Source organism: Hypomesus nipponensis, chromosome 6, assembly GCF_054491055.1.
Source record: "Hypomesus nipponensis isolate SF chromosome 6, ASM5449105v1, whole genome shotgun sequence".
In the NCBI taxonomy this organism is placed as follows: domain Eukaryota; kingdom Metazoa; phylum Chordata; class Actinopteri; order Osmeriformes; family Osmeridae; genus Hypomesus; species Hypomesus nipponensis.
In genome coordinates, this window is record NC_140366.1 from 10,899,821 (window position 1) to 10,968,783 (window position 68,963).

Genomic DNA, 68,963 nt, shown 5'->3' on the forward strand with positions numbered 1-68,963 from the left:
TTAGAAACATTAAGCTATGCTTCGACCATCTCTGACACAGTGTCCTGTTCGTGGGCATAGCCAAGTGCAACGAAGGACCTGATGAACAAGGCGTGATGATGCCTCTTACCAAGGAACTTTGAGTGATCCCAAGTGGGCCTTACAGAGGGAGCACACTCCTGAGAATAACATAGAGTTCAGGAAACCATTTGAGGTTTCCACTCACCCATCTGTGACATCATTATACAATACGGCGCTGTGGGGAGAGGCATCTGCCATGGGCGCACACAGACGAGGTGTTGTGGCCGTCCAAGCAGGACCATGGGTTAGAGGCATGGAGAAACGATGTAACACAAGTACGCAGTCCAGAACCCAGACATAAACACTGGTGGCTCTCAGCACATGGCTCAGTGTATACATTGTGGTCTATGTAAGCCCTAAGATGGTGGCTACTGTACAGAACCATCCGTCTAAATGATGTCTGTACAGAGCTGCTCTGTGCTTATACAGACATCTATACCGCATTGTTCTTATAGCAACAAAGTCTACTCCGTCGAGTATTACAAAGGAGCTGTTATTTCAATATTTTCCAATTGACTAGCACAGAAAAATAACAATACAGCATTTAGGTTCTGGTTAGCCTAAAGGGATCTGATGGTTTGTCGCCAGGAGTTTAGTCTAGTATGAAGTAGTGGACATACTGTCCTTCAACAAGCCAAGACTAGCCAATAGTGAAGTGCCCATGGTATACAAGTGATACAGGGATGGATTTCAAACTAACCCCACAACCTATCCCTGACTCTTAGTATGTAATAACATGTTCAGTGACAGAGTGGAGTCTGGTCCAGTTTATTTATTGTGAAATCTGTTCCAATCTGGTTGCTGTTTTCAATGAACGTGAGTTGCAGTGCCTGTGGTCCCAACGCCAGGTGTCAAATGTGTTCATGTATCTAGGTTTAGTGGTCGCATTTATACTTTTAATGTTTATTTGTCGCACCACGTTCTTGGGGCCTAAGCCATTTCAACTTCATGCCGTGCCTGGTTCTCAAGAGAATCGAGCCACAGACACACAAACACACTGACACACAGGCACAGATTTCTGAATTCATCATTAGATGAGTTGCTTAGCCATACTTGCTTTCTATTAGCACCGGGATAGCCCAAGCTTTCTCTTAGAACAGTTCTGGGATACTGCTAACTTCAGGCACAGCTCACAAGCAGACAGAAAAACAACATCACTATCCAATGTTTTATTACAAATGTATATCGATTTTCAACACTAATGCTCCAATGTTGACTCAGTTTATTGTATAGATTCAGAATAGGAGCATTGCTCCTGTTCCAAACCGTAAAGTTGCAGTGATTTCCTCTTGCTCTGATCCCTTTAGGATCGAAATCCAACCTGGCCCTTCACATTCCTCATGCTTAAAGCTGAAGTCGGTGACATTACTGTATAAAGTAAATTCAAATATGAGAAACAGATTCCACAATTTTGGTCTGAACTTCTGCTATTAGCTCCTGCTCAAATTTGATTGACAGTGGTTTCACAAAATAAGCCAAGATGGAAGGCCTGCCTCACCGAATGTGACATTCCACTGGCACTGAGCTGTCAGTGTTACTAAACAACTCTCAGAGGGCCTTATTAGCTTACACAACATGTTTATTGAGGACCAAAAAATCTTACCTATTGTACCTTTAAGCAAAGACCCTGAATCCCACTATCATTGCTGGCACTGCTTTCACATATCAAACTGTTATAAAAGGGATAAAAGCATTTTCAATAACGTTGGATGGAAGGTTCTTAGGAGAACCAAGGTGTGTTCCAATCCAGAACACCTGTGCGCCAAAGCTTAAGATCTCCAAGTGCATCTTGTACTGCCGTTTAAATTAATTGCTTTTGTATTGCTGTTTCTTTTATTAACCTGTAAGAATATTAAACAAATTAAAGAAAGTGCTGCAAAGTTTCCATGTTTATAAAGTGCAAGGTCCTTTTCAAATAACCATGAGTGCTACAGTGAGATAAAATGAGACCATGCCTTACTCTGAAAATGTCCATAATTAAAGACATGACAAGCTCAGCATGATGCTAATTATAGCTAAATGACTTCCTCTCATGTTTGCTGTGGCTTCATCCTATCTCGACTACATCAATCTGGAATACATTACACCGTTAAATCACACATACAAATTACAAGTAACAAATGCAAGAACAGAACTTTTTAGAATGAAACATATTGCCTGGATTTCAGAAGTGGAGAGCTAACTGGGGGTTGATTGGTGCCAGTTTGCCTCCCTCAGTGGGTTTTTTGATCTCCGTGCCCTGTTGTGTCCTGGCAGAGAGGAGCAGGGGTCTGGTCTGCAGAGAGGAGCAGGGGTCTGGTCTACAGAGAGGAGCAGGGGTCTGGTCTGCAGAGAGGAGCAGGGGTCTGGTCTGCAGAGAGGAGCAGGGGTCTGGTCTACAGAGAGGAGCAGGGGTCTGGTCTGCAGAGAGGAGCAGGGGTCTGGTCTGCAGAGAGGAGCAGGGGTCTGGTCTGCAGAGAGGAGCAGGGGTCTGGTCTGCAGAGAGGAGCAGGGGTCTGGTCTGCAGAGAGGAGCAGGGGTCTGGTCTGCAGAGAGGAGCAGGGGTCTGGTCTGCAGAGAGGAGCAGGGGTCTGGTCTGCAGAGAGGAGCAGGGGTCTGGTCTGCAGAGAGGAGCAGGGGTCTGGTCTGCAGAGAGGAGCAGGGGTCTGGTCTACAGAGAGGAGCAGGGGTCTGGTCTGCAGAGAGGAGCAGGGGTCTGGTCTGCAGAGAGGAGCAGGGGTCTGGTCTGCAGAGAGGAGCAGGGGTCTGGTCTACAGAGAGGAGCAGGGGTCTGGTCTGCAGAGAGGAGCAGGGGTCTGGTCTACAGAGAGGAGCAGGGGTCTGGTCTGCAGAGAGGAGCAGGGGTCTGGTCTACAGAGAGGAGCAGGGGTCTGGTCTGCAGAGAGGAGCAGGGGTCTGGTCTGCAGAGAGGAGCAGGGGTCTGGTCTGCAGAGAGGAGCAGGGGTCTGGTCTGCAGAGAGGAGCAGGGGTCTGGTCTACAGAGAGGAGCAGGGGTCTGGTCTGCAGAGAGGAGCAGGGGTCTGGTCTACAGAGAGGAGCAGGGGTCTGGTCTGCAGAGAGGAGCAGGGGTCTGGTCTACAGAGAGGAGCAGGGGTCTGGTCTGCAGAGAGGAGCAGGGGTCTGGTCTACAGAGAGGAGCAGGGGTCTGGTCTGCAGAGAGGAGCAGGGGTCTGGTCTGCAGAGAGGAGCAGGGGTCTGGTCTACAGCGTTCACAAACCTTTGAAGGCTGTGGAGTCCGCCCTGACCCATACATCCATGTCATGTGAGCTCAGAGAGTTGTTCGAACAAGCTAGCCGACCGGGGCTGTGTGAAGGCTCACCATTCTTTCTGATCTCAAACCAAACAGGAGTCGAAGGACTTTAGTGACAGTCAAAGAGGCATCGTGCAAAACAGTGAACATGAACTTATCTGTTTGTGTCTAAAGTAGAGTGACTTTTTACAGTTTCTGAGATGTGTATGAATGTTAAAGTCAGCTGAAGAAGTTCTACAACAGCATGTTGTAACCATTGTCCACAAGATGGGACGGTGGCCCAGTGCCTTGCTATGTCACCTCTTTGCAAGAAGGTCCTGGTTTCAATTCCCCCTTGGGGCAGTGTTCAGTGGTGTTTGAATGTTCCCACATGGGTTACCTCTGTGGAAAACCCCAGTAAAAACATGCAGAATAGATAACTCTCCAGGACATGGTTGAGCACTTGGACTCAGTTGCCTTGAGATAACCAATCACTGCTCCTGGCTGCCCTTAGAGGAAGGAAAGCAGGATGGAGAAAAGCATAGAGGGACATTCATTGGTAGGCATGTTTGTGTGTGTGTTCCCTGCATGTGTGTATGTCACATCGCAGAATCAATAGATTCTTCTTCTAGAGCTTGGTAATAAAAGTGTTCAAACATGTACTTTATTTTAAGAGCACAAAATTGTGATTTGAAGCCGTAGCGCTCAACTTAGGGAAACAAATAGAAATTCTTAATAATTGTGAACATGGAAAATAATGGAATCATAGGCTCTTAAATTCCCTGACTTTTTGGTGCGTCAAAGATACAATGCACCTAAGTACAACAAGCTTGGGGCTGCTTTTTTGCAAGTCCTCAAAGGAAGTTCTCTGAAGCAGGCTATTAGGCCTGATCTTACTTAGATCTTGCATGGGTCCTCGGCCTGGGCGTATGACGCTGTGTCCTGACAGCCTGGCTCCAGTCTCTCTAATACGTGCTAATTGCATTCCCTCCTCCTCGGTGGATGAGAGGAATGTGGCTGTTATTCTGGTGGCCAGGCCCATCAGCACATTCCTCTGGCCACAGTCAAAACATGCCTGCAGGAACCCAAAAGGTGTGAGGCACGCTCTTGAACAAACAGAACCCACTCCTTGAGCCAGAGGATTTTTGGTATGGGGGGTTGGGGGGGGGGAGTTATGTGCGTATGGGTGGATGTGTGTCTTTGTGTGCGTGTGGGGAGGGGGGGGATTTCAGATTTTCTGCTTTTGTTCAAAACTTTTCTTTCAGGTTGGATCCAAAGAGCAGGTGCTGGGTGCTTTAGATGAAGGTTTGACCCAGACCCGGAGGGTTTGCACACATAGTCCAGCCAGTGCCAACTGGCTACTTGAGGTGCACAGCAAAGACATAATACAAGGCCCACATCAAGATTCGACTTCATAGTGGACATACACCTTTGATATCACTTACAGTGAACACCTGTGTATGTGCTTCAGTATTTTACTTGTAAAAAAATGGGAGTTTGCCAAGAACTTTTAGTTTGGATGCCACAATGTCTCTTATTGAATTTTTCAAAAACAGTTCTCGCTTTTCTCCAATCTAATCGCATCTCAAGACTTCAATTCAATCTAAAAATGACTTAAGTATATGCCTCGGTAGCAAAACAGAATTTAAACTAACCATCCATGGCCGTGATCACAAGCTAACAGTGCTGTAGGAAAACATCAATTTAACTTTAAAAGAAGGAAATAGGAACAGTACATGCTTATCAAAATGTGTTACACCGAAATTGCACACTTTGCTCCCGTTCCAAACATTACACCAAAACGCGATTTCCTGGATGTTTTACTGGTGTTCCGAAAAGAGAAGGGTCTAGCCTGCTCCCTGATAAGCCGCCTCTTTAGGCAAAGGCATCGCTCTTGTTCCTTATCTGATCCAAGGAGGTAATGGTTTAGAACTTAGATGGTTAAAGGCGGAACCAGAAGAACTTTGAGTTCTGTTCTTGGTCTCCCAGCCGTGGGTAGAGATAACAGCTTCACAGTGGTTGGTTCCAGCCCCTGGATGCCACAGTGGGAAACCCCTTTGGTGTTTTTTGCGAAAAGCCTCTAATGGGGGATAACCGTGGTGTTACAGTAAATGTGAAAAGTCCTGGGTCAGTCACCATGGCAACAATGGACTCGATAACAGTCAGGCACCTGAAGGCTATGACCAGACTGGCACCAAGGAGCAGGATTATCAGAATAAAGAGATAAGTCAGCCATGATCACAAGGCCTTGTGGTCTGGTGGCATTTCCAGGCATGGCCTCTGTGAACTGGGATGGTGATGTGGAACAGATAGCAGGGGACCAGAGGTGTAAAAGCCTAGGTTTGGAAAATGGTCTCCTCGATGCACCTGATGTCACTAATTAGCTCTAAGAGCGGTGCTGACAAGAAGATCTGTCAGATTGGAATCAGCTGGCTCAGTGCATAGAGGGTAGCAGGGTTTTTCTGTATCCTGCAACCTCTGGGATGCTCATGCTCTGGGAAGAGGGATTTCAAAGGTTTGTACATTTTCACAATTGGATTCTTGTAAAATTGATCTACACACCTTTTGAGGGGAAGAGGAAGATATTATGCTGACTTTTAATGTTCTCTTAGACAGGAGAGAAGCATCAAAGTGAAATGGATCAGAAAGACATGGCTGGAACTTCATGGGTAATGGAATTTTTTTCTGGGCGGGACCCTGAGGGAGATGGGGTCAGGTTGCAAAGGGGGTGGTAGAGATGTGGACAGAAGCCTGGTGCTGTAAAAAGAGATATCATTATAGAAAAAGAGACAGAAGAGAAATCATTACAATTGGTGAGCAGCTGGGTCCAAAATATATTTCCTGAGGGGACTAAAACAGTTTGAGAACCACTGCTCAGAGTCAGATCACTGTAACCTCAGCTCTGCTATCTGAGAAACAAGTTTATCTGAGGCTGTGGTCTTGTGTCCACGTGTATACTCTCTCATGCAACACACAGACTGTCCTCAATAATTTGTCCAAATCAAATGCAAGTGGGAACGCTTTATACTTACTTTGAACTTGACTCTAAATTACAGGCTTCTGAGATGATTGCTGCATGAGAGCCACATCTCCACGCTGCTCCGAGGAGATCCTCTCATACTCATCTCCACACTCTGAGTTTTATTTAGCTTGGTCATAGTTTGCTCTTCATGACCAATGGCATTTCGTTGGCTTAAGCGATGTCTGGTTGGGATGCAAATGACAGCTTCGAAAGAATAACTGTATCATGGCACTACTGTTTAAACGGCTAACTATTATGCTGGGTGAATTTTTAAAATGTGACTTTTGGCTTTCAAGTTTAGTACAAGCAAAATGCATATGCAGTCCATAAGCGGAGGAATCGTTCCGATTCAGTGAGGTGTTGCATAACCCCTTCTCCCAGCATACTTTTCCCATGAATCTGTTTCCTCACCCATCTCTAATCCTGTCCTCACCCTAGAGAGAACACCAGCACCACACTGTTACATAAAGCTCGGCCTGTGGACTCTCCCTGGGATCCAGGCACTCCTGTGCCACATCCTATGGAGGCTTGCTCAGTGCCTCAGGTTGTTTGTATTGCAATATATATAAAAGAACATATTTGAGTTGGTTTCCTGAACAGATCCAGGATCATGCCCTGGGTCAGATCCGACCTCTGTAGCCTGCGTAGCTGTTCTCCACATAAGATCCTTTTTAATATAGAAGCAAGCTCAGCTGCTCAGAGCACAGCAGTGGCTGTGGTGTGTGCCCCCCCCATCTCAGACCCGGCCTTTCGGCTGCCCTGACAGACGAGTTGAAAAGCCAACGCTAATATTCTCACTATCCCTCTAACCATGTCCCCTGTGACCCCCCCTCTGCCTCCACCTACCCCCCCCCCCCCCGCAAAAGTCCCACAGCTCTCTCTATTGAATGGCGTGCAACTTCACCGCTTCAAAGACGAGAGGGCAGGAGGGGAGTGCATTCCAGAGGTGTTGCTGTGGTGACCAGTGCTGTGGCCGGGTCGGTCCGTATCGGACAGGTGATGCGATCAGCCCAGTGTTTGAAGCCCTACCCAATAAAGGGCCTTGGGTTATGCACAGAACAATACCCGCTCCCCCCTCTCCCCCTTTTCTGTCTAACTCCCCCTCACCTCCCCTCCTCCTTAGCTCTCTCTCTCCTGCTCTCCCCCTGAACTCCCATTCCCCCCCTACCCCTTGCTTTAACATGAGAACTGTTGCCGGCCTCCTTCCCTGCAGTGAGGACTGTCAGGCTGAGAAGAGAAAGGTCCAGTTTGAATCAACAGCTGTGCTTATCCTCTCTGGGTGTTTTAAACATGATTTACTCTCAACCGGAGAGACTAGCAGGGAGATGGACAGTGGAGAGAACAGAGGGAGAGTGTTCCTCAATGCTTGGCTAGTGTGTGTGCGTGTGTGTGTGTGTGCACACATCTATGTACAGTATGAGTGTGTGTAGTTGTACGGATGAAAGTATGTATGTACAGTATATACAGCAAATATTAAGGATATTTATGTGTGTGTCTTTAGGTTTATATATATTTATGTTGTCTGCATTCCTCCTCCTTTGTGTGTGAACTGCTTCGTGTCAGAGAGGAAAACGAGCACACACAGCTGAGCTAAACCCAGCCTGCCTGGGATGCTGATGGGAGTTACTCTCTTGAACCTTTTGTTCGTCAAATTGTTTAAAACAGGCCTCTCACGGTCAATACCTGGGAGGTTTCAAATAAGGATGTTTTGCGTGTGTGTGTGTGTGTGTGTAAGAGTGTATCCATGCCTGTGTGTGTGTATGTATGTGTGCTCTTGTGTGTGTTCCTGGAGGTGTGTGTATGTGTACGTCAGGGGAGAGCCATGGTCCAGATCATTTTCTGGTTCAGTCAAAACAATTGAGGGAAGCCCTGTGTTCTGCCGCTGTCCCCTCGTCTCCACCCGCCGTCTTCCCAAAAGCCTTTTGTGAGAGCCAGCAAAAAGGGAAGCAAATTAACTTTCTCATATCCTTCCTGTCAGTTAGTTCTCAAAGCCCCCCCCCCCCCCCCTCTCCCCATCGGTCCTGGGTGTCCCCTCTGCTGGGACGAGTAATAGGGAAGCACACTCCTAGACCCAGCTTTCTCAGACAATAGAGGCCTTCCAGCGGGGTGGACTGCGGGAATAGCTGGTGAGCAGTTTCCTGGACAAACGGGTGAGACTCATCAAGATAAGGGAGCCTTGATAACCTTTCATGTGAGGGAGGCTGTCGTTGTTGTTGTTTCAGGAGACCCACTTCAGTCTCACCCACATCTGAGTCTGGAGAGAAACAAAGCAGCGATCTAACGCCGAGAGAAGAAAGAGACCAACTGCGTGATGGTCTCTCCCCCAAAACGGGACACGGGGTCCATCTGAGGTGAGGAGAGATCACGGGTTCTCAGTAAGAATGAATAGCATGCTGGTAATAATGATCCGCAGTGTTCTGTAGAGAGCGCACCAAGGTTGGGAGGGGGGGGGGTGTAGTGGGCTGTCAGATGCAGTCGGTGGTATCTATAAACACAGGAACCCGACACCCCGTGTGTGTTGTATCTCCTCCTGCTCTCCCTGGGATCCCCAGCTGTCCTGGCGCTCCAGATGTGTCCGCCCGCTGGGCGCTGGGCTTCGGTGGACCTCGCTCTGCGGGAGGGGGGAGGAGCAGGGCGGGACGGCCGCATGGCACCCAGGGGCGGGTCACGCCGCTATGTTGATGAAGTACAACTGGAAGAATCCTGAGTTCTGTTGTTCCAGTCATATAGATCCGTCCGAAACAGCATGAGAGAAAGGGGGGTGTTAGGAAGAAGTGGAGAGGAAGACAGATAAAGAGACAATGAGGGATTGGGAGAGAGATGGAAAGAGAGAAGGATGATGAGAAAGAGAGAGAGAAAGAGAGAGAGAAAGACAGAGAAAGAGGCACATTGAGAGAGACAGGGAAGGTTAACCAGAATGGGTGTACCTTTGCATCAACAATAAAGTGTTTCCCCAGGTGTTTCAGGGAAAACACTCGTGCCAGAAATGCCCGGACCCAGTCTGCTACAGGGGGATGAGAGGGGCAACATCAACAGGACTTATGTGTGAGAGGGTTAGAGAAACACAGACCCCCAGCAGAACTCTGACCGTGACCTCATGACTGACAAAGCAAGCATCAACCATTAGACCAACGTTTAGATCCTATGTGTTCTCATCATTTGCACCTCTTTGTTTACAGATTGTCCATGGGTTGGAGTTAGATTGATTTTCGAAAAAGGTTGGATGCAAACAATTGTTCTGTATTCTGCTTAGGAATGTGCTTTCACATTTTAGACACCAAACTTGCAAAGCACATTGTCTTTATACATACAATTCTGACTTTGCTGTCAAACCCTTTTGTTGGCCTATACATATATTGATTGGTTTATATATATATATATATATATATATATATATATATATATATATAGTATATGTACTACTAGGCCTGTAGAAACATTATCAGTCATGTAGATGCATCAGATTGGGTACATACTGGCAGGTCTGTATACACATCAGTAGTGGTCCATTCCTGGCCAGAGGCCCAAGGCAGCACAAGGAGTTGACATCCCTGCTGCTGGTCTATAAAAGTTCTCCAGACTGCAGAGGAGCGGCGTTGTGGTCACGCCTGGCTTTCTCTCTCTCTCACCTCCCATTCCCCTCTCTCTCTCTCTCTCTCTCTCTCTCTCTCTCTCTCTCTCTCTCTCTCTCTCTCTCTCACCTCTCTCTCTCTCACCTCTGTCTCTCACTCTCTCTTTTACCTCTCTCTCTCTCTCTCTCTCTCTCTCTCTCTCTCTCTCTCTCTCTCTCTCTCTCTCTCTCACCTCTGTCTCTCTCTCTTTCTCTCTCTCCTCTCCAGGTTTCTCTGTCTGTCGCTACTTCTCTATCTCTCTCTCCAGAGTTATCCTTCTCTCTCACCTCTATTCTGTCCGTCTCACCCCCAAGTTCCGTCCTCCCCCAAGTTTTCTCCTCATCCCAGTTGTCTTCCCCCAGTTCCCTAGTCCCCCCAGTCCCCCCAGCCCCCCCATTCTCCACCGGCTCCGGCTCTATGTGTGTTCTGCATCCCTCCAGAAGTGTCCTGGTTGTTTCCTGACAAACATGTGTTGACAAATAGACGTGGCTCTGGACACAATTATGATGCGGTTTGTTGCATTTTTACAGTCAACAGACTGGGTTTTCTGAAGCCGCCCAGTGCAGTGTATACACATCACATCCAGACTACATACACAACCCCAGGAGATGGGATTAGCATGTTAATCTGTAGTCTAACTTGCGGTTTTAGCAGATTATTTGTAGATTATCGTTCACTGATCAGTGACAACTGTTATTGTAGTTGTTTGCGCCTGTGCATTTTATGACATACGGTGAAATCTTTCAACATTTCACCAAACAGGAGTTCTCAGACCTGTGTTTTCTCCTAATCCCAACCAGTCTGACGTTTATGTGAACTCCTAATATTCACTCTACCCATAATCCTTGAACCTTCAACTCAGGCCAAACATAACACAAGTATTGAAAACCGTGTTTCCTGCCCAACATATTAAAATACTTCCCTGAGTGTCGCCTGGTTCACACGCTGAGGCCCAGGTGTCACAGGCAGGCGTGGGTGCCTCTCAGAGTCATTGGTGCCATTGTGATGGGTAACAATGGGGCCCTCTGGTTTGAGAACCACAAAGTTGTCTTTATTGTTCCTCTGCAGGATGTCCTTCAGAAACACGTCAGCAGAGGTAAGGGGAAGGGCACATGCTGTATGTAGGGAGGAAAGGAGGGAGAGGGAGCGAGGAACGGACGGATGGAAGGAGAGAGGCTGGCACAGAGTATGCCTGATAGGGAGAGAATGAGGGAGGGAAAGAACAACAATGCGCTGAGAAGGGGGGGAGAAGGGAGGGATGGAGGGATGAAGAGAGGACCACTACATTACAAAACCTGGAAGACTGGCAAATGGAGGGAGGGAGGGAGGGAGGGAGGGAGGGAGGGAGGGAGGGAGGGAGGGAGGGAGGGAGGGAGGGAGGGAGGGAGGGAGGGAGGGAGGGAGGGAGGGAGGGAGGGAGGGAGGGAGGGAGGGAGGGAGGGAGGGAAATTTAAAGTATTCTTCTTCGAAGGCACATGCAAAACATCTTTGCTCAGTGACTTGCCAGGACTTGAGTTGGGTTTATGTGTGTGTTTTTAATAGAGAGTGAGTGTTTGTGTGTGTGTTTGGGGCAGGCAATGAGAATACACAATAAACAGAGGAGATAATGACATAGACAGAGACCTACAGTTTTGTACAGCTAATACAATGAACAGTAATCCGTGAGGACCAGAGCCAGATTGTCACAACACACTATCTTCCCAGACCTCAGGGCCTGTTCACTGGGCTGGAAGCTGGGCAACCCCCCCTGCCTGCATGGGACCCCCTACCAGGCTCCAAACCCCCACTCCCCTTCACCGCACGGACTGCCACCAGGAGTCATTATACAACCTGTTATCACTGCACCGATAAAAAGGCACAATATGTTATTTTACCGTCAGAGGCTGCCCAGCGCCTTAACAATAAAATTGAAGAGGATTTACTGTATTTATCCATGAATCATGAGCAGACCAGGCCAGTCATTGAGAAAATCTACCTCAAACCAAGTTGTTAGACTAAACATATTATTAACAGCAAGTACAGTGTGTATATATATATATATATATATATATATATATATATATATATATATATATATATATATATATATATATATATATATATATATACAAATAGCCATTAAAAAAACAATAGGCCCCTTTTTCATGAATCCCATGGACCAGAAAAATTAATTTCTAAATATGAACCAGTCTGTCACCCTATTGAACCTTACATTGTCAAAGATATTTTGTATACACTTCCCTGATTTATTATCTGTGACAATGGAACCTTCAATGTAGTCCCTCCCTCCCTCCCTCCCTCCCTCCCTCCCTCCCTCCCTCCCTCCCTCCCTCCCTCCCTCCCTCCCTCCCTCCCTCCCTCCCTCCCTCCCTCCCTCCCTCCCTCCCTCCCTCCCTCCCTCCCTCCCTCCCTCCCTCCCTCCCTCCCTCCCTCCCTCCCTCCCTCCCTGCCTGCCTGCCTGCCTGCCTGCCTGCCTGCCTGCCTGCCTGCCTGCCTGCCTGTCTAACTGTTTATGTCTCCCTGCCTGTCTGACTGTTTATGTCTCCCTGCCTGTCTGACTGTTTATGTCTGCCTGCCTGTCTTCCTGCCTTCCTGTCTGTCCAGCACCCTCCTTGGCTGTCTGTCTGTCTGCCTGCCCTCATTGTGTTCTTATTCTTGGAACATCAACATGTGGTTTCTTATGGTTGCTGATGTGTGTTAATGATGCCTATCAGGACGTCACTGCAATTAATACCCAGGAATGGAGGGAGGGATGGATGGAGTCAAGAATGAAGGTATAGAAGGAGGGATGGAGAAAGAGAAGGATAGAGGAACGGAGGGAAGAGGGAATGGAGGGATTGAGGGCCAGACAGATGTAAGAAAGGCCGGCAGGGTGAGTGAGTGAAGGGAGCGGCGGATGGATGGAGAGACAGATGGAGAGCTGGAAAGACAGAAAGGGGCAGTAAGAGAGTCTGGAAGGCCATTAGAACAGGAAGTGATCTGTAACTGTGTTATAGTTCTTGAGGCAAGGCATAGAGGAGAGACGCATGTGTGCAACTAGCCTAAACAACACACCTACACTCACACACTCAGGCACACACACACAAACACACACACACACACACAAAAACAACCACAGACAGACACACACGTCACACACAGCATGTGATTTTGGTCTGACTGTGTATTTAAAATGACTTGTGTGTGTGTGTTTGTTTCTGTGAAGTGGATGTGTGTGATGTGTGTGTATGTGTTTAGGTCTCAGTGTCAGTGAGAACAGTGCTGGGTGGGCTGGGTGAAGTGGATGAAACAATCTCTGTTGTGATGTCAACTCAATCACCTCCTTCCAACATTGAGGCAGCAGCAGCTCTAAACAGCCATTACTGTCCTACCTATCATCACCTATCATCACCTCGCATCACCCTGATCATAATGTTTATCTCCTGTCTGGGTCTTACCTAAGCAGACATTAGAGTGTTTTCCTGGCGGGCGGAGGAGAGGAGGGATAAGAAAAGGCAAGAAGAAGAGGAGAAGAGATGGAGAAGAGAGGAGAGCTACTGTACAATTACCCATTGGATGATACACAGACCGCTAATGACAGCTGGGAAGGATGGAGGAAGAAGAGGAAGATGAGAGGAGGAGGGAGGAACCACCCTCTTGTCCTCAGAACACACAGGAACGTGACGACAAGGAGGATCCCACGTCTAAAAGGAGCAGTGACCTCGAAACCTCGCAGATAAACAAGATAAAGACACAGCCAGACCAACAGGGAGCGACCGAACATCAAGGTCTCTATCTTCAGATCTGGCCTCTGACTGCAACCAGATAGGAAGTGCTGGTTAAACTTTCTAGAACTGTCTGCTTTGCCCAGCAGGATGTCACCAGTCTTTAGGGAGTGGCAGAGTTTCTCCCTTAATAAAACAGTAGCAACTGTGGTGGAACACACACACTGTGATACTGTGATCTGATACAAGGTAACATAATATATGTTCCATTTATGGAGCAGAGGAGATTATTAGCTGAGGAATCATTCCTGCTCTAGGAGTGGGAAAGAGAGAATGAGCTGGACAGAGAGACAGAGATAACTGTAAAGAGAGCTGCAGAGAGGGAACTGGAAAGAGTGAGAGTGGTAGCTAGGGGAAGAGAGAGAGACAAAGAGCCGCAGACAAAAATAGAGAAATAGACAGAGAGAGGAGAGAAGGAGCAGGAGAGAAAGGTTATAGGGGCTCTGAAGAGAAAGAGAGATGCTCCGTAGGAATCTAACCCTTGCTGCTCTTTCATGTCAGAACAACATAGGTGGCGTCCACAGAGAAAACAGAACAGATATACAGTGTTGTAGTATCATGATCGTCTGTCGGCCCATGCAGGTCTCTCTCCGGTCTCTCTCACGGTATCACTAGCACCACTGGAACAGAGCGAACCAGGACCAGGGATGGGAAAAAAAAACAGAAATGCAATCTGAACCAACACGATAACAGTGACCTCCTTCACCCCTCTTTTACCCTCCCTCACCCTCCCACACCCTCCCTCACTGCTCTCCTTCCCTCACAAACATCATGACTCCATCACCCCCACCCCTCTCCCGGCAGACAGACAGGGTGTGCCTCCTGCTCCAGCTGCTTATTCGGGGTAATAACAGGTGTCCTTCGGCCTCATGGATGGCTTCACAAACATGCCTGGCTTCTGGTACACCTCCCCTCCCCTTGTGTGGATACACGTCCTTTTATCAAGGAACAGAAAGTTCACTTGAAATGCAGAGCACCACGTCACTGACCGCCTCAATGGCCATGACTCTCCATCATTACACCCCCGCCCCCCTCCCCTTCCAGTCGCCCCCTGCCCGCCCCCACCCCCCCACTTGGCCCCATCATCTCTGCAGTCTTGGTATCAGTCTGAAAAACATCAGAGATGAAATGAATGGAACCCAGCAACTGCTTGTTTAGGCAGCGAGTCAAACCAAACACACGACTCAACCTCACAATGTAGCAGAAATAATCACATCAAGTCCATTTACTTGTTGTTTTACTGAGCCTCTTAAAACCACTTTTGGCTGCCAGGGTTTTGTTTTGTAACACAATTTATCAGTTAATATGGCCCTCATGATTGTGAAAACATACATTGTGGATAAATTATGACATTAACTTGCTTCAACTTTGTGACAAAATCTTTTGATTGGATAATTGAATTAGTGTCATCTCAGACACCATCACCAATTACTTGGGACATGAGGGTTAGGACATTAGGCCTTTGAGTTAACAAACTGAAAATGTCATATTCCGGTCAACAGTAAATAAGATTATTTTCTAATCTATTCGAAGATGTTATCAGGAAGGTAGGACCCCCCTATAAATGTATGTGTGTCTGTTTATGTGTGTTTGTGTGTGTGTAGGGGGGTTTGTTGGCATCTCCTCTCTCCCTCCTGGCAATTGGCTCACAGCCTAACCCCAAAAGGTTAATCAAATAGGAGCCTCAGTGGAATGAGAGTCCTCTCACAACATGACCGTGTGTGTCGGTGACCAGTGACTCGTACAGTCAAGTGGAGCTGGGATTCATCCCGGTGTCTCTGATCAACTTACAGTTCAGCCCTGCTGGTGTGTGGATCACTGAAGTGGTTAGAGTACTTCCAACACACATAGCACACACAAACAGAAACAGATGCACAAACACAAGGACATTCTCAGAGACTGAGCAGTAACTAAGTCCTGACAGGTTAGGAAAGATTTTAAAAAAGTGACTACGGTTTATAAGACACCGACTTAGGTTATGCTTCGGTCCGACAGATAAACGTGGTGTGTTTGTGTTGGAGTTTGGCTGAGCTGTATCTTGTCAGAAACACATGTCCAGACTCACCCTCTTCCATATCCTCCACTACAGATGACATATATACTGTAAATGAACATGGTCATATCCAGCGGTTCATCTCTGTCCTCCCATATCCCTACTATAGGGCTACTATCAGAAATAAATCAAATACATGGGGAGTACAATTATGTGCCTGGGTGCATGGTGTGTGTGTATCTGGGACAGAAGTGCAAACATACCAGATGAGGCAGTCATGTGTCTATTTCCTGCTGTCTCTGGCCGTAGCCAACTGCTGACGTGCATGGCGTGTGTGTGCGAAGCTCAGATGAACAGAGGTTGTGTGGAATCATAATTTTCCTTCTGCCTCTTCAAACTCAAAGCAAATACTTTCAGCTGTGGTGTGTGTCTGTGTGTGTTTACGAGGACGAGAGAAACAGACCCAGAGAGAAAGAGAGTACATCTCAGAGTCCTCACACGTGGGTCCCCAATTTCCTGACTCTCCCCCCTTTGCTCCTCCTCTGGATGTTCCATATCCTCTCGAGTCTGTCAGGGGCAGTGTGTGTATGTGTTTGCGCGTTATATCAGCAAGTTGAAGCCACAGGTCATGGGAGAGGTGCTCTGACACTGAAAAGGACACAGAGAGGTCAACGGAGAAGGCCTGTTTGTTTACTACTCTGACAGACGTGGAAGCATCAGGCCAAGCTGAGAATGATGTACGTGTTTTTGTCACTACGCTTTACTCTGCTCTAGAAAGTATGCTGTTTTTGGCTTTTTTTAACAAGCGGTGGAAACGTAATTAAAATATTTGTTTGTCCGCCCCAGATTTAAATGAAAGCGACCAGGGCTTTTTATGACGGCTTTTTCTCGCCATAAAGTTTTGGAGTCATGACTAATTGCTTGTTTAGTGCTTGGAAAACAAAAATACACCCGTACTGTACAAGTCAGCGGTAGTCCGTGTGTGTGAACCCCTCCCTTGAGTGTCACACTGACAATCATTTACATTTACCACGTTGTCATGTTGTTCCCTTCTACACAGCTTGTAGTGTATGGGGTACATGTAGAATACATGTTTTCAGACCAAGGTATTTCGAATATTTTGAATGACATGATGTTTGTATTGTTTATTTTGTATGCTGTTTGTATGTTTATTGTTGCTTACTATTGTTACTGTTGTATTGTCTATATGTTTATACAGCTGTTGATTACTGATGTTGTTTACTATTACCGTCGCTCCTGTTGCTTATGTGTTCAAAAAAAAGATTTGTTAATTAAACCTTTATTGATCCTTGAGGTGAAATTGCAGCAGAAACACTGGACCTTCTGAAACAGTTTGCCACGAGCACAGCACCATGTTCAGCTGTGACCTTGGAGATGTATTGCAGTCAGAAAGAGTAACATGGGGTACGTGAAAACAAGCTCGGTTCTACTGTCGCTATTAGAGCTGTACAGCAAGTTAACACAAACAGTGGAACTTGACAGCTGTTACGTAGCAACCCAATGGGAGTTAGAATGTTGGTACATCTAGTACTGTAAGATAACCAGTCCCACACATCAGAGCACGCCGCAACCTTATAACCCCTTCCTGTTGATGCTCCACGCAGGTCCGCGACGGGCCCTGGTTTGTCTGCTTCCCACGTTGACACAAATATACCTCGGGCCCTGTCACTTCCTGAGTGGAAGGGCAGAACAATGACCAACATGTACATCAACAAATAGGAACTGTGTTCCAGAACCCACAGGAAGTCACACCTCTGTGACACCAAGTGCTAGGCTAACTTAGGCTAAGCTAACTCAGGCTCAGGCTACCAGTTCACATTAGACTAACTCAAGCTATATCACAGAATAGTTAGAGAAGGCTAGGCTATCGTAAGCTGAATGCAGGCTAAGCTAACAAAATAAATGTACCCTAGGCAGGATCAGGACATTATTACATCAGGTCTTAGCTTTTTGGTTATCTCACATACAGTGTATCATTGTAGGCAACACAGCAAAGAGCTACCTCAGGTCAGGCAGAGAAGCTAGCTGCAGGTCAGTGTGCTCTGGTAGCCTCCAGAGCTATTTCAGACTGGGTTGAGGAATGTGGATGTCATCACGTAGCACTTGATCATCAAAATCAACATACACATGAACCCAGTAACCTCAATCTTACTGTGGGTGAGCCCTCAAAAGACACCATCAGAACCAAAACAGAAGGGATACTGGAATAATTTGTCCAATGCTGTATTGTTCTTAGAGGAATGCGTTCCACAGCTCACATGCATTTATTTAATGTAGTTCAATGTATCATAATGCAACAGAGTTGGTTTGTTTGCCTGTGACCCTGTCTGAGGCCTCCAGTACAGGGCCGGATTAGCTTGCTGTGCTAACACACACAGCCATGCTTCTGCTTGATGAGTTAGCGCCATGGTTTTTATGGAAGACACAAGTTTGATTCCAGTTTTGGAAGAAAAGGGAATACTTCTAAACCAATGACCAATGACTCGGCACTGCAGTGACTTGCAAAATGGCATGTGCCTCACATTCTGCTGACTCTTTACAAAAAAGAGTACAGTAAATGCTGGATGTTGGAATTTATTTATGTTCTCCTGAGGGTCCTAAAACTGCTACACATGTTGCAGAGGAATTTGAGGGCCAGGTCAAAATTACAGTGTTGCTTTTCTACTTGGAAAGCATTAATGCCTCAGTTTCCTTCTTTAAAAATCCTGATGTAAGGAAATGTTTGTTGTGTAATTTCACCTTGCAAGCAAAGTAATTAACTTGACTTTAGAAAGTGTCACATGCTGTCTGGGAAGTCCTTTGTCTAATAAAAACACGGACTTAGCTCCTGTCACGAGAGTAACCATCCTGCATTCTAATTAGGCCCACACTAGCACTGGTGCATACTGATGAGCGGTAAACGCCACAGCATATGGGCAGCACATTGTCCTACTGAATGGGTGCTGTTTGTCTAATTAAGACCAAGTGAAACGAACAGAGATAGGCTTATAGGTTGTGTAGTGCAGAAGCCAAAGTCGTAGTAACAGTTGCTTTAGTTAACCTCTGCAATACTAGCGACTGAATCAATAGATTTTGCACACATACACTATCCCAGGTGCAAACACACCCTTGTGTCCTCTTGTCTTGTCTTGTCTCATTTTGTCTTTCCTCTGCTCACTTCTCCTCTCATCTTCTCTCCTCACTTCCCCTCTCTAGAAATGTTTTGCCAACACCCTTATTTCTGTGGGAGGACAACATTACGATATGAACACATTGCTAAGGAGACTACACTCAAACTCATCAGTAGATTCATGTAACAGGTGGACTCCTGCTGCTCCTGCTGTATGTCGTCAGGGTTGTACACCCTGACCACAGATGTCACATGTGTAGCTGTGAAAACAAGGCTTTGTGAAGGAGGGCACTACCACCTTTGTCTGGCCCTTGCCGGAGAATCATGTGGTCATTAATGTGGATTAGTTCAGAAACACAGAGGGGATGGCTTTTGATTTCCTCCAGGACTGACTTCCCTGGAGGGACGGAAGGAAGGAGGTAAGGAGGAAGGAAAAGAGGGAGAAGGGGAGAAGAGGGGGGACTCTCATCTAACTCAAAGTGCCAGTCCCTGGGTGTCTGAAGCCTTCAGCTTCTCTCATATACAAAGGCAGCTTTTACTAAGGCATCAAGACTGTGAGCGGCTAGTCAACTGTCCATTACAGGGCCCTCAGAGTTACTGGCAGTTTGTTTTTTTAAAGAGGGATAAAGAACATTCATCATGGTCGCCTGTGTCCGCTACCTCTCCCCTCTTTCCCTCCCTCCCTCCGCCCCCCCTCCTTCCCCAACCTCAACCATGGCCTTTCAGAGTTGTTTAGCATCTTACAGGAGGGCGGCAGAGCTTGGTTGTTTTCATTTGAAAATCGTCGGCATGACTAGGCCATTTATTGTGTAAAACTAATAAAGTTTTATGTGAGAGAAATAACAATGTGTAATCTTGGTGTTGGGAGCTCTATCCTGAGGTCTGTGCAGGAGTCAATGGGCTGCCTGCTCCGCTGTTGTTCTCCTGCATGAGCCTCAGTATTTATAGGAGGATGAAAATGTGTCTCTCAAAAAAGTTGTGAATCTGTGGCATGCTGCTGTTTGTGTGTGCATGTCTGTTAGTCTGTGTGTGTGTGTGTGTGTGTGTGTGTATGTTTGTTCCTTTGGGTGTGCGTCTGTGTGTGTAGACATGTGTTTTTGTGCGTCTTTCAGGATGTGTGTTTGCAGCTGTCGTAATTGAAGGTAATCTGGCCAGTCCGAGCATAGCCTTTTTGATTGAAGCCTGTGACCTCTTGTGGGAGTGTTTTACCCTGCCCTAAAAGGCTGCTCTGCCTGTGAAGTCCTACACCTTGTTTGAGACTGAGCCAGAGAGAGCTAGAGAGAGCGAGAGAGAGAGAGAAAATGTGGGGGAAAGAGAGAGATAGGAAGAAAGGGGCGATGTAGAGAGTGGTTACTGAAGCTTGCTTTAGAGTTTAGAACAGAAAAAAGGAAAGGAGACCACATCATACACAACAAACAGAACGTGGGGGAGAAAAGTGGGGGAGACTGGGGGGGAGGTAGAGGAGGAGATGGAGGCGGCTCAACAGCTGGTGAAGGACAAATGGACATGTAGGTGGGACTTGTTTAGAGAAGTCACCTCTCATCCTCATGGCCAATCCTATAATTTCAAATCAAGTATGAGAACTGCATTGACATCTAAGAGTTCTAAATATAAAAAGGCCATTGATAGTGGTTTTCCATGAACCAATCCTGGTTGCAAAGCCAGTATTTTTTATCTGGGAGACTGGCTGTAACTATACTGCTGACTCAGGCTCGTTGCAGCATGTCAGACCAGGCCACAACACACCAACACAGACATACAGTACATAAACATAAATACATACACACTTGTGCAAGCACGCTCTCGCTCTTTCTTTCTTTCTTTCTCTCTCTCTCTTACTTGCTCACACACACAAACATGGGCAGCAGTTTATTCTGCAGAGTCAGTTTCTGTCTCCAGCCTGGTATTGATTGTCCTGTGGACACGCCAGCCAAAGGCAGTTAAAAATACCCCTGTGAACCAAACGAGGTGCAATTTGTTTGTTTCTCTTCAAGCTTGTAAAGTGGAACCATGTGAAGTCGGTCTTCTATCCACATAGACTTTTGCAAATAATTGGAAATCTCGATTTTTAGTTACCACATTTCAAACATAATTACACGTTGCGGGCATTGTTTGTTGTGTGTGATGTGGTCTCTGCCTCTTCTTGTATTCTGTTTTAAACTCTGAAGGAAGCATCAGTAACTTTCTCTCTTCCTTTCTGCTTCTCTGGCTCTGCCTTTCTCTGTCTCTCTGTGTCTTTCACGTTGCATCACGTCAAACAATGGCCTGATATTTAAACAAAGCCCAGAAAGTCAAACTCCAATCATATGCTGTTTACTCTGCTCTGAAACAATATTCATTATCTAGTGGATCATTTATTTATTGACGCATATCTTGTTCACACTGCGAGTTTTCTCCACACGTACAGTTGAATGGACTTCCTTTTTCCCCCAAAAAAGATTTAGTTGTTTCCGGTCATGTAAACATTGAATAAGAAGTTTCACTTTCCAGGAAGAGGCTGTGTCAGTCCAGAAAGCTGTCAGAGAGGTGGTGAGACAGCTGGATGTTAAAGACAGCCAATCATCAGACCCTGGATGTTAAGTAACTCCTCTCCTCTCTTCTGCTCTCTCCAATCCTCTCAGTTCTTCTCCTCTCCCTTCCTGTCCCCCACCCTCTATTCCTCTCATCTCTTGTAATCCTCATCCAGTACCAGTCCTGTGTAATTGTAGAGGAACTCTCAAAGGGTTTTTTGTGGTGTTTTGTTTTGGTAAAGGGGGATTAGCTCTGTGTTACTTTCATTGCACTAATTCACCTCTTTCAAATGAAACATTTACATGCCTCCAGGAGTGGTTTAAACAAGGTAGATCTTGCTCTCAATGAAGACACCATACAAGGTATGCGGCCATGCTGCAGCTGATTCGGAACACCACGCTGTTAGTACAGTCCTCAACTGTCAACCCAGAACATTTTTGGTAAGGATGGCAGGACAGGGGTATGGATGGAGAGGATGGACAGATGGACAGAGGTGTGTTTGATTGATTGTTTTAACATACCTAGTTTAACCTGCATGGGTAGTAAGGATGAGTCAATGGAAAGGAAATGTTCCTTGTACGGCATGTCAAATCACCTCACATGCCAACGAAAAGTGAGCAGTAGATGCAATGTGCTAGTTATTTGAACACTGATTTGTTTACTCTTCTGAAAACCTCTCTCCTTTTAGAAAGTTGACTGAAGTGCACCCTTATGTTAGTGTTCCACCCTTCAGACAACTGTCCTTCTGTGGGAACATTAACTATTCTGACACAGTGATGGATGTTCTCAGGAGATGAATCCAGAATCTTCTGAGAAAGAGAGAGAGCAAGACAAAGAGAGAATGGGAGAGCAAGAGACCCTTCAAGGACGCAACAGCCAAGAACACTTATGCTTGTTAAAGGGATAATTTCTTTGTTTCTGCTTCATGCTGACTGCACTCAGCAGAAACAGAAAACAGCTCTTTTAAACAGTCCTGTAAGAGCATTTAGGGTGAGAGGGAGGTGTGTTCTGCCCTCAGCCAGCCAGCGTGAAGCACTGGAGGAACATTCAGATAGGCATCACCCTCTCTGGAAGGTGAGAGAGAGCGAGAGAGAGCGAGAGAGAGAGAGAGAGAGAGAGAGAGAGAGAGAGAGAGAGAGAGAGAGAGAGAGAGAGAGAGAGAGAGAGAGAGAGAGAGAGAGAGAGAGAGAGAGAGAGAGAGAGAGAGAGAGAGAGAGAGAGAGAGAGAGAGAGAGAGAGATGCATATCTAGTCTCCTAGCAAAAGGGGATATTGCAGAATGACTCCCAAGGCTTGATGTTTGGCTGGCTGGCTGGCAGACCGGATGGGGATTGATGACTGGATGACTTGTTATCTGTTTACATGGCTGGCTGACTGACACACTGTCACAGTAGGTGTGTTCAACTTCATGCAGCACCGGCGGCGCCGACAGCCGGGTGCAGCCGGCTGCCTTGAAGCTGAGAGTGCCAATGGCTGCTTCAAGTCAGCCGGCGCTGCATGAAGTCGAACGCACCTAGTAGCAGGCTTAATGGTGAGCTGGTTGATTGGCTGGTGTGATGGTAGGCTGACTGAATGACTGGCTTGATGGTAGACTGGCTGGCTTGTTGGCTGGCTGACTTGATTTCTCATCACTAGTGATTACTCTGGCCATTCCTGTGTGAGAGTTAGAGTTCTGTTTGATGTTCAGACCGACCAAAATGACCGTGTCTTTAAGTCTCTATCTCTCTCTTTCTCTCTCTCTTTATTTATCTACCCCTCTGTCTGGCTTTGCCTTGGACTGCCAGGATCTCACTTTTTATCTCCATGTCTCTCTTCAAAGCTGTATTTGTCTCTATGCCCTCCCTCCCTCCCTCCCTCCCTCCCTCCCTCCCTCCCTCCCTCCCTCCCTCCCTCCCTCCCTCCCTCCCTCCCTCCCTCCCTCCCTCCCTCCCTCCCTCCCTCCCTCCCTCCCTCCCTCCCTCTCCCTCCCTCCCTCCCTCCCTCCCTCCCTCCCTCCCTCCCTCCCTCCCTCCCTCCCTCCCTCCCTCCCTCCCTCCCCCCCTCCTTCCCTCCCTCCCTCCTTCCCTCCCTCCCTCCCTCCCTCCCTCCCTCCCTCCCTCCCTCCCTCCCTCCCTCCCTCCCTCCCTCCCTCCCTCCCTCCCTCCCTCCCTCCCTCCCTCCCTCCTACCTAAGCTGTATGTCTGTCCTCTTGTGAATACATGCCCCCCCCAGTAGGTGACCTTCCTTGCTCCTGTTTATGAAGCGGTGTTGTGGGCAGTAAAACACTACTAGAGGCTTGTTAGCCCTGCTGACTATGTCTGAAAAACCTGGTCCAAGCATAGCAGTAATTACAGCTCCTATAAATGCTTTCATTTTCTGCACTTATTGCTGAGTCAGGCAGAAAATGTGAGATTGTCAGGACTAACATACCTAAAATGCAAATGACTCCAGAGGTAGATCCAAAATGGTTGTCTATCCAGCTCTGGTTGCTAGGAGATCAGAGTGCGTTTAGATAACAATGGGAACGAAACAGTGAGGTTCTCTTTTTCAAGGAGTTTGTAGATAGTTTGTGGTTCATTACCAGTTTAAATACATTCTGACTCTGAGTTTTGAGTCTGCAGCACACACACACTAACTGACACACACAGGCACACACACATTGACACATAACACACACATCACTGACACATTTACACACACTGACACACACACACATAAACAGTACCTACACACTACAAACATGTCACTATGTTTCGGGGAGATTTGGCCAAGCCAACCTGACTGGCTTCACACACGTTGCTGTGGGAACATGCAGTGCTGTAAACCAATAAACAATGAAAAAGTGAAAATAATAATTTCCTACATAACTGCATGTTTAGACCAACCAGACGGCAACCAGACAGCATATACAAAGATATACCCAACCACAGAGTCCACAGAAACACACATCATGTTGGAACTGCCAACTAAACAATTTAATTGTCATGAACTGAAAGGTGTTTGAGGTTCAAGACTGGTCTCATAGCACACCGCCTCACTGCTTTGGATAAAGTTCAAATACCAGACTGTTACAGTAAAATATATTTTCTCTTTCCTAGACACAGAACATATAATTCTCAAAATCTGTTATAAAATGCAACATCAGCTTCAATAAATTACCTGCATTTCTGAGGTTGTATGTGGGATCTAGACATGTGGAATCTGAACATGTGAGATCTGAACATGTGGAATCTGAACATGTGGGATCTGAACATGTGGGATCTGAACATGTGAGATCTGAACATGTGGGATCTGAACATGTGAGATCTGAACATGTGGGATCTGAACATGTGGGATCTGAACATGTGGGATCTGAACATGTGGGATCTGAACTCAGATCATTACTTTGAAGGAATGTAGTTCTATTTTAGACAAATCTCATATTCCTTACAGATTTACTTATGAATTTGTAAATTCCACTCCAGGTTCTACTTTCAAAGGTTCCCCAGTGTGTGCATGAGTGTGTTTGCTTGTGTATGTTCTTGTGTGTACCTTTGTGTGTATCTTTGTATGCATGTTGGTGTATGTGCATGTGAGTTTATGTGTGTGCTTGCGTGTGTGTTTGACAAAAACTGCTAACTACTAAAGTGCTGCCTCAGACCATTAGCCTGGTGAGTGGATTAATGTTAATCCCTCATATACACTTTAAGATTATAATCTACCTCTAGCACTAAGAGGTCTTGCAGCAGCCACAAGTAATTATTGAACATAAAGAACTGCTATGAAAACACAGGCGTAACCATGCCGACCTGGACCATATCAGCTTGATTGGAGAACATGATGTCATTGGCTTCTGAAAAACTAGCCCGTATACGGAACCTTCCAAATGGGTCTTAATGATGACTGTCTAAGCAGGCAACCATACTCTGATGAAATCCATACTTCTGGACTTGGAGGTGTTTCTTTGAAAGGCGCCATAACAACATCCAGAGTTTGGAGCGCAATTTCAGTATGTGTCAAATGCTTTGTTGCCTGTATCACAGAGGCCGACAAAGGAAAAGAGGAGATTAGAAAGGGAGGGGGGTGGGGGGGGGGGGGGAAGTAGAAAGGGAGGAGTAGAGGAGGGCAGGGAAGAAGGGAAAACTGAGGTGTGTTTATCTGAGGTGTGTCTTGAGGACTTACATTATTCAGCAGGACTGCTAAAAATGTGGTGTCAAAATCATTTTCATAGTCTGTATTCAAATGTTTGTGTCACTCCCTTTAGCATGAAAAGATTATGGACATTATCATATCCAGTTTGTGGTGGAATCAGCTTGGGGTGGGTTCAGCAACACAGAGGTGTTTCAGTGAACCTCTGGGTCTGTGCTCCAGGACTGAATCACGGATTCTGGATTTGGCCAGATTGTGTCTCTGCTGTGCTAATAGTGGTATTAGGTGCATTCCTTAAAGTCGTACCTGTTGACTACTGCGTCCGCAATCCCCTATGCGTGTGTGTGTGTGCATGTATGTGTTTGTTTTTGAGCGTGTATGAGGGTGTATGTACCTATGTGTTACCACACATCCATACCTTTTGTGTACAAATGCAGGAGGTAATTCATTATCAAATACATGGACGTGGAGAGATTACACATACCACAAATAGTAACATTGTCATGTTGTCTATATACATGCATGTACAGAACATATATCTTGAGCGAGACAGACAAAGAGGACAAACCGACACCGAGAAAAGGAAAGGAGAGATAAAGAGAACACTAGTGAGACAGAAAGAGAGAGAGAGAGAGAGAGAGAAAGAGAGAGAGAGAGAGAGAGAGAGAAGAGAGAGAGAGAGAGAGAGAGAGAGAAAGAGAGAGAGAGAGAGAGAGAGAGAGAGAGAAAGACAGAGAGAGAGAGATAGATAGATAGAGAGAGAGAGCAAGAGAGAGAGAGAGAGAGAGAGAGAGAGAGAGAGAGAGAGAGAGAGAGAGAGAGAGAGAGAGAGAGAGAGAGAGAGAGAGAGAGAGAGAAGGAGATGTCATCTCAGGTGAAGCCATGTTAGAAAGGGTGGAGGAGAGCAGAGTCCAGGCTGCTTAGTAACAGGTTGTGCCATATCCAAGCCGCTCAAAAGGAGCTCTGTGAGTTGATTACAAATGAGTGTTTTCCTTCGGCCTCAGTGTCTTAATTGTTGTTTGTTGTTTGTGCATGGCTGGTTAGATTAGGTGGAGGGATAGCTGGCGGGCAAGTTTTCTCTAACTCCGTTCTCTCACAGCCAGTGCTCACAGTGCTTAGTCTAGCTACCGTTTTAGTCTCTCATTATCTACATCATTGCTATGATCACAATACTGTAACCATTCTCATACTGGGCATTAACTTGCAAAACGGTCATTTATGAACAGCAGCTGTTTTAGCATACACATCAACAAATTGTGTCAACATGTTTCTAATCTACTCTATTCTACTCTATTCTACTCTATTCTATTCTACTTTTTTCAATTCTACTCTATTCTACTCTATTCTACTCTATTCTATTCTATTATACTTTATTCTATTCTATTCTATTCTACTCTATTCTACTCTATTCTATTCTACTCTATTCTACTCTATTCTACTCTATTCTATTCTACTTTATTCTATTCTATTCTACTCTATTCTACTCTATTCTACTCTATTCTATTCTACTATTCTACTGGACTCCACCCAGGGACTCTTGGTTTTCAGAGCCCAGTACTCTCCAGACTGGCCTTGTCTCACTGTGAGGTACGGTGGTTGGGAACAGGGTTTAGTGTGAGGTAAAGAGTATCAACTAGCAGGATTACATCATTAGATCTGAATACAATCCATCAGTTGTGCTCCGATGTGGAAACCAGGCAGCATCTGTCCGGGCGGGCACAGCCAGGATTACTGATGGATTTGAACCCATGTTCTTCTTGCTCCAGGGCTCGGCTTGGCATGAGCTTGGGGGTGGGGGGGCTGAGATGGAGAGGGCATTGGGGGTTGGTTGACCACAGGTGTTAGTTTGGGGATGGGGGGTCAAAGGGGGTGAGGGGTTTGGTTAACCACAGGTGTTAACCGTAATAGCTGGTAATTTACACAGATGGATTTGAAATTTGGCTCATAGTTCTGGCACTCATAAGGCCAGATCCATTAAAGATAATGAGTCATTGCAGAGGGTGAAGCAAATCAGATCAAGTGCACAGTACTTGCAAATCGTGACTGACCCAGGTCTGGTGCTCATGGTTGTTTTGCCGAAGGTTCCTGCAACAATAAGATGGAACTTCTTTGTGCTGGAAACATTTTGAATCCTTGTCACTGTGCCACTGCTTGAATCATAATAAATTGTTCCACACACAATTGCTATCCCGTCTCTAAAAGACTCCTGTGATTGTCTTCTGTCCACCACTAAGTGATCATTTAGAGAATCTCTCATCATTGAATGAGAGAAAAGAATGGAGTGTTTAGAGTTTCCAGAAAGATTCTGGCTGTCATCCAGGCAACCAGCAGGTCAACATCCTCCATCCTCTTTTATGTGGCTGGTCAGTCCCCATTGTTGGAAAAAACAAACACACACACATACATACTCACACACACGTTTTTTCAGTTAAGTGTTCGCCGAGTCTGCCCGTTTGTGTGTCTGTGTATGTTTGCGTGTCTGTGTGTGTTTGTGTGTGCATCCTCTAATAGGAGACAACATGTGTTTGATGTGGTATATATCATTTCAAGTCATGTAGCTTGTGCTGTCCTCTCCAGAACATACTTCACTTCAGATAGTGTGGAAGGCCTGTGTGAGAGTAGAGTTTTACATTCATCTCAGGATTGTGGAGTCTAATGGTTGACACAAATCCAGATTTACCTAAACCTCCAAGGGTTAACTAGTTTCAACAATCAATAACAAGAGCTCATCACAAGGCAGGCTTTGCGATCTGTAGCAATGAGATGCCATACAAAGAGGCTGATCATGTTACCCCAAGGTTTGTTCGCAGTTGTTTCAGAGGACCAGTTATCGATGCTGCTTGGTGTATCTGTGCTTGACATTTGATGTAAACCAACTGGCCAGTGTTGTGGACTAACATTGCACCACGTCCTCTTACTAGACAGATGTGTTGGCTTTGACACAGACACTCAGAGGCCTCTGTCATGTCCCAGGATGCATCAGTCTGTGTTCATCCTGGCAGGGTTGGCATTAACATGCTAAAACATCTCCTTCTCTCTCCCTTTTCCCTTCTTCCCCCTTGTACCTCCTTTCCCTCGCTCCCTCTCTCTGTCCTCACCCCCTCCATCTCTGTTGTTTCTACCCACTCTGGCTTCCATTCCACTCTCTCACCCTCCTCCCAACCACCCCCCTGTCTCTCTCCCTTCATCTTTCCCTACCTTATTCATTCCATCCCCTCTCCTTCCCTCCCTCCCGCTGTAAGTGAACGGAGACAGTCCTTGGCCAGTAGCATATTGTGAAAGTTATTCAATAGCAAGCATATTAGGTATGTGAATTACATTTTCTACTCATGAGTATTTCTGGCTTGGTTTGAGAGATTTGGATGATGTTGTGGAAAACTGGGGTCAGGGGGGCCAGATATAAAGCAGGTTACAGAGCCTAGACACTGGTCTGGTCTGAGAGGGTATACAGAGGTGATTTTAATGTGGGTTGAGAGGATTGTGTAGCGTGTGTTCAGATGTTAACCCTCAGACCTACCTCTTGGTCCTCTACTTATCGGGCCTTGTAATCTGACTGTGCTGCTCCAGTCACACCACTATTATGGGGTGTAGTTTGGGTGTTTGATTGAATCCCAGTCCTTGTTTCCTGTTCATAGTCTCAGGTTCAAGATGCTATTTATGCATGTGTGTCTGAGTAGATGTTTGTGTGTGTGTGTAGGTGTGTATCTTTGTGTGCATGCATGTGCGTGTGGGTGTGTGGGTGTGTGTGTGTGTGTGTGTGTGTTTGTGTGTGTGTGAGACCAGAGGACCAGATGCCTCATGTGGTGTTCAGCAGCTTCAAAGCCACTGTCTCTGGCACACAGCTTTTAGTAATAAGTGGTTTATGTGCCCTCAAATACAGGCGCATAGAAATATGATTTTGTGTTCATGGCTTTAATGTGGGGAGCAGCCTGCAGACAGAGTATGCTGAAAGCGTGTGTTTTCATGGCTGATATTACGGTAAATATCCTGGAACCCACAAGAATGCCTTTATGGTATAATTAATTGATTAACTGGTTTCCGATTTCCCCTGTCTGAAGTACACAAACACAACAACAGAATAATTCATCTGGACACTCCTGTGGAGTATACTCTGAGACAGAGTGAGAGAGAGAGATAGAGACAGGGAGACAGGGAGACAAAGAGATTGAGAAAACAATCAATCAATAACAGACAAAGCCTCACCCCAACGTTTTGAAAAATCCACCATGATTGGAGGCTCCGTGTCCAAAACACAAACATGCTGCTGCCATCTTTAATATTATCTCAGCCACTTTGCTGAATACATGAAGGATAAAGACATATGAGAACAAAAGTCCCTTCCCTTCCTCAGACAGTGTGCGTGTTTGTGTGCATGTGTCTGTGTGTGTGTGTGTTGGGGGGAGAGTCAGAGGTCTATTAGTCTAGATCTCTCGAGGCTTCCTGTTGGGGCATTCAGGATTGAGGACCTCCCTAACTGTGGTGCCCTCTTCCTGTCTGTGTGTGTGTGTGTATTGTGCTGTACAAAAACCTACAGTGGGTTACCACAGACACCTTAAAGTAATACCTTGAATAGAGCTCCTTAAAAGGTCTGTTATCATTTATTTTAGGAAATTATGAAAATATTTCCTGTCTGTAGTCTGCGGTCTGTATGTGTTCCAGTCTCTCCTGATTGCTGTGTAGTAACTGTTACAGTATTGCTGTGTGGAATGAGCAAAAGATAGAGAGAGAGGAGAGAGGAGAGAGAGAGAGAGAGAGAGAGAGAGAGAGAGAGAGAGAGAGAGAGAGAGAGAGAGAGAGAGAGAGAGAGAGAGAGAGAGAGAGAGAGAGAGAGAGAGAGAGAGAGAGAGAGATTAAGAAAACAGAGAGAGAAAAGACAAAGGGTGATAAATAGAAATAGACAGAGAAAAAGAGACCTACAGAACCTATGGTGTCTACATACTGTGTGTCTACCCTCTAATGACCCCAGGATTATGTTTAGGATTTAGGGTTGGCCTACACAGCTTCACCATAGGCCCCTTTACCATTGGACCGACTGGAAGTCCAGTTAGTAACTCCAGAGAATGCTGAGACTCTTGTCAGTCAGATAAGTGGAAGAATCATATTATTTAGTGCTGGCAGCACAGGGTCACATCTGCCTGCTAGACCTCTTCTCTGGACAACTGAGACTCCTATAAAATTCCTTACTGTGCAGACCAGATTGAGCACACACCCATAAGAGCAGAGAGGAGAGGAAGGCAGAAAGGAACGAAGTAAAGGCTCAGGTAACTAAGTTGCATGTGTTCCAGAGTGGTAGGTGGTCCTGAGATGCCAGGCTGGTCAGTCTGTGCTGTTCAAGGTTGTGGGTTCTCACGTCCTGCAGCTACACGTGAAACAACTGATGTTTCATAATGGCCTCCATGCTTCACCTCTCTCCCATCCCCTCTTCCACAATAAAAGTAATAAATGACTTTTTAAACGCTTTCATTGTGACGTTTAATATGTCACGTGAGCTTTCCTGTCCTCCACTTCTCTTCTCCTCGGCAGTTGTCCCTAGTGCCGAAGTGACGGCATGACTCTCCATATTTAGCAGCGTGAGCCCCGTCATCCTGTTTGTCCAGTCGGCACCACCCTAGCACTGTGGTCAGTGTGGTGGTACGATGCAGGATGCAGGACTCAGACGCACTGCTTCTTCCCCCTGTCTGTGGGCAGAGAGAACTCTGTAAAACTGTCCTCACTCACAACCAGCCCTCGCCTTAGTAAGAGTAAGTCATGTAACATGTTCAGAAACCACAGTAACACACTGTATCTGGGCTGGTGAGTTAGCTGAAGCAACAATGACACTGAGACAACTCACACAAAACAATCTGGATTTAACCTTGAGTGTGAGGCCTATCCGTCTCAGACTCATACCTCACAGATCTAGCACCATACAGAGATCTGGAACTAATAATGAGGACATTACCTTCCCTAACAGAGACTAAAATGAAAACATATCAGACAGGTTTGTCCTAATGAGATACACTGCAGCCCTGTAATCATTCACACTTTGGCTTCTGTTTTCCATTTTTATTATATCTGATGTTATGTGAATACTTTATGTAATAAACCAAATGTTCTTTTTCAAATGTGGGTCTTTTCCCGAAACTGTTTCTGTGGTGGTCCTTGTACTTAACAATGACATCTTATATAAAAATCCTGATAAAAACTCATTGTTAAATTAAAAATCGAGATGAATTAGCTGTGGATCAAAGTGGAGCTACTTCTCCATGGCAGCCTGGGCCACATGTGGTGCGCAGGCCCAGTCCAAACATGTGGTTCTGTTTAGCTTTGTGGAAAGGTTAAATAGGAAACTTGGAGACGAGAAAAAGACCTGAGTCTTTTCATATTATGAAATTTGACCAAATCTCTGAGGCATTTGCAGACTTGAGATACAGTGCAGTGTAGTTCTTATCGCACTCTCCTGTGTTATGCTGTGTATATTATCTCTGGCTACGTTGGTATTGGTGTTGAGGCTCACAAACCATTGCCCTTGTTAGACTATAAATACTCTCCACAGATGATGTAATAACCTCTCTATGGAGTGTACATCTGCATGTGTCTGATGTTGAGCTTTTTAGCTGGTAGTGTAGACAGAAGTGCTGTAGTCAATGTTAAATACTGCATTCAGCAAGATATTTCTGACATACTGTACCGTGTACCTACTGAATACGCATGACACATGGGTGGGAACAGAACAGGGAGAAGGGGGGGGGGGGGTATGTGAATTGACAGTATGACCACTACTTTATACTAGACCGTATTCTGAGGCAGAGTTTACCAATAACAAAGACAGTTACTGGATGAATGAAACGAAACAATAAAACAGAATATAAGAAAGAAAAAAATCTTTATTGGTTAAAATAGCTTTTCACAGATATGATTAATGAGTTTTCATTTTTATTTATTTATTTTTGCTATCATGCACTTTCACACTGTACAACAGTGGATCTCCATGGAATGGCATTTTCTGACCATGCTCTAGAACAAATGTACACCGATCATGTTTAACTTGTGTTGTTGGGTGTGTTGACTGGGGAGACATCACTGTTGTAGCCCTTCAATATCATTGAACCCAGTTGTCGAACATCACTTTATGTCTGTGTGTCTGTGTTTCTGTGTGTCTGTGTGTGTGTGTGTGTGTGTGTGTGTGTGTGTTTGTCTATCTGTCTGTCTGTCTGTCTGTCTGTCTGTCTGTATCTGTATGTCTGTTTATCTGCATGAAGAATGTGCTGTGGTGATTTCTGCCTGGGGTGTTTTAAAATAAATTAGTAACATGCATATCAGAAAACACTTGCCACATTTTCCATCATATAACAACCTAGTCAAGAGCTCAGTGCAAACACCATTGTAGCTGAAAAATCCAGGAAACTCTCTGTTTAAGTACCGAAATACCAGGATGCAAACTTGAAAAAAAAAAACAACAAAAAAAACAACAACCATAAGAAATTAAAATTGTCCAATTGTAATTCCATCTAGAAGTGTTTGGTAGTTGAGTGAAGCTACGCAGGCGTAAACCTTTTTAATATATTTGACTAAATATTAGTCCAGGTCTATAAGCAGTCTTCTAAAAACTCACATTTTTTGTGACACAGTTAGCTTGTTTTACAGTACTAAACATCTACCTCTCAAGCAGCAACGATTACATTGAGTTGGAAAATAAAATCATTCACTCAAAAACAAAGTTAAAACACAAATAACCTACTGCCCTCGCCCTCTACCACCCCCACCCCACTCTTACCCACCCCCAAGAAAGAAAACAAAACATACATGAAAATTTGAACAAATAAAGCCTTTCTGTCAAACAAGATACTCTAGAACACATACATTAACAATAAAAACACTGTTTGTTGTTAACCGGTCCTACAGCAGCTTGCTTGCACAGACTCTCCCATCACCTTTTCCCCACAAAACCCAGAGACAACAAATACTAAAAACAACTGACACCACATAAATTCAAAGTTTTTCAGGAAATGACAGTTGACGATCATTTATAAAACGTTCCCCTCTTCTTCACATAGAAAGAAATGTGCTGCTGAAATTTGGATAATATTCAATAAATATGAAGTTGGGTGTAGTAACTTTAAAGAATCATTGTGGGGATTCTGGATCAGAACTTGGCTAGCAGTCAGTCTCCTCTGTTAGTGGTGAGAGTCGTGTCTACGTTCACCCAAAAATAAATAGTCTCCATGACACTCAACAACCATCCAACGAGACTATTTAAACAGAGACAGGCTCTCTCAGATTAAATGGGGGTGTCATGAGGTCTTTCTGACTAAACTACTTTCCAAGACATTGAGAGAGAAGATGCATCTTGCAAAGTAAAACACTTTTATAAGGAATGTTGTCATTGTGTGTGGCCATAAGAATGTATCATATACAGCAAAAAACAAAACAGAAAAAAAAGAAAAGAGAAACAAGATCATTCAACCAAAACACCACCAGGCATAGACTGATTCTGTGGGCCAGGTATCAGAACACGCAGGTCCTCTAGCTCCACCACTATTTGTGTGTTAACGCTGGTTAGCTCCACTAGTTTCAAAGTCATCAATACATCGTGTAGTACCTCCAACAGTGTTAAAGTATTTTAATGTCTCTTTTTTATCACCTAAGAGTCTCTTCTAAAACGAGAACAGTGATCGCTGTGGCCCGCCCCCTTCGGAACGCGTTTGTAAAAATAACCCCAAAAAAACAATAACACGCCCACCTTGGCACTCTAACTTCCTGGTTCTCCGGCTCGGCCACTTGCCCCTTCTTTCCTCTGAGGTCAGGGGAGGTTGCCTAGAGAATGTAAGAGCAGAGGGGGAGGGGCTAGACGTCTAGATCGTCTGGGCGGGGTCGGCTGCTCATGCGGCTGCTGGCCCGGCTGCAGGGGCGGGGGTCCAGCAGGGCCAGCGGCTGCAGCTCGTGGCCCGCGCTCAGTTTCTTATGCTCCTGGGTGTCATCGGGAAAGTCGAAAGCCTGGGCATGGGAGTTGGAGATGGTGCTGCCGTTCTGGCCCAGCCGGTTCTGTTCCGTGCTGTAGTTGGCCCAGTTCTGCTCATTGGCCTGCTTGTTGTAGTTGCGGCAGGAGTTGGTTCTCTCGCCCGTGGCCAACTTGTACCCTGGGGGAGACATGGGGGAGAGGGGTGCTGTGGGAGAGGAACAGCCATTGTAGTAGGCGTACTTGGTGTCAGGCAGATCCTTTGGGGTGGGGCTGAGAGTGCCACTGGGGGGGTAGACGGTGGCGGGTTGCCTACCCTTGACCCGGTCCTTGATCCTCTTGAAGAAGACGTAAAACAGCTCGATGACGTTGAGGGCCAGTGAGACTAGGGACACCACCAGCATGAAGATGATGAAGACCGTTTTCTCCGTGGGTCGGGACAGGAAGCAGTCGACGCGATGCGGGCAGGGCGCCCTTTCACAGGTGTAGACAGCTGCCAGGCTGAAACCGTAGATGTACCACTGGATGACCAGGAAGCCCACCTCGAAGATAGACTTAAAGAAGATGCTGACGATGTAGGTTCTGAGCAGGGCTCCCTTCATTTTGACCTTGCCGTGCTCCTCCAGGCCGTGCTTCAGCTTCTTCATCTCAATCTTCTTCAGGGGGATGTCCACGTCGCCGCCGTCGTTTTGCACCGCCTTTAGCACTTCCTCCTTCCTGTTGAGTTTCTGCTCCTTCCTCATCAGATAGAACACATGCGCTAGGTAGAGGAGCGTCGGCGTAGACACAAAGATAATCTGCAGGACCCAGAAGCGCACGTGCGATATAGGGAAGGACTTGTCGTAGCAGACGTTCTCACAACCGGGCTGCTGGGTGTTGCACTTGAAGGCAGACTGCTCGTCGCCCCAGGCAGACTCCACAGCCGTGCCCAGGACCAGGATCCTGAAGATGAAGAGGACGGACAGCCAGACCTTGCCTCCCGCGGTGGAGTAGGCCTGGACCTTGTCCAGCAGCCTCCCCAGAGCACTCCAGTCACCCATCCTCACCGAGCCTTAGCTACACACACAGAGAGAAAGGTAGAGAGGGAGAAGGAAGGTTAGTTTGTCTTCAGTATAAAGAAACACTGAATAAAAGCCTGATAATCACACTGACACCTATGTATGCTCCATACTTTCAGTATCAGACACATTGTTCCTCGAACAAAAGATTGGTTTGGTTTAGTCATTATTACATGAATTCATCCTCAACGCAACGGGAAGCTTGGCACTCTGTGGACGGCAGATGAAACACATGCTTAGACATCTACCCAAGGTGTTGATTTCATTCTGGCCAGTTAAGACATGGACTGGATGGATGGGATGGGGCAGGTTGGGTCTGGGCTTTCCTTGTGGAGGTCAAATAGAGGAGAATGTACCTAATATGGGGTTAACTTTCTGGCTGGTACACTATGGAGACATGGTTCCCTGTCTGTACTATTTGCTGAGATGTAGCATACAGTGTCTCTGATGTATCTACTGCAAAGCCAGAGTGAATTATGGGCAAATTGAAGAGGAGACTTGATCAATTGAACCTTAGTAGTGCGCAGGTTACAACGATTTAAGTGTTCTAAATGTACAACCCCAAAAAAAGAAGAAAAAAAATCTGAGCTAATTACAGAGGAGTTGGATAGAGGAACGGTTGGAGAAACTCGCAAGTAAAACTGACGCTCACTTTCTTTCATCAGCAAACTATAAAAATGTTCACCCAAGAACCTGGTTCTCATCAACCCATTGTTTGTTAACAACTCTAATAAACATGAAAGAATGCCGAAATAAAGGATGTGGACAAAATTAAAGATATCAAATGCCCCTTAGTGAGCCTGTGCACATGTTGGGGGAAAACGCTCTGGGGAAAAGACCACTTCATTCCTAGGAACTGTGTTGCTTAGACACAGTAACTGTTCTTTAATACAGAAAGCAATTTGTCTGCCATCTGGTACACAATTTACTATCTTAATTAAAGATGCAGTATCCACATATATCAGTACCCCTGGTATGTAGCCCTGCATGGCCTGAGTATTAGCTTCAACAATGACAATGTCTTGCATTCCAGTGTCAGTAGAATCACGAGCAGACACACTAGAGAAATCAGTTTTCACTACTGATTGAATTCATTTGTGAACTATCATGTGAGTTATTCATAACTTAAAGCTTATTGTTGCTTAAAAGTAATTTTCGATTAATACTCAAAGATGTGTCTTCTTACCTCTGTCTTTCTCTCTCTTCCCAGTAAGAAAGGATGCCTGCTGTACAGTCTAACAGCTCTTTCTGCATTGAGAGTAATGTTCTCTATTCTTCTGACTAAAGTGAAAGGGCTCGTTAGTCAAAGTAACAACCAGGAAGATTTTTTAACACCTTTCTCCCACTAATTGTTCACTTGTAAAGGCATGAGGTGAAGTGGTGTGAACAAGCACACATTTCAGTGAGGGCAGAAAGATAAAGAGTCGGGACACAACCTCTGTCTGAAGAGAGGGAGGGAGGGAGGGAGGGAGGGAGGGAGGGAGGGAGGGAGGGAGGGAGGGAGGGAGGGAGGGAGGGAGGGAGGGAGGGAGGGAGGGAGGGAGGGAGGGAGGGAGGGAGGGAGGGAGGGAGGGAGGGAGGGAGGGAGGGAGGGAGGGAGGGAGGGAGGGAGGGAGGGACTTTGAGAAGAGGAGGCAAGTGAGTGCTTTGTGGTTATGTTGTATTGCTTCCAAACAATGACCTTTGCCCTCACACAATCCTCACCCTGATCATCCCAGATAAGATATAATCATGTCTGTAGTCTGTGAGCTTGAAGGGGTGGCAACACTGGCTACACGTCTATCTCTGATATAGACAGCCTGTCTTTACACACTCACACTGCCTGGGCTTAAAATGCACACCACACAGCTTAGACCCACGCACACAGCTTGGACTCACACAAAGTCTGGATGCAAACACACGTACAGTCGTATAGTTCCACACATACTACCTTCTGCACACACTGCTCATGAGGGTCTTCTCCACTCTATAAAGCCTGGTCCTAGACTGGCTAACCTGACGAGGCCTTCAGCCTCCTGGATGATCTGTGTCCAGATAACTGGCAACAGAGCAGTTTAAGGAATGACCAAAGAACATGACAATGGGTCAGTAAAGACGTTCAACAAGTATGTTGGTAGAGACAAATGAAGTTCACAAGCTTGTTAGGACTGGCCACAAGACATGATTAATAATAACCCTTCAGGACAGGAATACTGTCCATGGAAATACAACACACAACACCTTCTGTTGCCTGCCAGCTTTCTTAACACAATGCATGTTCAGCCACTTAGAACATTCTTAACAATTGATGAGAGCATTCTGAAGATGAGGGCAAGTGACATAAAATCCCGCCAGTTTCTACTTCAGTGAGTCGGTGGCCCCATTAAATGTATCTAGACAGTAGTATTACAATGGCCCTCGCAGATTCTGCTCACACAACAATGGTTTCCCTAGACAATACATTTCAGATTTATATATTTTTCTTTCAGAACTCTTTTAAATTGTAGTCTTTGATGTTAATCTTAAATAATCTCAAACCTATAAATACTGACATGAAGACATCCAGTGAGGTTCATAAGTAGCCTAATGTTTGAAAGCTTTGAGTTTGTTTTCTTTCTTTGAATTGTGATTTTAACAAACAATTTCAGTGTTTTGATTCATGAAACAACTTAAAAACTAGAATAAGAGCATCTGCAAAAAAATGAATGCATCGCTGTAATTCTTTATTCAGGACGATTTAAAAGCCCTCACTCTTGCCCAGACGCAGGAAACTTTAAAAGGTCTCCTGTCAGAATTCAATCTCATTGGAATACAAAGACCAGATGAGATATATGTATTAATAGAAAAATGTCAGTTAAATATGCAAAAGAATAATAAATCCGTGTCCATAATAAACAGACGCAGACTCGTGCGCCTTTGCTTTTTGGAGCGACCTTATTACTATTCATCGCATGCTGGAGTAAGAGTACAGTAAAATGCCTCAGGCTATGTAACTTGGCTACTAACGGACTGTTTCAACTTAAGGGAGGGGATAGAGAAAATAAATGTATAGGAAAAGAAACGACCATGTAACCTTAATGTAAGTGTAAGTAAAAAATGAGCAAAAGCAATTAGAATTTGGTTGACTTTGGGAGTTACAAATAAAATAAAACACATCATGAATGTCTACTAAGGATACGGGATAACTGGATTAAGAATGTTTAACTTGTTTTTAAACATGTATATAACTTGCAGTCACGCTGTGTTTGGAAACAAAGTGCAAACAATGTTTCTGAGCATTACCTCAAACTGCAAAAAAAAGAGAGAAAAGGACAAAAAATAAAAACTCACAGAGTTAGTATTCCAGGTTAGAAAACAGAAAATCTTACCTGGAAAGTTACTGAGAAGCAGGAAGAGAGCCCAAAGGGACTTTCTCCGTTACTTCGTGAATCAGGACACTGCTTTCTTGAAATCCAAGTTTGGGACCACGGAGATACTGAGACAAACTTGTCAAACTTTCCTTGCTTATAACCGTCCGCTAACGGGCTGAGGGCGGAGGGGAAAAAATAGAAAAGGATGGAGTGAAAAGTTTTGAGTCACCTGATTCCTACGTCAAGAGACCTCCTTGCGTTCTTTCACTGTATACCTTTTTTCCGTCAGATGTTCTGTCATGATAAAAAAAAAGAAGTTGATGCCACACGACATATTATATTGAATACATGATCACAAAATGGTGTGCTTATTGACGACAGATATGTGCGGCAATCTACCTCTGTTTTTAAGTGGTTCATGGGCCCAGTCATGATGGCCTTTGCAATCGCTGATATGTGTGGAGTAAGCTCAGTTTGAGATCGAGGGAAAAAGCTATTTTAATGATAATATCGATTTAGACGAATAAACAAATAATGTCTTAAATTACTTAATCTAAAAACGGTTTTTTTTATCAGGACATTTTGTCCAAAGTGAATTTTAATTGGCCTTGTGTGAGTTATTCCGTGTAGGCGGATTTATGTGAATTAGGCTACTACATATTGAGTATAATTAAGGTATTTTAAATTAAGTTGGTTTACCTAATCAATGAGACATGCGCCGTCTCTCAAGAGACATTGAAAAATAGAGGCCTTTAAATCTAGCTGAAATCGCCCGCTGACGTGTTCAACATCACTTAGTGTATAGCGCCACCTAGGGGAATTCCGGGGAACCCGACTTTAGAAACAAATCGGAACTCAAATTGTATTTTCCTTCAAGAAGAACAATTAAGACGCATTCTTTGTTGAACTTATAAAAAATAAAAATAAACGATCAAGTCAAATTCACACACACACTAGGCTACCTTCTGCACACACTGCTCATGAGAGTCTTCTCCACTTTATAAAGCATGGTCCTAGACTGGCTAACCTGACGAGGCCTTCAGCCTTCTGGATGATCTGTGTCCAGATAACTGGCAACAGAGCAGTTTAAGGAATGACCAAAGAACATGAGACATGCGCCGTCTCTCAAGACACATGGATAAATTGAGGCCTTGAAATCTAGTTGAAATCGTCCACTGACGTGTTCAACATCACTTGGTGTATAGTGCCACCTAGGGGAATTCAGGGGAACCAGACTTTAGAAACAAATCGGAACATATGTCTTATTTTCCTTAAAGAAGAAACATTAAGACGCATTCTTTGTTGAAATTATGTCAAGAAAACGATCTAGTCAAATTGGCAACTTCCAGAAAGGAATTTGTAAGCGATCAGCCAGAAGAAATCAAAACAAATACACATTTTCTCCACTCATCTTTCAGTCACATTTGAACAGATGGGAAGCATAGAAACAAAAGTATATAACCTGGACAACATAACACACATCACCAGCAAAATATTTTTTGTGATGCCTGAGTCTCAGGTATCTTTATCTTGACAAATGTGATCGCTTTTTGAAAATGGTAACTACACTTGTAATAAGACTAAGTTTTTTTGTCAGTTTTGTGGTTTACTCAATATTATCATTCATTCACAGCTGAAGAGAACGCGTTTTAGTGTTGTCGTGGAAGTTTTTGAGAGAATCAATCGTTCAAGGTGAAGTCGGGTGAAGTAGGCTATAGAGTTAATGTTTATTTGACGTAGGTTTTAACATAATAACATTACCTTTCTAAAACTGGTTGTTCCCAAACCCCCTTAGCCTACCTGTTCTAAAATCTTTCGGGGTTTATTGCTTTTCTAAAACTGTTACTTCAAATATTTGATATAGTTTCATCAATAAAAACAATTAGAAACAAAATAGTTTAATAATAAACCGTCATTCTTCCCCTACTACAAAGTATAGTTCCTACATAAATCGTTGCCACGCAACAGCCAGATAGCCAGATCTTTGCCGTCTTTTTCAATTTGAAATATTCGATGCGCAGGAATGTTAAAGAATGTTATGACGACAACCTGTGAGGTTATGCTGGATTCTAAAACTGATTGTCCCCATCCTTGATTGTGATTGGCTATATCGCGTTCCATGCCGTTGTAAAATCCAGCATAACCTCACAGGTTGTCCTCATAACATTCTTTAACATTCCATATTACTGCGCATCGAATATTTCAAATTGAAAAAGACGGCAAAGATTTCCATCTGGCTGTTGCGTGGCAACGATTTATGTAGGAACTATATACTTTGTAGTAGCGGAAGAATGACAGTTTATTATTAAACTATTTTGTTTCTAATAGTTTTTATTGATGAAACCATATCAAATATTTGTAGTAACAGTTTTAGAAAAGCAATAAACCCCGCGAGTCCGTGGTTTACGCTGATTTTAGAACAGGTAAGGGGGTTTTCGGCACTCCGCGAACCACGGCCTATTGGGGCTTATTGCTTAATTTTACAACGGCATGGAACGCGATATAGCCAATCACAATCAAGGATGGGAACAACCAGTTTTAAAAAAGACAATAACACTAAGACAATTCCATACAGCTCCATCTAGCATTCTAGAATGGAACCGGGATAATCCAGCACACCAGCACTACTCAGCTGATGGCCCTGAACCCCCCAGAACATTCTTCAACAGACCATTTTATAGATACGCCAGTTCTCAAAAGTCATTGGTCCATCCTACAAACATGAAGCTATACCAAATCTCTTCTGTCATTGGTTAAATCCTTAGAACAATACAGTTGAATCCACATTGTCTTCGGAACAACTGCCTCTTCTCCCCAGGTGACAAGAACTCTTTCAGGTCACCCAGACTTCCTGTCTCATGTCTCCTAGTTAGGTGTTATAAAACTACAGGTGGCATCTCTACCAAATGAGTTGAATCAACATACATTGTATCAAGCTTTTTAGCCAACTGTAAACTTCTCCTGAAACACATTCATTGTACATAGGCCCAACAGTTCTGTCTTAAGTGTGCAACTTTAATGTTTTTATTTTATTTTAAAAAATCATGTCATATTCCAGAATTTCTATACAAATAAGTAATATAGCGGTCATTGTGTCAATTTATCAAGTTACCTATTGAATTTCTCCCTATATGACCATGGTAATCATCTAAATGCAAGAATAATCATGTAAATCGTAATGTTAATCACCATATAAATCCCACTGATAATCCCCATGTAAATCCCATTGTAAATTGCCTTGTAAATCACATTACTAGAGAACTTGTAAATCACAGTGTTGATCACATTGTTGGTCCTGTGTTCAGCAGCATCCCTGTCATCATGGGGGAGTGGTCGTTCCTGGCCTCTCTTCTGGACAAGGTTCAGGTCCACACCACAATGGTGTCGATGGTCTTGCTGTCTGTGCTCTTCGTCTTCAGACTCTTTTTTTTCTTATCTGGGATGGATAAGGTCAGTGGGTGACCATCCTCTAAACAGGGAAATATCAGTCACATATGTTTCTTGATTTGCTCTGCTGTTAAGTTAAATATGTGAATGGAATGATGATGATACGGGTCAAAACTGATCTGAGATCTATAAATCACAACACACCAGTCACACCAGTTTCTTCTCACATTAATATCCAACTAATTATTACTGTATAACTATAATTTTGACCCATTATTATGTTGAGTAAGTTTTACATTACATGACCAAGTAGTTTAGAGAAATTGTACCAAACATCTACTTCTCAAGGAGAAACTTTACATTGAGTTGGAAAATGAAAAAAAATCACTTAAAAACAAAGTTGAAACACACGTAATCATTCTACTGCCCTCATCCTCTACCACCCCCAAACCACTCTTACCCACCCCCAAGAAAGAAAACTAAAAACATACATGAAAAGGCCAACAAATAAAGCCTTTCTGTCAAACAAGATACTCTCTCAGATAAAATGTCGGTGTCATGAGGTCTTTCTGACTAAACTACTTTCCAAGACATTGAGAGAGAAGATGCATCTTGCAAAGTAAAACACTTTTATATAGGAATGTTGTCATTGTGTTTGGTCATAAGAATGTATCATACAGCAGAAAAAAAGAAAAGAGAAAAAGATCATTCAACCAAAACACCACCAGGCATAGACTGATTCTGTGGGCCAGGTATCAGAACACTCTGGTCCTCTAGCTTAGTCATCAATACATTGTGAAATACCACCAACGTCTCTTTTATCACCTAAGAGTCTCTTGATCGCTGTTGCCCTAGTTGCCCCCAATGGGACACATTTGTAAAAAAACAAACAAAAAACTATAACATGTCCACTTTGACACTCTAACGTCCTGGTTCTCCGGCTCGGCCAGTTGCCCTTTCGTTGCCTAGAGAATGTAGGAGCAGAGGGGGAGGGGCTAAATGTTTAGATCATCCGGGCGGCACCGGCTGCTCTTGCGGGCCAAGTTGGAGATGGTGCTGCCATTCTGGCCCAGCTGGTTCTGTTCCGTTCTGTAGTTGGCCCTGTTCTGCTCATTGGCCTGCTCGTTGCAGTATGAGTTGGCCCTCTCGCCCGTGGCTAACTTGTACCCTGGGGGAGACATGGGGGAAAAGGGTATTGTGGGGGAGGAAAAGCCATTGTAGTAGGCGTGGTGTCAGGCAGATCCTTTGTGGTGGGGCTGAGAGTGCCACTGGGAGGGGGTAGATGTTGGCAGGAGGAGCAGCCATTGCTGTAAGCGTTGTGGCAACCCTGGGGCGCAGCACCATGATCAGCGTCCCAGTAGACACCACAGGCACTCCGATCAGCACCTTGGGCAGCGACACCGGCAAGCCCGGGGTCAGGTGATCAGGAAAAGGTATGTCCGGGTGCCGCCCCCACAGGAGACACAAGTACAGCTCATGAGTGGAATGGAGGATGGCCACACCATAAAAGGCGGGCCAGCCCTGCCGCAGGGGGGGTCGCTAGAAGTGAGTAGGAGCTGGACTCCAACCCATAGTATACTTCTGTAATCTAACCAACACCTACTGTATGCCCCCACTCGCACCTCCTGGGGGCTCATCTGGTGATAGACAAAACTCAGGAGAGGATAGAGGCCCAGTTTTATTGGCTGGCCTGAAACGAGTGGTTGCAGATTATTGTGCAGACTGCCCAGAATGCCAAAGGGTTGCCCCACGGCCCTCGGTCAGACACCCTCTCATCCCTCTGCACATTATCGAAGAGCCGTTTTGAATGGCTTGCCATGGACATTGTAGGACCACTCCCCAAGACTAGCCGAGGCCACAGATACATCCTGGTGATCATTGACTATGCCACCAAATCCGGGCAGGACTCACAGCAAACCCCAAGAAGTGCAGCCTAGGCCTAGATGAGGCCTTATACGTGGGCTACCGCATAGGAAAAGGCAACGTGAGGCCCCAGGACGCCAAGGTAAAAGCAATCCTTAGGTGGCCACAACCCGAGACCAAACGGCAAGTGAAATCTTTCCTTGGCTTGGTAGGGTACTATCAACAGTTCATTCCCCTGTACCCAACATTGGCAGGCCAACTGCATGACCTGACAAGGAAACCTTTCCTTGTGTCGGAAGTGGGGCTGGGGGCAGTCCTATCTCAACTGCGAAATGGCGAGAAGCACTCGATAATGTATATCAGCAGGAAGTACCTGCCTGACGAACGGACGTACTCCACAGTGGAAAAGGAGGCACTCGCCACCTCGACAAGCTGCGCTATTACCTCCTGAAGCATTGCTTTACCCTGGTCACGGACCATGCCCTGAAATGGATGGCAAAGACTCCAACACATAGTATATATGGATGTAATCTAACCTACACCTACTTTGTGTTTTTTCAGTGAGGAGAGGGGGTCCAGATAGACCAGCTGCCAGACCAGTCCAGACCGTTCCCTCAACCGTGGAAGAATCTAATTTCTTTTTGTGTTTTGTTTGGTCGTTTATTTAAATAAACACCAACTTTTTCATCCAACCAACCGTGCTTTTAAGTAGTGCTATGCTGTTTGCACCTGGCTACGCCCCTTGGTTGCCACAGCCTACTTGGTGTCAGGCAAATCCTTGGAGTTGGGGCTGAGTGTAGATGGTGGCGGGTTGCTTACCCTTGACCCGGTCTGTGATCTTCTTGATGACATAAAGCAGCTCGATGACGTTGAGGAGCAGTGAGACTAGGGACACCACCAGCATGAAGATGATGAAGACCGTTTTCTCCGTGGGTCTGGACAGGAAGCAGTCGACGCGATGCGGGCAGGGCGCCCTTTCACAGGTGTAGACAGCTGCCAGGCTGAAACCGTAGATGTACCACTGGATGACCAGGAAGCCCACCTCGAAGATAGACTTGGAGAAGATGCTGACGATGTAGGTTCTGAGGAGGGTGCCCTTCATCTTGATCTTGCCGTGCTCCTCCAGGCCATACTTCAGCTTCTTCATCTCAATCTTCTTCAGGGGGCTGTCCACGCCGCCGTCGTTTTGCACCGCCTTCAGCACTTCCTCCTTCCTGTTGAGATTATCCACCTTCTTCCTCAGGTAGAACACATATGCTAGGTAGAAAAGCGTTGGCGTAGACACAAAGATAATCTGCAGGACCCAGAAGCGCACGTGCGAGATAGGGAAGGACTTGTCGTAGCAGACGTTCTCACAACCGGGCTGCTGGGTGTTGCACTTGAAGGCGGACTGCTCGTCGCCCCAGGCAGACTCCACGGCCGTGCTCAGGACCAGGATCCTGAAGATGAAGAGGACGGACAGCCAGACCTTGCCTCCTGCGGTGGAGTAGGCCTCGACCTGGTCCAGCAGGCTCCTCAGAACACCCCAGTCACCCATCCTCACTGAGTCTCAGCTACACACAGAGAGAGAAAGATAGAGAGGGAGAAGGAAGGTTAGTGTTTCTTCAATATAAAGAAACACAGAGGGAGGGAGGTTTCAAAGCAACAACGGTCTAAATATGATTTTTACATCCTTTCAAATACTTTCAAGATTTATACAATCTGCTTTGAATGTCTGGTCTCGTTCAATTCAAACAGACGAAACCAGTGACTTTAAAACCATCTGATGTAAATTTAGTCTAAAAACTGAAATCTAAAAACAGGAAGGGGATTACAGTTTATAGCAGTAAACAGTATAGAGGGGTGAAAGCTGATAGTTTTTAATTGTAAAACAATCAATACAAAAAGTCTGTCTTTTTTGTTTTACAGAAAACAAGTTTTGTGATGTTGTTAGATGGCATAATAACTATGAAGGAAAGATTTCCTTCCATAACATTTTCTGGATTAATTACAACATCAACCTTGTTAACTCACCTTGTGCCTACCTTAACTCAGAAAAACATGTCTTCTTTCTCGCGAATAGAGAGGAATGATGTTGATGAAAATGTGATCTGAATTGTAGAACTGCTTTAGAGATTTGGAAAGGGAAGTTGCCACATTTATATATCCAGAGTTTGACTCCTTGGTGTGTTTGCGGTCTTGTGTCAACCAATCAGACTTGGAATCAAATGGAATTAGGAATAACCAGTTTTATCAAACAACCTCTACCTGGAAAAAGTTTAATAGTGTCTCCTTGTAATGCACATGCCACAAGCGCCTGGGGTCCTTTGAGTCTGTGAAACATGCTTGGATTTTCTGTCCATGGGCTCGCTTGGCTGCTCTCACGCCCCGGTTCAAGTTGGCCCAGGCAGATCGGAGGGCGTCTTTGTCCCCAGACTTGAAATCAGCATTCCATACTCTCAGGAGCTCACGTACCTCACTGGTGAACCAAGGTTTTTTGTTGGCTCTCGTGGTGATGTTTTTGATGGTCACATCTTCCATGCACATGGATATGAAGCCCATCACATACTCATAATCACATAATCCATCAAGTTGACATTCCTGGTTGGATGCCATGCATGCCAAGGAGACACTATTAAACTTTTTCCAGGTAGAAGTTGTTTGATAAAACTGGTTATTCCAAATATTCCATTTGAATCCAAGTCTGATTGGTTGAGGCAAAACCGCAAACACACCAAGGAGTCAAACTCAGGATACATAAATGTGGTGACTTCCCTTTCCAACTCTAGGAATCGCAGGTGTGAAAACAATAACCTACAACTGAACGTCAAAAAAATAAATAATTGTGGACTTCATGAAGAATCACATGCCACACACGCCACTTACTATTAATGGCCGCGTTTCCCAGATTCGTTAAGAAGCTCTTAAGCTCTAAGAGCTTCTTAGGAGCGTTCTTAAGAGCGCTGTGAAAGAAGGACGTGTTTCCCAGAGTCGTTCTTAGCTTAAGAAGATCTGTCACTAAGAAGGAAATGTAAGATCAGCCTGACCCACTCTTAACAGCCTTCTTAGCGACCAAACGCTCACTGCAGCCGCGTCAGGCATCGATTGATTTAGTTTCAACCCCACAGCGGTGGACAGCTCCCACTAAGAGCTTCTTAAGAAGCTTCTTTGGCGGGATTTTAAGAAGGCAGTTAAGAATGCGTCTGGAAAACACCCCTATCTTAGCGCTCCTTCTTAGTCGAACCCTTCTTAAGAGCCTTCTTAAGTCCTTAAGAACGATCAAATCTGGGAAACGCGGCCAATGGCATTGCTGTGGAGTCTGTGAAAAGAACCAAGTTCATGGGGGTGCATATCACAGATGACCTGACATGGTCCACCAACATCATCTCTCTGGTCAAGAAGGCACAGCAACGCCTCCACTTCCTTCGCCGGATGAGGAGAGCTGAGCTCCCACCTTCTGACCTGCTGCCGCTCTGCTCCTCTTCAGAAGGCCCTGCAGAGAGTGGTGAAGACAGCAGAGAAGATCACCAGACCAGTCCAACCATCCATTCAGGACATGTACCTGTCCCACTGCCACAAGAGAGCCATCACCATCACCATAGACCCCACCTACCCAGCACACAAACTGTTCACCCTCCTACCATCTGGCAAGCGCTACCGCAGCATGCGATGCAAGATTACCAGACTCAGCAGCATATTTTCCCCACAGACCATCAATCGACTCAACACACTCAAGGAAACCTAATGAACAGGTGCTCCTGCACCACATACACCCACTAAAGATCAACTGATTAATTAATTTCTTTTTTTAACTCTAAGTTCAATGTCTGCACTATGCACTTCATATGCAAAATAACGTGTAGTATCCATGCTGCTATTCAGCACTTTACACTTTACTCCTATCTGTTGTTCTTATCTATGTTGTTTATTAACCTGTTGATGTATGTTTGCACAGGTATGTCAGATTTAACATGTTGTATTACTTACACATTTGGAGCATGGGGAAACGCAATTTCAAGTGTAATTACTTGTTGCATGGTTTGATAGACAATAAAGTTCCCTTTGACTTTGATAATTCCTCCTCCCAGCTGGTCTGAACAGGTGTCAGTAAAGTAGGCTCTCATTCTGTCAGGATTTGTATTGTGAACTCAGTAGGAAGCACATGGAAGCACAACATGAAGAGCTTTGGGTTGAGGGCAGAGGGTGTTTATAGACAGGACTACACTATGTGACAAGGATAACACAGAGGCAGACACATGGAGTGTTTAAGTTACATGTTAGTAACACATACATTACAAATCTATGAATGTACTATCAGTGGCACAATATTTGAAATAAAGGAATATATTTATAACCTTTATTTAACCAGGAGAAACTCATTGAGATTAAGAATCTTTTTTTCAAGGGAGACCTCTATGATTTTGGGTAAGAAGGATTTTAGACTGTAATGTATTTCAATGAAGCACTTGGGGTGGGCTTGATTTACCGTGATTTTCCAGACTCAATGAAACCAACAGGATTATGGAAATGTAAAGTCTACACTGAGCTAAAGTGAAGTAAATAAAATGTATATATTCGATGACTAGGTCATTTTCTTTTTTTATCTCAGACTATAGGCAAACGAGAGCACGTTCCATTTTACGGGTTAGTAAAACATATTGATCTAAGACTAGACTGTAAAAACAAATTCTGTGTGAGACAGAATGTCATGACATTTGTTATTAGACCGGTTTGCTGAGTTTGCATTCAAGTTCGGTGTTTGATCAAGTGTTGTGGTGTTAAAGTGAAAACAGCATTCTAAGAATGTTTTGGCAACATTGTTTCAGTGCTTCAGCTTCTTCATCTCAATCTTCTTCAGGGGAATTTCTTCAGTGGAAAGCACCTTCAGCGCTTCCTCCTTTCTGTTGAGCTTCTGCTCCTTCCTCATCAGGTAGAACACATGCGCCAAGTAGAGGAGCGTCGGCGTATACACAAAGATAATCCCTCCCCAGCCTCCCCAGAGCACTCCAGTCACCCATCCTCACCGAGCCTTAGCTACACACACAGAGAGAAAGGTAGAGAGGGAGAAGGAAGGTTAGTTTGTCTTCAGTATGAACATGTCATCAAAAGAAACACTGAAGGCCTGCTAAACACACAGACACCTATGTATGCTCCATACTTTAGAGGGGGTGGGTTCACTGGCATGGGGAATGGCTTTGAGAAGAGGAGGCAAGTGAGTGCTCTGTGGTTATGTTGTATTGCTCCCAAACAATGACCTTTACCCTCACCCAATCCTCACCTTGATCATCAGAGAGAAGATATAATCATGTCTGTAGTCTGTGAGACCCTTGGAGGGGTGAAAACACTGGCAGGACCGGATACACGTCTATCTCTAACATAGACAGCCTGGCCTTGCACATTCACACGGCCTAGGCTTAAAACGCACACACACACACACACACACACACGCACACGCACACACACACACACAGCTTGGACTCACACACAGTTTGAATGCAAACAGATGCACGGTCTAGTTTCACACACACACTAGGCTACCTTCTGCACACACTGCTCATGAGAGTCTTCTCCACTCTATAAAGCCTGGTCCTAGACTGGCTAACCTGACGAGGCCTTCAGCCTCCTGGATGATCTGTGTCCAGATAACTGGCAACAGAGCAGTTTAAGGAATGACCAAAGAACATGACAATGGGTCAGTGAAGACGTTCAAGTATATTGGTAGAGACAAATGAAGTCCACAAGCTCGTTATGACTGGTTACAAGACATGATTAATAATAACCCTTCAGGTCAGGAATACTGTCCATGGAAATACAACACACAACACATTTGAGTGCATTCTGAAGTTGAGGGCATAACATCTCGCCAGTTTATACTTGAGTGAGTTGGTGGCCCCATTACATGTACATGTATCTAGACAGTAATATTACATAGGCCCTAGCAGATTCTGCTTATACAACAATGATTGGCCAAGACAATACATTTCAGATTTATATTTTTTTCTTTCAGAATTCATTTAAATTGCAGTCTTTGATGTTACGGTAATCTTACATAATCTCAAACCTAAAAGTACTGACATGAAGACATCCGAAGACATAATAAGAGCATCTGCAAAAAAAGACATGCACCTGCTGTATTTCTTTATTCAGGGCAATTTAAAAGCCCACACTCCTGTCCAGACACAGGAAGCTTTAAAAAGTCTCCTGTCAGAATTCAATCATATTGGAATACAAAGTCCAGATGAGATAAAGGTATTAATAGAAAAATTTCGGTTAAATAAAATAAAAAAAAGCTAATTGTATGATTATATCGATTAAGACGAATAAACTAATTATGTCTTAACTTACTAAATGGAAAGATAGTTTTTTCTATCAGGACATTTTGTCCAAAGTGAATTTTAAGTGAGTTATTCGGTGTAGGCAGGTCTATGTGAATTAGGTCACTATGTATTGAGTAGTAATTAAGGTTTACCTTATCAATGAGACATGCACCGTCTCTCAAGACACATGGATAAATAGAGGCCTTTAAATCTAGTTGAAATCGTCGCTGACGTGTTCAACATCACTTAGTGTATAGTGCCACCTAGGGGAATTCCGGGGAACCAGACTTTAGAAACAAATCGGAACATAGGTCTGATTTTCCTTCAAGAAGAAAAATTAAGACGCATTCTTTGTTGAACTTATGTCAAGAAAACGATCAAGTAAAATTGGCAACATCCAGAAAGGAATTTTTAAGCAATCAACTAGAAGAAATCAAAACAAATACACATTTTCTCTTTCAGTCACATTTGAACAGATGGGAACCATAGCAACACAAGTATATAACCTGGACAACATAACACACAGTCACCAGCAACATCCTTTTAGGATGCGTGAGACTCAGGTATCTTTCTCTTTCATTTCTTCAGGACAGCTGGCTCCAGGGGTCTGCAGAGGATAACTCTCCGTGTTGGGGCAGATGGGACTGTAGAGGCTGGCTGGGGTCCCTGCAGAGTTCATCCGGTTCGCTTCCTTCAAGGCCTTCTTTGTTCGATTCATTGTGGTGCAAATCAGGTAGAAGACCTCGATGAAGTTCAGTAGCAAGGACAGGCAGGCCACCACCAGCATGAAGATGATGAAGATGGTCTTCTCTGTGGGCCGGGACATGTAGCACTCCACCCCCATGCCTGGACAGGGGTCTACAGAACACATGAAGTAGGGGATCATGATGAAGCCGTAGAGGTAGTACTGGCCCACAATGAAGGCCACCTCCAGGCCAATCTTGAAGAACAGCTGGGCAAAGTAGCTGCGCAGGAGAACACCTCGGATCTTGGTTCTCCCGTTGTCGTCTGTGTACTTCTTCATCCCTGGGAAGACCATCAGGTTCTGGTTTTGGATTTGTTCCTTCATCTTCTTCTCCTGGTGGATCACGTGGATTGCGTGACCCAGGTAGAGCAGTGTCGGTGTGGAGACAAACAGGATCTGGAGGACCCAGAAGCGGATGTGTGAGATGGGGAACTTCCAGTCATAGCAGGCATTCAGGCAGCCAGGCTCGTTCTGGTTACAGTAGAAGTCAGAGTGTTCATCGCCCCAGACACTGTCTGCTGCAACGCCCAGAACCAGGATGCGGAAGATGAAGAGGACGGTCATCCAGATCTTGCCGACGGGCGTCGAGTGACTCTGGACCTTGTCAAGCAGAGAGGAGAGGTAGGACCAATCCCCCATGGCTGCAGAGTGTGTCTGGATGGAGAGGATGTAGCACAGGGTCAATGTTAATTTTTTGGGATGCCACACCTGGGTCTTATATGGTTACATTGTTTTTCAACTTCTAAATTAATTAGAAGGCAACAAGGGTCTAAATATGATTGATTTTACATCCTTTCAAATACTTTCAAGATTCATAAAATATGCTTTGAATGTCTGGTCTAGTTCCATATAAACAGACGAAACCAGTGATTCACATCTTTAAACACATCTGATGCAAGTTTAGTCTAAAAACAGAATTCTAAAAACACAAAGGGATATTTCATTCCAGTTTATAGCAGTACACAGTATACAGGGGTGAATGCTGATCGTTTTTAATTGTAAAACAAAAAAGGAAGATGTTTTGTTTGTAATTTTCCTTCCAAAAGAAGGAAATATTTCTTTCATAGTTATTATGCCATCCAACAACATCCCAAAAGGTGTTTTCTGATGTTGTTAGATGTTGTTTTATGAAAAACAATTATTGTTTTTTCCAAAAACACGTTTTGGGATGTTGTTAGATGGCATAATAACTATGAAGAAAAGATTTCCTTCTTTTACATAACATTTTCTGAATTAATTACAGCATCAACCTTGTCAACTCACCTAGTCCCTAGCTTATCTCAGAAACGCATGTCTTCTCGCAAATGGAGAGGAATGATGTTGATGAAAATGTCATCTGAATTGTAGTACTGCTTTAGAGAGCTGGAAAGGGAAGTAACCACACTTATATATCCAGAGTTTCTCCAACTGACTCAGCAGTGTCTTCTTGGCGTGTTTGCGGTCTTATGTCTTAACCAATCAGACTTGGATTCAAATGGAATTTGAGAATAAGCTGTTTCATCACACATTCTTTTCCTGGTCAAAGTTAAAGAACTCCCCTTCCCAGCTGGTCTGAACAGGTGTCAGTAAAGTAGGCTCTCATTCTGTCAGGAGTACATGTTGTATCGTGAACTCAATAGGAAGCACATGGAGGCCCAATATGAAGAGCTTTGGGTTGAGGGCAGAGGGTGTTTATAGGCAGCACTACCTTATGTGACAAGGATAACCTAGAGGCAGACACAGGGGTTGGTAAGCCTGTGGACATTGATTGAGAAAACGGGGAGAGGCGGAAAAGGTACCCGCCAAGGGTCTCAGGTCTACCTTCTCTCCCTCGCTGACCACTCTTTCCCGGGAGGTGTGGTCCAGTCTGCCTTTCTGTCTGGCACTGTCTCCAGGGCTCTTAGGAGCTACCTGGAGATGAGCTGCTACTTGAATGATGGTTGTGAATTATGTCCCAGTAGGTATAGTTTGAACAAGCTGACCGCAGCCGAATCCCTGTACGGCCACTCCTCAAAATAGGAAATACATTCATTATAATTATTAATCTGATGCTTAATCCCAGAATCCCTGACCAAGAGTCTGTCTGCAATTTTGGTGGATGGTGGTACTTGTGATCCATGGGTTGTCTGCCATTTTGTACAAGAATGTTTTGGAGCGTTGTTAACCATAAACTTGTTATGTCGACCATGACATTACCCAATGTGTGATATTTCAACACCATTTTTGGTTTTAAGGCGTGGGTTTGATCATGGGAGAATGACAGGCTAACCACTGAGTTGCACAGAACAGTTGGGCATGGCAAGAGGTCAGGGGTCAGGTGATCATTGAGGTCTGACTGCGTGTGAGACGTGAGGGAGCAGTAACTGGGAGCTGGGGAGCTGTTTACTGGAGGCAGAGCCTGACTAGACACCTATAAGAGGAAAGAGCGTCTTGAGGAAATGAGACTGAAAAAGAATCAGATAGAGAGGGAACAAGAACTAAAGAGAGAGAGTTAGAGAGAGAGACAGAGAGAGAGAGAGAGAGAGAGAGACAGAGAGACAGAGAGAGAGAGAGAGAGAGAGAGAGAGAGAGAGAGAGAGAGAGAGAGAGAGAGAGAGATAGAGAGAGATAGAGAGAGAGAGAGAGAGAGAGAGAGAGAGAGAGATATAGAGAGAGAGTGTCAGCTATAATTTACACGATCTGGAATTGAACAGAGTTCACTTCGGAGGTAGGACAGTTTCTCACTGACAAATCTGATCGCTTTTTGAAAATGTTAACTACACTTGTAATAATACGAAGTTGGTTGTCAGTTGTAATTGTGGTTTATTTTACTAAGTGTTATCATTCCATTTTCAAAGCTGAAGACAACCAGTTCTAGTGTGCAACTTTACTGTTTTTTCTATTTTAAATAATCATGTCGTATTGCCGATTTTCTATAGGAATAAGTAATATGGCAGTCTTTCTGTCAATTTATCAAATTAACTATCAAATTTCTCCCTATATTACCATGGTAATCATCTAAATGCAAGAATCATCATGTAATCATGGTGTTAATCATCATATAAATCACACTGATAATCACCATGTAAATCCCAGTGTAAATCGCCTTGTAAATCACATTACTAATCACCATGTTAATCACCATGTAAATCACAGTGTTGATCACAGTGTCGGTCCTGTGTTCAGCAGCATCCCTGTCATCATGGGGGAGTGGTCGTTCCTGGCCGATCTTCTGGACAAGGTTCAGGCCCACTCCACAGTGGTGGGGAAGGTCTGGCTGACCGTGCTCTTCGTCTTCAGACTCCTCATCCTCTTAGCTGGCATAGATAAGGTCAGTGGGTGACCATCCTCTAAACAGGGAAATGTCATAGTATCAGTCAAATATGTTTCTTGATTTGCTCTCCTGTTATGTTAAATGTGTGAATGGTATGATGATGATATGGGTCAAAACTGATCAATAAATCACAGCACACCAGTCATAATCGTATATTTTCTTCTGACATCAATATCCATCTAATTATTACTGATTAACTACTGTATATAATTGACCCATTATTATGTTGAGTAAGTTTGACATTACATGAATACGTGGTTTAGAGAAAAGGGAAAAAGGGAAGTGTGTGGTCGTTTGCATGTGTTAACATATGGATCTTTTCTCTATGAAGGTGTGGGCAGATGAGCAATCCCGCATGGACTGCAACACCTTGTCTCCTGGTTGCAGGAACACCTGCTACGACCACGCCTTCCCTATCTCCCATATGCGATTCTGGGTCTTCCAAATCATCTGCGTCTCCATCCCCACCCTTGTGTACCTGGGTCACGTGCTGCACATCATCCACAAGGAGAAGAAGCTCCGACGGAAACTTCAAGAGCACAAAAGCTCCTACGGAAAGTTGAAGCTGCCCAAGTACACAGACGAGAACGGCAAGGTGCACATCAGGGGGTCTCTGCTCGTTAGCTACATGGCTAACATCTTATTCAAGATCTTGTTTGAGGTGGGCTTCATTGTCGGGCAATACTACCTCTATGGCTTCGCCCTGCCCCTGAAGATAGCCTGTAATGGGTACCCATGCAAGCAGCATGTGGAATGCTTTATCTCGAGGCCCACGGAGAAGACCATCTTCATCATCTTCATGCTGGTGATGGCCTGTGTGTCTCTGATGCTTAACGTGGTGGAGATGCTGCACCTCATTGCTACTAAGCTAAGATGCAAAAAGAAAGAAAGCCAATCACTGACAGGGTCAGAGATGTACGCTCTGAAAAATGGGTTGGAGATCCGACAGTTTGACAAGACAACCCACTGCTGAAACCCAGGAGGCTGAAGTACTGTGTCGCTCAGCTTTTTGACTCTATCTGTGTATGTTTTTACCTTTCACTTGAATGCCCTAGATGTCACTGTTGAACAATGTAAAATGAAAGACTTGCTATCCTCTGTGATTGACAATATGTGCCTTGTTCTTCTCTCAGCATATTTGTTGTATGAAATAAAGTAAACATACTGTTGATTGAATTTAAACGACTAATATGTATTCTTTTTCAAGTAGTCTAGTTATGTTCTCTGTCTGGATTTCAGATGGACAGTATGTGACATAAAAGAGGAAATAGCTACTGATATCTGCTTGTAGTTGCAGTTACATCTGGTTCAGACTTCCTCTCATAGTCCTCTCTTCCCTAGTTCCTCACTGAGATATATAAACACTCTTTATGATGAGTCCAGTCAGTTAAGTAGTATTGGGAGCATGTTCAATATGTAGTGGGGGAATTGTTATACAGTATGTGTTTTAATGCCACGACAAGCATATAAATCAGACTTAACATGACAAGGAACAGGTGTACTTAGACTTTTTATTAACAACAGTACACATAGGTTTTAGTAAAACATTTCAAAATATACAAAAGAACACATCATACATTTAAAACACATTTGTTTATTTTTCCAGTATTTAAGTAAGATGGAGGTTTTATTTTGAGCAAATTATTGATAGAACTTGAGGAATTCTTCTAATAAAAGCATTGATTTGGATACTTTCTGAAATGAGGTCATTAATCTCAGCATAACTTAAGTTACAGTTTAATTACTAAGTGTTTAATTAATTTGAACATACATCCAATATCACAGCACAACACAAAACAGATACATGCAACTTGATAGATCAGCAATTGGCTTAATACCATGAATGTCATTATTAGGCATGTCAGGGTTGTGGACAGACGAAGAGTTAAGGTGATGTTGATGAAGATGGCAGTTAGTTCTAGGCCGTACTGGATGTGTGTAGACTGAGCTTCTCGTTCCTCATCAGAGTTCCACCATTGAAGCGTTGCATGGTGAAGGTGGCGGGCGCGGCCTTACGACGCCGTCTCATCCTGGAGCACAGCAGGTAGAAGATCTCCACCACGTTCATCAGCAGGGAAACACACGCCACCACCAGCATGAAGATGATGAAGATGGTCTTCTCTGTGGGCCGGGACATGTAGCACTCAACAGTGAAGGGGCAGGGTGCTCTGGAACAAGGGATCTTGGCAACCATGATGAAGCCGTAGAGGTAGTACTGGCCAATAATGAAGGCCAGTTCTAGAACGATCCTAAAGAAAATGGTCGTCATGTAACTGGCCAGGAGGTTTCCCTTGATTTTGACATGTCCTTTTTCATCACTGTACTTGGGGCCTTTCACCATCTCATCACCCACGCTGGCATTGAGACGCTCCCGCAGCTTGTTCTCCTTGTGGATGATGTGGAAAACGTGGCCAAGGTAGACTAGCGTCGGCGTGGAAACGAAGATGATTTGGAGGACCCAGAAGCGGATGTGCGAGATAGGGAAGGCGTGGTCGTAGCACACATTTTTACAACCAGGCTGCTGAGTGTTGCAGATCATGCTGGACTGCTCGTCGCCCCAGACCTTCTCTGCCCCGGCTCCCAGGACCATGATCCTGAAGATGAAGAGGACACTCAGCCACACCTTGCCAATCACGGTGGAGTGGGTCTGGACTTTGTCCAGGAGAGAGGACAGGAAGCCCCATTCCCCCATTGTGTCTGATGGATAGAAGGAGAAAGAAGAGAGAAGGAAAAGTAATTCATATAATGTATATTAGGTGTTGAAACATGGTGTTTAAGTTACACTTTAGTAACACATAAAATACCAATATATGAATGTACTATCAGTTGCATAATATTTGAAATAAAGGGATATATGATTTTAAAGGGGACGAAAGAATGATTTTAAAGGATGTTTAATGTATTTCAATGAAGCACTTGGGGTGTGCTTGATTTACCAAGATTTTTCGGACTCAATGAACCAACAATATTATAGAAATGTCAAGTCTACACTGAGCTAAAGTGAAGTAAATTAACTGTATGTATTTGATGACTATGTAAAAAAAAAAAATACCTTAGACTAATGGGTAAAACAGAACATGTTCTATTTTAGGGGTTAGTAAAACATTGATCTGCAACTAAACTCTAAAAAAATAGTTGCGCAAGTAGAGACATAATGTCTTGACATCTGTTATCAGATTGGTTTGCTGAGTTTGCTCTGAAGTATAAGGAGCAGTGTTTGGTAAAGTGTTGGGGTGTTAAAGCAAAAACAGCATTCTAAGCATGTTTTTGCAACACTCCCCAATTTCAGCCTTGTGTCATATAAATAAGGTAGAGCCTGACAACATGATTTGGACAATCTGAAAAATGTCTCAAGTATGATTAATAGAAAGGTTCCATGTTCACAACTTGAGAGGGATCAGAGATCTATGGTACTGACCCCTCCAGTGGCACAGGCTCCACAGCACGTTTTATCTGCATAAATGATTGACTTGCTTCAGGCTAAGTAAGTACTGAAAACTGGCTAGCAGAAAAGGCTGACAGAAAAGAAACACATCTTGACAAAACAATGTCAAAATGTAGAGTAAGAGTTACTTTTTCATTTTCTTAGGATAATGAAATCAAGTATGGTTTACTTCAGACAGAAAACATTAATTTGTATTATATTTTGTTACAGAAAATATTGACTGGTATTATGTACCATGAAATATTGACTAGTATCTAGAGAAAGAAGATAATTCCCACATTAATTTTTGTACACAATATAGACTAGAGAAGTATCATAAATCGTTACCACATTAAGAAAAGGGCTTAAACTTAAAAATCCTTACCTCTAAATGATCTGTGGTTCAACACAGCAAGCAAGTCAGCCCCTGCACAGCCAAATGAAGTCTGTGCATAGTGTGCACAACCTGACTACAGCACCTTGAACTTTAGTTTACTGTTCATGCAGCCTGTCACGTTGTTGTTTGTGACATCTGGAAAGGGTAAGCTGCTGTGCAGAGTTGGGGTGGGCCTGCCCTAGGATGACTGTATTGGGTTAATAAGTGCCCAAACTATGAGAAACCAATTCCATTTGACCAAAGATAAGTTAAGGATAAGTAAGTTCATCAATAATAATGAATCATTTGTTGCCTACTCACCCCACCACACCCCTGTAAGTCAATCATGACCTGTGAGGGTTATTGATAGGGATACTGTTACACACCGCAGGGGACACAGAATCATCCTTTACAGAGCTACAGTCTTATGATCCAAGTCTTATAATTTGATAGACAAACTTGTACTTTTATGGAGTGAGTCAATTTAATCTCATTTAAAGTCTTGAGAATCATCTAGAGTATATTTCTTCTTAAAATAGACCCACCCAAAATCCCCCTTTGTGGCCCCAATAAAACCCCTTTTGTCGATACTATACTGGCCCTTTTTATCTCCCGTCATTACATATGGGGTGGGGCCTCTCAAATAACATCTAACCAGTGTATCACTGTAACATCTGGTTTAGTTATTGGACAGACTTTGTTCTGCCCTATCTTATCATGAGTTGAAACATAAAAATGACATATTAGTATTGTGTTATGTAAGTTCATTTGTATTGGTATGAGTGGAGGAAGAGGAGGATAACTCCTAATGATGAGGTGTTCATCCTTCAGGTGTAATCACTTCTTGGTAATTACAGCCTCGTTGTTACATGATGTACTGACAAATTATGTTTTTGACTTGTAATGTATTGTTGTCACTGGCTGTAAAGAAAAGCCTAACGTATACAAAGAATGTGCAAACTACATAGACAGCAGTTTTAAGAGCTTTATTCATGTTCTCAGAATGATACTTAAATACAGCATGAAGCAGTGTGAAGTACTGAACTATGTTTTAGTTCACCACTTAAGGGCATTATGTAAATAAATATTGATGTACCTTTATTTTTCATTTCAGTAAGAGAGTGAGACCTGACCAAATTTGTCAAAGTATTCACAGTTGCAAAAAATGTTTTGGCATTTATTCATTTCATACAAACAAATCAGTGCATGTGTTTCAGATCCACAATTGAGTGTTTCAAACATAAGAACAACATATGAACATGATCACCATTACTGGCAAAGTGCCAGTGTAAATTAACAACTATAGTTTTTTCCCCCCGAAAGAAAACATAAAAAATGTGGCCACTCTTCAGCCCAATGGCATCCCCTGAAAAATAGACGCGCTGAATCTGTTCACCATAAAAAATATATAAAATACATTTATAGATATTTATAATTATTCTCAAACCCTTTCACTCTAGCCCGTATGCTCTCTTAGCAAACGTTTCTCCTCTTTGGCTCCATCCAGGCTTCCGCCAATGCTTTGGCCACTCTCAAACTCCTGGTTCATCCTGTTCTGCCTCAGTGCATCTTCCGCATCCAATCGTCCCCCCCAGCCGGGTGCCACAGACAGGCTTGCCGGGTTCTCCAACGAGTTGATGTGGTGCGTTCCTCTCATGGATTTACCACATCTCACCCGAGTGCACAGCAAGTAGAAGACCTCAACGACGTTCATCAGCAGGGACACACACGCGACCACCAGCATGAAGATGATGAAAATGGTCTTCTCTGTGGGCCGGGACATGTAGCACTCAACAGTGAAGGGGCAGGGTGCTCTGGAGCAAGGGAACATTGGAACCATGATGAAGCCGTAGAGGTAGTACTGGCCAATGATGAAGGCCAGTTCTAGAACAATCCTGAAGAAAATGGTTGTCATGTAACTGGCCAGGAGGTTTCCCTTGATTTTGACATGTCCTTTCTCATCACTGTACTTGGGAGCTTTCAGACGCTCACCAGTCGTGTTGGCACTGAGACGCTCCCTCAGCTTGTTCTCCTTGTGGATAACGTGGAAAACGTGGCCAAGATAGACCAGCGTCGGCGTGGAAACAAAGATGATTTGAAGGACCCAGAAGCGGATGTGTGAGATGGGGAAAGCGTGGTCGTAACACACGTTCTCACAACCGGGCTGTTTGGTGTTGCAGATCATGCTGGACTGCTCGTCGCCCCAGACGCTTTCCGCCCCGGCTCCCAGGACCATGATCCTGAACAGGAAAAGGACACTCAGCCATACCTTGCCGATCACGGTGGAGTGGGTCTGGACCTTGTCCAGGAGAGAGGACAGGAAGCCCCAGTCACCCATCTTAACCGATTCTCAATAGTTATCTGGAAAACGTTAGATGAAAATACACACATTAGTCAGGAAGTAAGATAAGGAGATGGGAGAAGTTAGATCTTTGGAGCATCCTGGTCACCTATGGGGGACAGCTTTGGTTTTGTGTCATTGGTTGATTCTATCTCACTTATGGAATACCTGTATGAGTCTCAATTCACACCAGTGATCCTCCCCTGGATCACAAGATATATAGCTCATAATAAGTGGTAAAAACTGTGAATATGTCTCTTCAAAAGCAAGATCTCAGTGACTGTGCTCAGGGTTGGTCCAGAGCAGGTAAGAAGACTAGGGTCCAACTTATCCATGAGTCAGGAGGAAAAACTGTCAATGTGTTCTACCTAACTAATCTTTCCTTAATCATTAATATAGCAGAATGAACACAATGATCTTAATGAGAGTTAGATTTAGAGAGTACATTTACAACAATGTTGGACTGACAAACTACAATTCTGTACCTTGTAAAAAGGTTTTCTAATTGAAAGCCTTACAGTTTGAACATGTAAGTAGACAGGATTGTTGATAGAATGCTATGGCAAACTATTTGATCCCTGGCATGCGTTATAAGAATGCACAGCAAACACGGTGTCAGAGAACAATTAGTTTTAAATGTAAATTAAAATTATTTTCAGTTTGATGATCTAAAATCACAGTTTAACTATAATGTTAAACACTAAAATGTTATAAACATGTAGTCTTCTGATAGTTATGTTGCAAGGATTTATTAATGAAAACTATTTATATTCTCATAGAAAATATCCCATAATCACGTGGTTCTATATTTAAGACATTTTTGTCTTTTTGTCAAGCAATGCTTTTGCAAGTAAAATGCAGACATTAGGAAGGTTTAAAATTGGAAGCATGCTTTATTACCCAGATATTCCCAGATCAATAACTTCAGATTATTGGCAATAGAAGTACATTATTAAGTATTCAGTAAGAAACTAAATTCTGCCTCTTACCTGGGAAGTGAAAGAGAAGACTACTTTGGCTTACACTGATCGGTAACTGCTGCTGAACCTTGAGTTTTTAGGGGCAGGTTGTAAGCATTGCATAACACTGATCTGGGCAACTGTCACGTTGTCACAATCAGCAAACTATCTTAAAACATCTCCATACAACTCGAGCAGGGTAGGTGTATAATGATTACACAGAAGACAAAAACAATAGTCATTTTATCTCTGGAATGTTACAACAAATGTGTCTATACATAAGATAGAATATGTTTCACACTTTTGATAAAGTGGAGTACCAAGGTTAGTGCACACTCTAAACACAACAAAAACACACACCAATTCCAACCTGAAATAATGTGATTAAATGAGAAATGTATGGTTTGTGGCAAAGAATGGTTAAACACATTTTGACCAGCAAAAAAAAAGTGGCTTGATGTGACTTGAAATAAATGCCTTTGTGTGTTATAGGACTTAAATATAGACCATTTGGATGTACATAATTGCATAGACATAATGCATGTTAAATGACATGTATTAACAACATTTATTACATGTAGATGGTGAGATTGTAGAGATAAACTGCAGTCGGAACATGGACAAACTGCCAGAGAACCCAAGCCAGGCAGCGTACAGAGTGTGTGAAAAAGTTATGTGTATCAAAGCTGACCCCCCCCCCCATATCAGATATGGACCTCCCCCATGTTGTCCTCAGATGTCACACTCTTAGCCTGACCTCCCCCCCCCACTCCTCCTCCCTCCACTCCTCCTCCCCCCTGAAACTTTCTGCTCTGTAGTTCCATCTCCAGGTTGACCCAGTTCTGGATCTCCTGGTCCCTGTTCTCATATGCCATCCTCTGTAGTACTGGCGGGGTCACTGGGGTCACAGTGTAGTCCTGCTTGCAGGCCATACACTCCTTCACAGAGCGGATGCACAGGTAGAGCAGCTCCACCAGACTGAGCAGCAGGGAGATGCACGCCACCACCAGCATGAACCAGATGAACACGCTCTTCTCCGTGGGTCGAGACAGGAAACAGTCCACCTGTGGAAGCCAGTCCATGTTTGGGTTCAAGCAGCATGGTGATTTTTTTTTAAACGTATTTATAACATTCTGTCATTTGACAATAATCAATTCATACAAATGTATACATTGATCAATAGATCAATCAAGCCATCACTCAGTTTTTCAGTCACTCACCTGGTGTGGGCAGGGGAAGCGACGACAAACATAGCGAGCTTCGAGGGTGAAGCCATACAGGAAGTACTGGCCTGTGATGAAGCCTGCCTCCAGCAGGATCTTGGCAATCAAGTGGAGAACATAGCTTCTCAGGAGACGACCTCGCAGGTGAATCTTTCCATTATCATTACTGTACTTGGGCATCTGGAGAGGAGAAGAGAAGTTCATCTTAAAAGTGAAAATAATAATATAAATTAATTTGTTATAAAAAACGGAATATGCCCTGAGAACTTATCCAATGAGAGATGGATAAGTCATCTACGTGTCCAGCACCTGATAACTCTTCCTGAGGAAGAGGTTGGCATGTTCGTCCTGGCTTTGCTGTTTCATCCTCTCCCTCATTTTCTTTTCAACATGGATCACATGCACAACGTGGCCCAGGTATATCAGTGTTGGCGTGGAGACCGAGATGATCTGGAGGACCCAGAAGCGAACGTGCGAGATGGGGAAGGCGTGGTCGTAGCACACATTCCCACATCCCGGCTGGTCCGTGTTGCACATGAAGTCGGACTGCTCGTCGCTCCAGACCTTCTCTACCCCGGCTCCCAGGACCATGATCCTGAAGATGAAGAGGACACTCAACCACACCTTGCCGACCATGGTGGAGTGGGTCTGGACCTTGTCCAGGAGACGGCCCAACAGATTCCATTCCCCCATGTCCAGCACCAGTTGATTAACTGCCTAAAAGAGGGAAGGAAAAAGGACACACCACCGGTGAAAATGACAAACAGACAAGAGAGCATGTGAGCACAGCGATAACTGGCACCAGGAACTGATTTCAGCACATCATAACAGACGTGTCCAATCAGCTGGGAACCAAGGACCTGACCTTGTTCAACCCTTCAACATTCACCGTTTATTTTTAAAAGATTTAAGACAGACTTCCAACTACTGTCTTGCATACATTCAAATTAAGTCAATAGCCTTTCAGCAACAACACCCAATAACTACACTATTTAGTACCCAATGTATCTACAATTTATAATGATGTACTATTATAATTTATATTTACTATAGTTTACTCTATTTTGTAGTCAAATATCAGAATTATCAGAGAATGATGCAGTACAAATCCACATACATATGGGCAGTTTTTCCTCATTAAGTAAAATCTTATTGATGAAAATATCAAACTTCGGCTATGTTTCTTTGTTACATATTGTGTGTCAGAAAAAGTCTAGCATAAAATGTGGAATAATGCTACCTCTATATTATTATTTATGCTTTTCAACTTACCAAAGCTGTACCTCTGAAGCCAGGAGACCCAGATGAGCTCTCAAGTGGAAGGAGGGTGTCAGTGTGATGATGAGAAGCTTCTCATCCCCTCTCTTCTCACCCTGACCCTCCTCTGGAGAAGTTCACGTCACAACAGACAACAAAGACTACATTCTTCTACAGGCTTTTTGTGATAAACAGGATACATAAATAACATTGCTAATTTTTTCCCCTTTGCAATTTCTTTCCCAGCTTGATGATCTGTCAATTTACTTAAATTAATAACAATGTGAGGGGTTCCATGCCTTTTTTCAAAACACAGTTAGTTAAAGGGCTGTGATGTCATATCTTGTTAGTGACAGTCTGTCTTTCATGTAGATTCTGCTTTGGGTGTCCTTGGGAGGTTTACAAATAATGTCTGACATCAAACAGGAGATATCACTGTTTGTCAAACAAGTTGAACTTGTCAACCATTTACCTGATGTTGTCATCTCTGAGAGGAAAATAACACAGAGACAGCTACAACAGATACTTCACAACAAAATTCTGTCACATCATTTAATTCACCTGTAAGGACACTTATTGTGTACGGTTGCAAATCAACCACTTAAAAAGCCATTTCTTTCCATTTACTAGTAAGGTATATTTATTGCTCTGTAACAGCTTCATTAAGCACAGCATTATGTGTTCATATCATCCAAACATACTGCAAATATTGGTGATGTCACCATCCTAGTGGTCACACTATCACTCAGAAATAAAGCCATGATTCAACACTCACTCAACACAAAACCTACTCAACCCATCAATCAAGACATCATGATTATAATAGTTCACTTTCAGCAGAAGTTGCAACAACTGTACACCAAGGTAAACACTTGTAAAACCCAACCATCATAACATCACATACACAATCAGTGCATTTGGACTTTTTATTGTCACACCATAAAGTAGATTGTCTACCAGGTTAAGTAAAGATCGCAACTCAAGCTATGAATAACATCACACCCATGACTCATTGATTCATTGTGAGGGCAACATGGCTAAGACTATGTGACGATTCACACTACATCTGTAGTCATGATGTAACAGGTTGTGTGAACTACAGTTCCAGTCCAGCGAGCCCTGCTCAGTCTCTTAGTCTCAGTCTCTCAGTATGAGTCTGAGAGGTGTCGTCTCAACTTGAGTTAATGATCATACGTGATCCCAGAACCCAAATCCACTCTGGAATGCACTGCACAAGTCCATACTGAAACAGAGGAGGAGAATAAGAGGGAGAAAGGGTGGTTAAGAGAGGACTATAGAACAGAGAAGAGAAACAACACATCTTTCAAAACCACAAGATTACCTTTTAATAAACATCTTTGTGACAGGAGTGGGCGTGTACTGAGTGGGCCTGTACTGGAGGCCCAGTACAGGCTAGTGAACCCGGCCTACATACACCTCCTCTGTAGAATCATACATCTTATATTCAACCTTTGTTTTCAGAGATTCGGCTCCATGTAAAATACCTAGACACATGCCTAAACACTCAGTACCTGGAGTGTATGAGGCCAGTACCCCGTGGTCCTACGAGAGATGCCCAGGGTGGAGACAGCATGGCGGGCATACACCTCAGGCCGGGGCACCAGCCAGCTCCCTGCTGTGGACCCGGGGCCGCTGGGAGCTACTCTGTAGGGCATCAAGCTCTGGACAAATATACCCTGGCATCTGTACTCATGGTGAAGGGCTCTGGAGAAGCTGTCCTGGTAGGCCTGCGAAGAAGGAATAGTGAACAATAGGTGTGTGTGTGTGTTTGGGTGCATCAACATTTTACAAGGAAGTGTATGTGTTATCATAGTGTCCAGATCTGTGTATGCATGACTTTGTGTGTGTGTTTGTGTGAGAGAGAGAGAGAGAGAGAGAGAGAGAGAGAGAGAGAGAGAGAGAGAGAGAGAGAGAGAGAGAGAGAGAGAGAGAGGGAGGGAGGGAGGGAGGGAGGGAGGGGGAGGGAGAGAGAGAGAGAGAGAGAGAGAGAGAGAGAGAGAGAGAGAGAGAGAGAGAGAGAGAGAGAGAGAGAGAGAATGTAGTCTATCAATATGTAGTCCACAGTGTTCAGTGAGACGCTCACCGTAGCGGCGATGAGAGCAACTCTGCCAGCCGAGGGCCTCCTGCAGGCTCCAGATGAGATGTTGACCACGGCTCCCCTCTTCCTCTCCACCATCCCCGGCAGCACCAGCCTAGTCATTAGCGTTGTGGCAGCTATGTTCCGGTTGATGGCATCCCACAGTCTCTCCTCAGACAGCTCCGTCAAGCTCTGGGGGAGCCCCTGCAACTCCACCACACAGTTCACCAGGAAGCCTATGTCCTTCCCCCTCAGGGCTTCCCTGACAAGCTTGCTGGTTTCAGGGCCCTTGGAGAAGTCTGCCACCACTAACAGAGCCTCCACTCCGTGGGTCTGTGAGATGGAGAAGACAGTGTCGCTGAGGCTGGTGCTGTCGTGGCTGACAAGGATTATGTTGACACCTTGCCTGGCCAACTCTTCAGCATAGGCTTTGGCTATGGACTCTGAAACACCTGTGATAGGAGTCAGGTTTAGATCAGATTACAGTCCAGCAATGATAACTGTTTCATGCTAAACACATAATACTGTACTGTACAGCTGTGAGTGCTAAGGAATGTATTTAATTTTAAGTCAATGTGAGTGAGTTCATGAACAATTTACATAATGACATCAATTATATTGTGGTGAATTGGTGTGACTTAACTTACCGGAGATAACAGCCCACTGACCAAATCGATGAGTCAGTCTCTTGTTACTAGGGACCACTCGTGGAAGGAAGTGAATTCTTACTAAGGTGCAGCAGTCTCGAGCCAGGGTCACAGCTTTGCTGACGGTATAAATCGCTCCGACCAAAGCTAGTGTTTCCACGCCAGCATTGCATGAGTCGTGCCACGACCGAGCAATTTCTCTGTACAAAAGGCTAAAACTGTCTACTGCAGCCATGGTAATATAGTCAGTTGTTGGGTCACCAGTACGTACTTAGATTAAGCTTACTAGCCAGTTATACTTGCAAACGTGTCTGTTGTTAGAAATGTAAGCTATCTAGCTCGTAATGTATACTATTCCATCATCATCAATGAAATATTTTCCATAAAATAAGCGTTTGTAAAGTTACTAGCTTTTACTACAGAATCAAATGCACATTTGACAGCTCTGTTTGTCAACTTGATATCCCGGAAAGCTCTTGGCCAATGGCCAGATACTCACGTGATGTCAGACGCTGAAATTTAAAGGCACCATGTCAAAAAAGGGTTTGATCAAAATATTTACTCTGTTTCCCTTCTACTGCTGCAATATCAATAAATAAACATACTTTGATATTTATAAATGTGATATTTTTTCAAATGTGGCAGTGGTTTAAAAAGACACACAAATCTACCGTTAGACAAACGTGTTGTGAATATCCCACAATGCACTGTGGCTGGCTGACTATGAGTCGTTACCATAGAGACGGAACTGTCCAAGCAGCACAAAGCTACCAGGTCTGTTAGCTAGAGCTAGCTATACCTGTGGAGCCTTACAACTTTACACACTCCATGTTCATATTGAGTTGACAGATATCTGTGAGTAAAACTTCATAGTTCGTTTTGTAGACAACCGCAATTGTCCTTGTATTATAACTTGCTAATGCAGAGAGAAGATGCTATACTGTAGATGGACGTAGCTACGTCTAGTAGTACTACAGTAGACTAGTAACGCTAGTACTGTACAGTACGTCCCAAATTGTTTGGTCCAGATCAGCTGTCTAACTACTAGTTAGCAAACTGGTTAGCCAGTTACCTACAGTACTTGGCTAATAAGGGAGGAATTGGACCTAGAAAGGAAGGGCAAACCGTGCGAGATTGAGTTATTCCTGCAGCGACGTTATGTTGTCAGCTATTCACTTGTGGCAGCAGAATGGCCGTATACTGTACCATAATGAAATTAACAAACGTCATGTTATGTGTGATGTTGTGTTAAAAATCCGGACGCTGGCTATAAGATGTGGTGTTGTTCTTATGAAGCAACATTCTCAGAAACAGTTGTCTGATTTTCTGCAGACACATTAGTGTGTAGCTTGCTAGCTAATGTTAGCATATCTGACTAACGACTAAAGTTCCCCAGGAACATCAAGCCATTTGACACAAGGTTGGGACCATGTCTCAGTTTACCGCTGAAGACGAGGCTGAGCTCCAGTCGCTGCTGAGACGGCTGCTGAAGAGTGTTAAGGACAGGATCTCAGGCGCACCTTCCATAGAGTGCGCTGAGGAGATCCTGCTACACCTGGAGGAGACGGACAAGAACTTCCACAAGTAGGCAGGGGTGAAGCAGTCATCAGTTTTCAGTATTAAATTGTCATAAAAAAAATTAGGTCAAATATTTGTTTTTCTGCATCTCTGTCTTTCTCTCTCTACTTGCCTTCTCCTTTCTGCTCACCCAGTTATGAGTTTGTGAAGTACCTGCGTCAGTACGTGGAGAGCTCCGTGGGGCCAGTGGTGGAGGAGGAGACGGATAGCGGTGCCCGAGGAGAGGCCCACGCTGTGGGGCCAGGTCAGGACACCCTGGTACACGTCGTCACCAGGAAGACCAGGGAGTCTGCAGAGTGAGAATGAAGGCTAGGGGTGACGCTAACACATGGTTTAGGGGAGATGATTAACAGGGCTCCTGGCTAGACAGGGGTTCACTGTTGTAGATAGGCAGGGTGGGTTGGGGGCAGGATTCCTTGAAACAAATCTGCGAACACTGTACCCCTCACAAAACCTATACAAGGATTCGATGAAACCATCTCTCTTCCTCTCATCTCTTGTCCACCATGTCAGGTACCACCAGATGATGCAGACCCTGAAGAACACCATGATGGTGGTGGTGGAGTCTCTGATCAACAGGTTTGAGGAGGACCAGCTGAAGAAAGAGGAGGTGCACAGAGAGAGCCAGACAGAGCAGTCCAACAGTCACTACGACAACTGCTCTGACAGTGACTCTTCTTTCAACCAGGTAGAGGAGAGAGAGAGCGAGGGAGGGAGGGGGGAGGG

At 44.4% G+C, this 68,963-nt stretch overlaps 8 protein-coding genes, 1 long non-coding RNA gene and 1 pseudogene across 14 annotated transcripts in view; 3 read left to right on the plus strand and 7 right to left on the minus strand.

Moving 5' to 3' along the window:
- The first annotated feature begins 16,283 nt into the window (after window positions 1-16,283).
- LOC146287026 (uncharacterized) lies at window positions 16,284-18,570 on the plus strand. Its single transcript, XR_014758514.1, has 3 exons — window positions 16,284-16,785; window positions 16,995-17,104; window positions 17,305-18,570. It is a non-coding gene; the product is annotated as an uncharacterized LOC146287026 (long non-coding RNA).
- Window positions 18,571-32,274: 13,704 nt separating this feature from the next.
- On the minus strand, window positions 32,275-40,928 carry gja1b (gap junction protein alpha 1b). Of its 2 annotated transcripts, XM_084699598.1 has the most exons (4): window positions 40,552-40,928; window positions 38,770-38,926; window positions 34,681-35,420; window positions 32,275-34,545 (listed from the first exon to the last, which is right to left on the minus strand). In XM_084699598.1, the coding sequence occupies exons 3-4, from the start codon at window positions 35,402-35,404 to the stop codon at window positions 34,253-34,255; spliced, it is 1,017 nt and encodes a 338-aa protein (XP_084555724.1). In that variant the 5' UTR covers window positions 35,405-35,420; window positions 38,770-38,926; window positions 40,552-40,928; the 3' UTR covers window positions 32,275-34,252. The 2 variants fall into 2 exon arrangements, with proteins under 2 accessions (XP_084555724.1, XP_084555723.1); XM_084699597.1 differs by having other exon boundaries at window positions 32,275-35,420.
- Window positions 40,929-41,118: 190 nt separating this feature from the next.
- Window positions 41,119-45,538, minus strand: LOC146287028 (gap junction alpha-1 protein-like). Its single transcript, XM_084699284.1, has 2 exons — window positions 44,821-45,538; window positions 41,119-42,220 (listed from the first exon to the last, which is right to left on the minus strand). Exons 1-2 carry the CDS (start codon window positions 45,536-45,538, stop codon window positions 42,114-42,116), a joined length of 825 nt encoding a protein of 274 aa, XP_084555410.1. The 3' UTR covers window positions 41,119-42,113.
- Window positions 45,539-50,679: 5,141 nt separating this feature from the next.
- On the minus strand, window positions 50,680-52,380 carry LOC146287029 (gap junction Cx32.2 protein pseudogene; annotated as a pseudogene). Its single transcript, XR_014758399.1, has 2 exons — window positions 52,306-52,380; window positions 50,680-51,696 (listed from the first exon to the last, which is right to left on the minus strand). The product of XR_014758399.1 is annotated as a gap junction Cx32.2 protein pseudogene (transcript).
- Window positions 52,381-53,653: 1,273 nt separating this feature from the next.
- Window positions 53,654-55,516, plus strand: LOC146287030 (gap junction Cx32.2 protein-like). The gene is made up of 3 exons (XM_084699286.1): window positions 53,654-53,728; window positions 54,187-54,331; window positions 54,666-55,516. Exons 2-3 carry the CDS (start codon window positions 54,203-54,205, stop codon window positions 55,305-55,307), a joined length of 771 nt encoding a protein of 256 aa, XP_084555412.1. The 5' UTR covers window positions 53,654-53,728; window positions 54,187-54,202; the 3' UTR covers window positions 55,308-55,516.
- A 315-nt stretch (window positions 55,517-55,831) lies between these two features.
- Window positions 55,832-58,237, minus strand: gja12.1 (gap junction protein, alpha 12.1). The gene is made up of 2 exons (XM_084699285.1): window positions 58,144-58,237; window positions 55,832-57,031 (listed from the first exon to the last, which is right to left on the minus strand). The coding sequence occupies exon 2, from the start codon at window positions 57,024-57,026 to the stop codon at window positions 56,253-56,255; it is 774 nt and encodes a 257-aa protein (XP_084555411.1). The 5' UTR covers window positions 57,027-57,031; window positions 58,144-58,237; the 3' UTR covers window positions 55,832-56,252.
- Window positions 58,238-59,105: 868 nt separating this feature from the next.
- Window positions 59,106-61,558, minus strand: LOC146287032 (gap junction Cx32.2 protein-like). Its single transcript, XM_084699283.1, has 2 exons — window positions 61,465-61,558; window positions 59,106-60,495 (listed from the first exon to the last, which is right to left on the minus strand). Exon 2 carries the CDS (start codon window positions 60,470-60,472, stop codon window positions 59,591-59,593), a length of 882 nt encoding a protein of 293 aa, XP_084555409.1. The 5' UTR covers window positions 60,473-60,495; window positions 61,465-61,558; the 3' UTR covers window positions 59,106-59,590.
- Window positions 61,559-61,659: 101 nt separating this feature from the next.
- On the minus strand, window positions 61,660-64,049 carry LOC146287033 (gap junction Cx32.7 protein-like). Its single transcript, XM_084699282.1, has 4 exons — window positions 63,930-64,049; window positions 62,967-63,374; window positions 62,655-62,837; window positions 61,660-62,498 (listed from the first exon to the last, which is right to left on the minus strand). Exons 2-4 carry the CDS (start codon window positions 63,348-63,350, stop codon window positions 62,139-62,141), a joined length of 927 nt encoding a protein of 308 aa, XP_084555408.1. The 5' UTR covers window positions 63,351-63,374; window positions 63,930-64,049; the 3' UTR covers window positions 61,660-62,138.
- A 777-nt stretch (window positions 64,050-64,826) lies between these two features.
- Window positions 64,827-67,143, minus strand: hsdl1 (hydroxysteroid dehydrogenase like 1). Its single transcript, XM_084699281.1, has 4 exons — window positions 66,660-67,143; window positions 66,019-66,464; window positions 65,447-65,662; window positions 64,827-65,157 (listed from the first exon to the last, which is right to left on the minus strand). Exons 1-4 carry the CDS (start codon window positions 66,892-66,894, stop codon window positions 65,086-65,088), a joined length of 969 nt encoding a protein of 322 aa, XP_084555407.1. The 5' UTR covers window positions 66,895-67,143; the 3' UTR covers window positions 64,827-65,085.
- Window positions 67,144-67,358: 215 nt separating this feature from the next.
- The window catches only part of tbc1d32 (TBC1 domain family, member 32), a 32,315-nt gene continuing 30,710 nt past the window's right edge, over window positions 67,359-68,963 (plus strand). For 3 of the 4 annotated variants that reach the window (XM_084699280.1, XM_084699277.1, XM_084699279.1), the window contains exons 1-4: window positions 67,359-67,514; window positions 68,048-68,243; window positions 68,372-68,533; window positions 68,751-68,925. In XM_084699280.1, the coding sequence (XP_084555406.1) occupies window positions 68,089-68,243; window positions 68,372-68,533; window positions 68,751-68,925 (492 nt within the window). In that variant the 5' untranslated portion in view covers window positions 67,359-67,514; window positions 68,048-68,088. The remainder of the gene's footprint in view (window positions 67,515-68,047; window positions 68,244-68,371; window positions 68,534-68,750; window positions 68,926-68,963) is intronic. The other variant, XM_084699278.1, reaches the window with a different exon arrangement.

Bases quoted from the DNA above. Each gene is read 5' to 3' on its own strand.
- gja1b (XM_084699597.1), bottom strand. From the start codon at position 35,404: ATGGGTGACTGGAGTGCTCTGGGGAGGCTGCTGGACAAGGTCCAGGCC.
- LOC146287028 (XM_084699284.1), bottom strand. From the start codon at position 45,538: ATGGGTGACTGGGGTGTTCTGAGGAGCCTGCTGGACCAGGTCGAGGCC. The intron at 42,221-44,820 runs GTAAGCAACCCG...TTCCCTGTTTAG, and splicing joins GATCACAGACCGGGTCAAGG to AGGATGGTCACCCACTGACC.
- LOC146287030 (XM_084699286.1), top strand. From the start codon at position 54,203: ATGGGGGAGTGGTCGTTCCTGGCCGATCTTCTGGACAAGGTTCAGGCC. The intron at 54,332-54,665 runs GTCAGTGGGTGA...TTCTCTATGAAG, and splicing joins TCTTAGCTGGCATAGATAAG to GTGTGGGCAGATGAGCAATC.
- gja12.1 (XM_084699285.1), bottom strand. From the start codon at position 57,026: ATGGGGGAATGGGGCTTCCTGTCCTCTCTCCTGGACAAAGTCCAGACC.
- LOC146287032 (XM_084699283.1), bottom strand. From the start codon at position 60,472: ATGGGTGACTGGGGCTTCCTGTCCTCTCTCCTGGACAAGGTCCAGACC.
- LOC146287033 (XM_084699282.1), bottom strand. From the start codon at position 63,350: ATGGGGGAATGGAATCTGTTGGGCCGTCTCCTGGACAAGGTCCAGACC. The intron at 62,838-62,966 runs GTGCTGGACACG...TCTCCTCTCCAG, and splicing joins TCCTCAGGAAGAGTTATCAG to ATGCCCAAGTACAGTAATGA. The intron at 62,499-62,654 runs GTGAGTGACTGA...TGGCTTCCACAG, and splicing joins GCTTCCCCTGCCCACACCAG to GTGGACTGTTTCCTGTCTCG.
- hsdl1 (XM_084699281.1), bottom strand. From the start codon at position 66,894: ATGGCTGCAGTAGACAGTTTTAGCCTTTTGTACAGAGAAATTGCTCGG. The intron at 65,663-66,018 runs GTGAGCGTCTCA...CCTTCTTCGCAG, and splicing joins TTGCTCTCATCGCCGCTACG to GCCTACCAGGACAGCTTCTC. The intron at 65,158-65,446 runs GTACTGAGTGTT...CCTCTGTTTCAG, and splicing joins ACTGGCCTCATACACTCCAG to TATGGACTTGTGCAGTGCAT.